The following is a 72089-nucleotide window of genomic DNA, read 5'->3' on the forward strand; positions in this document are numbered from 1 at the left end:
ATTGCTCAGACGTGGCCACCTGCATGTTTGGCTAGCTGCTGCATTTATGTTCAAGCATGCATTACTCGCGGTATTTCCATGTTTTTGATCAGCCGCTGTATTTGACAGATCAGTTAATTCAGAAATAAAGCTTGTGTAATTTTCTTTTCAACAAGACGACTTTCTTCGCTCTTGCCCAAAGTGTGTACTTGTAGTAGGCCTGTACTTTTGCGACAAAATGACTCTCGAGTAATATTATCAAGGACATTAAGAGATATTTTCTTTAGTTCGAAGGTATGTTAAAATTTCCTTTCGTAGGAACTAGTCTTTTCTCAGTGCGATCTTGCATGACTATAATTCCCCAGCTATTAGAAATTGTAATGCGAATTCCTTCTATACGATGATGCGTAATTACAACATTCCGAAAATCTTCCAACTGAAGTAGCAGTGACTACAACCAAATGTAGGCCTGCATGGGTTAATTTCTCGTAAATATCTAATACCTGCCGCAACTCTCATTAGTAATAATTGGAAACATGGGGCGAGTCCAGCGAGAAACAATAGTATCGGTACTATTTTTCTTGCGCTCGGATGACTGTAAACTCAGGAAGCAAAAATCACTGAGGTTTATCCACCAGCCAGCTGATACTGACGGGAAAATCTGAGTTATAATTATCGCTCTTAGTTCACGTATTGCTTTAGGTGTATATAAGAGTGTTGTGCTCCTTGTGTCTGAGTTTTAACGTGACTGTCAAGCGTCTTTTAATATCGATATGGCCTCGAGTTTGACCGTATCCCATAGTCACTGATTTTAATTTAGAAATACTGGAATGGCTATCTTCTTCAAGGATTGTAAATGAACGCAAGTGAGTAAGCTGCCTTAATAAAACCCGCAGACATGGGACAGGTAAGTACAGTGATTTTAAGTAGGTTATTCAAACTGAAAGGAAGCAAAAAAATAATAATCAGAAACAGACTTTTTGCGAATTCTTCTTCTCAGAACCGATAATTTGCAGCTGCATTTCAGCGCCTCGTTTAAATGTTTCAACCTCCCGCCAAAATTTGCGCACTGCTAATGCGCTACTGAACTAAAGGCTGCTATCATAGAAACACATTCTTTTATAGTGGGACCTCTCATTTGTTGTTACAGTTACTTTCATACAAAATTCACTAGTTCCTTTCCGGCAACTGCTTTCTTTTATTAGCGGCATTAGCTGCAGTTGTGACTGGAGTAGTGAGCTGTGCGTTCCATATGTTGGCAACACTGCTTGTTTATACATCACAAGGAAGCGGGAGTTGAAGAAGGCAAGCAGTGTAGCAGGAGCGCGTAAACGCCATTTTAGTATTAGTATGTATCGGTATCGGTCGCGAAGTTGTGAGGACGGACGAACTGAGTAACCGCGCTGCAGGCGGTGCTGTGCAACCGGGCCAGCAGTGAGCAGTGTGTAGCGCGGCAGCTTTTGCAATGTAGACCGCCATGCCAACAGGTGGTTGCGCTACGGTACTCCACTGCACCGTTGCCACGGATTCGTGACCAGAATTTGCGGACCGACTGGCTAAAAATAAAACCGTGTATTGGTGCAAATCATGGTTATACCGTTTCTGCCTTCGCCTGATTTGTGATTGCTGACGCCGCGATGGTAGGTCCTGGTGCGTACACTGCTAGAAGGAAGCCAAGGGTGATGTCTTGCACATTTGATGAAACACCAACTTATTCAAAGCCGGAGAAGAAAGTAGGGCCGTTGACAGGTGAGGACACAGCGTATTTTTAAGTAAATTTTTCTTATTGTCAAGGAGTACGAAAGATGTACCGTTGCTTTACCATCGAATAATTGTTTCAGATCATCTGTTACCGACAAACCTGACACTAAAATTCGATACTAACGTCAGGTTGCAGAGGAACAGTGTGCTGACAACAGTAACTATTTTAAATGCGTTGGTTACTGCTGCGTTAATCGTTGCTGCTGTCCCGACGAGTGTTTATGTACATACTGAACTTAATAATTCCCAGCATAAAGTCCTAGTCCTTCAAGAGCAAGTAAATTTCTTGACGGATCGTTACGAGTACATCCTAAAACAGTTGAGGTCAGTGAGGATCCGATCAAAAGGAAGTTCCTTAAATGAAAATTTAAAGCAAAGTAGTAATAACGAAGATTTTATCAGTGCGCAACATAAATTTCCTAGTCAGTACAAGGATGTTGATTCTGTTAATAGTGGAGAGCGGAGCCAGCACCTGCAAATCAAGAAACCAAGTTTCGTGTCGAAAGACGTAGTGAAGGAGTCATCAAAAGGTGCCCAGGCTACAGAGGATACATTTCCTCCATTTTCTGAAGAGCCACACACATCAAGAGCAGTGGCAGTGGAATCTGACGGCAGTCAGTATGGCACTCATACACTGCGGAGGACTAAGCGTTCAGATTGGAGAGGTAAACAGTCACTGAGGAAGCCTTCAAATGGTGGACGTGGGCGACAGCGAAGGAGAGGAAAATTTAGTGGTACAATACTTTGGCTATACAGAGATTTGCACTTAGTGTTGCAGTTGATGTTGAGAGCTAGTTGGTGTAAAATACCTTATTTAGGGTTGTTGATCCCAGGTTTTTGTCTCAATAAACGAATTATTCTAGCCATAAGGCTAATTTTTGGTGTGATAATTCTCGTGGTGTTCCACACAAGATATTAAATCAGTTGAAATTCTGTAGCTGAAATAAATGGCCTCATTAGAAATTGTCACTGGACAACAAATATGGGTAGGTATGAAATTGAGGAGATAGTTGAGACCTTGAAACACCCTGTCTGCTTGGCAGAGGATGGAAATAAGAGGGTGGTGACAGAGGGAGGGGGGAGGGTATAATGGACTTATAAATCACTGAATAGGTATTACTGTCATTGATTAATATGTATCTGTGGTGTATGATACTAAAATTAGAGTAAATTCAAAACTTCATACTGTAGCCTACATGTTGTTTGAAAAATTAATAAGAGAGAGAGAGAGAGAGAGAGAGAGAGAGAGAGAGAGAGAGAGACTAAGAATGTGTAGCTTTGTTTTGATGAAATTGCTGGATGTAGAAATTTGCCTCTATTGTATTTCATAACAATATCAAAATTAATTTTATTTGGTTTCCCAGGTGCTGCTGTTGCACATTTCAAGGGTGGGCAGCCAGAAACTTTCATCAGAGATGGAGGTAGTATGTATAATTTTTTGCACTATTTAAAATACATCTATTGTGTCAGGTGCAGTTACCTTCAGAACTGAGTACATTAAAATAAATTTGGCACAAAGTGTGTTTCTTCTTAGTTAAAAGCAATGTAATAAGGGTTTTATACTTTTCAAAATATCTGAACTATTTGAGTTCTGTACGTCTATGTGCAAATTTTAGTGTATGCGATTTATGTCACTGAGAATAAAATGGGGGGGGGGGGGGGAGAATCCTTACAGGTCTATTGAAAGATGTGAGCCATCGAAATACTCTTTGAAACGTGACAACATACATTATGCAGATGACATCTGCAGTAGTTTTGTTTGTATTTTTGTTGTAGAGGCCATTCATATGTTTCCTTTAGAATATTGTATGTAGTTTTTGTGGATAGTTCAGATAACACTGTGTATTAGACATACAAACTGTGAAGATGTTGATCCATTGACAGGAGTGGTGGGAAGGGGGGGGGGGTGGATTGCTTTATATAATGGACCTCTGTAGTTTAGTGGACATAGCAAGTGTGTTGAAGAGTGATAATGCCATCTGATTTGAGTATCAATGTCACTGCCTCCTTTTATCCCCCTTTGGGTTGTTGAGAAAAGCTCTAGGTTGCACTCAAAGGTAATGATATAATTTGAGTGTGAGCTAGCAAAGCCTACAAATGTCATATCTTTTTTTTCCCCTTTCATTTCACATTCAATAGTTACATTTATGTTCTTGATAAAAACCCTCTGTTTCCCTCAATGATGTATTTAAGTTTTTTAATATGTCAATGACAAGAACATCTGTACCCAATATGTGAAGCCTTCTATTCTTGAGGGGGTCCTGTTAGTGAGTTACTGTTTAGCTAATGTGTTTTTGCTTTGTGATGTCACCCGCTGCTAAGTTTTTGAGGCTCAGAACTTCACCGTGTTAATGACACCATTAAGTCCCTTTGCAGTGCAGCACTGTTTACTAATCACATGTTAGTGTGTACATAGTTCTCTCGCCTGCCAAATTTTCATTTTCTACTGGGATGGTTTCTTTGAAGAGGAAGCTTGCCTGTTTTCTTCCATAAACTAGTTTATTTGTTCTATGCTGATTGAATTATTGATGAGTTTGTCTAATTGTCATTAATTCATTCAGTTACTTAAGAAAAATTAAAATGCAGACCTTATGTATTCTGCACAACTGATGCATTTTTAAAAAGTAATGGTGGGAAGGTTTTCTGGTTTATACTAGTATCTTAGTAAAGGTTAATTTGCTGCTCCCCACCACTAGCCCTTTATTCAAAACTGTAGTTGTAATATGAAGTAAGACCATAATATGCATCGTAATTTTTGGTGGACAGTCTTTGACTGTATTGTAATACAGATTTTCTGAATTTAATACTGTTTAACAATGGAGGATCCAGGATGGAATAATGACAATATTATGACATGGATAGATTCCTAGTCACCATATAGCCAGTATGACTGGTTTGCTTTTGCCACTATTGTTGTAGTGATACGATGTAGTGTGTATTCTGTAGCAGGTGGTTGCTTTAGGTATCACTCACTCTCTTGTCATCAGTTTCAATATTGAGAAGGTTTGGGTGTCTTTTTATTTGTAAAAGTTGTTGCCCAAGTTCAGAGTTCGTAGATTGTACTGCCAGATCTAGTGTATGTTGATGCGGGAAATGGTTATTTTTAACACCATTACTTTTCTGTGGGTGAACTGGGTTTTGGTCTATAATTAAAGTGTCACCACTGTAGAAAACAAATAAAAATGGTGAAGATTACTAGTTCCCAAAGTAGCAATGGCTTTATGTTGTGCTATAGGAAGGATGTTTGAAAATCTATTTGGCATGGAACACGGTTTTAGAGATCTGTACTGTTGATCTGCAGTATCATTTATGTTGTGTGTTGTTTTTGTTAATATTACTCATGCTTGCAGCATTGTACCCACGAGATGAGTGTTAGTGAAAATTTTATTGACTGGTTTTGTTTTTGTAAAAAAAGTGCATTGTTAATCGGTCAGGTATAGGGGTACCTGAGGTGGTTGTGGAAATTGAGGAGTTGGCTTTTGTGAAGTGTGGGAAGTGGAAGAAACATATGGGGAGTTTTTATTTTGGGGGGGAGGGGGTTGATTCTGAAGTTATTTTAGCACGGATGGGGAAATAATGAGTGGGGTGTTGAATGATTAGCCATATTGAGACGAGGTTGACTATGGTTTTGGGATATTGTGCTTCATGTAGGGGGTATAATAGATTGTAAGTCTTAAAAAAATGAGACTGGGTCTTGTACTTTATTTTATTTTGGATTTGTAAATTGCGTGGTATAGCATTTTCTTTGTGCTACCTTTTTTTTTTTTTTTTTTTTTTTTTTTTTTTTTTTTTTTTTTTTTTTTTTTTTTTTTTTTTTTTTTTGGGAGGGTGGGGAGAGGAGGAAATTTTGTGTTTTTTAAGTATTTTCTGTTCAGTGTGGTTTATTTTGAAGGGCATGTTTCTATTTTTCTGTCTTTTTAGTTGATAACGGGAAGAGTGGTTATTCGGGGCTAAGTAGGTGAGTTAGGTATTTCATTTGCTTGTTCGTTCTGTGTACATGTGGTGTGTGAAAAATTCATTTAATTTGAAGTTAATGAATTTCAATTCTCGGATTTGTTTGTTTCATGTCTGAGAGCAAGGGGGTTTGTTTGACAAGTAAGTTCTTACCTAATCGTTGTCGGCATCCCATTGTTTACACATTGGCGTCTAGATTTTGAATATACTTTTGGTAATGAAATGTGTATAGTGTGTTCGTTATGGTTATTGAAATTAAATAAGTTACAATATTTAGACATTTTGATATAACAGGTAAGAGGTGATCTCTAGTATTGAATGCATCAGTATTTCAATTCTTCTAATGTCTATCAAATGACATATATAACATCACATTCTATTTGAAAAACAGCCAGTATGTGCATGCTATGGGTTACATAATTACTTGCCAGATTAGTTATGTCATTTCTTTTAACCTGCCAGTGAAGACAATTAGTTAATACCTTGCATTTTATTTATGAATGATGTTAGATATAAAATGTAGTGAATTACTCCTGTAAATACATTGTGGCAAATCAAAAAAAACTTTTTATCATTCATGGTATCAGGGCATCAAATTTACCTTGGTATTAATACGTAGTCAAAGGCTGTGGCACAGTCATACACTGTGCCATCGATATAAGCAGCTACTCATTACCAATGTGTGTATGTGACAAATTCTCTACACTATGAAGACATTTGCCCCTTACAGAAAAAATGACAGATGTGATTTTTGCTCGATGTAAATCCTTATATATTAATAATATTTATTGTGCAAAGGTCAAGGAAGTCCAGTTGCACAGACTCCCAATTAACCTAATCAATATTTCATGTTTTATCTATGTGGTAATTTAAAGACATCACTGTGTACTATACCCATCAACAGTGTTGCACATGCCTTTATCTTAAGACAGGAGAAAATCAGAGGCCAACAAGATGTATTCTTAGAAATCTTTTTTTCTGTGAGAAAACAGTTAAGGTTTGAGAATAGGCAACTACCACATTTAACCCCTGCTGCTGTTGGCACATGGCTACCAAAGAATAGAATAGCTCATTTTGCAACAAACATGTTCTTACGTAACTTCTTTCTAATTTCGATCCCCACTATCTCCTGTAGGAGTAAGATATCCTTTGTTTTAAACATCATGTGTATGTTGGAGCCCTAGTGTCTAGAGATGCAAAATAAGGGTGCAGCTCAGTGAGGTCTGAGTGCTGTTTGTGCCTCAAGAGAATGCAAGAAAAGTGTCACTCTCACACACAGGTTCAAGGCACAATAAGAACATAAATACGTCTTTTCTTGCCCAGTGTATCAGTAGGCAGTCGCAAACAAAGGTCTCTCCTTCTGTCCATAGTTATTAATATAAAAGATTTGTTAAAAAAAGGAATAAGACTGGCAAGAACATGTTTGAGGTAACAATGCAATTACCTTATTCTTCGCACAGCATGTGGGTTGAATTGTGCATTTGACTTAGTACCAGTTTGAACTTTGTTTAGTTGCTACATGAGTGTTGGAAGTGTCTGAAAAAAATTGCAAAGGGCTTATGTAAGGACACTCTCCCAATCTCAGTAAATTATGAATGAGAAGATGGGAAATCAGCTAGATGCTCTTTATTTTTTCGGTTTGGGGATTGTCTACGAGAAATTTTGCCTACAGTAGAAAACATCATGTAGACTTTTTTACTGGTAAGTGCTTGAAGAACTGCTCAGACTTGGTTGCAGCACCCTCTCACAGGGCAAACTACATCAATGAATTTTTGCTAACAAATAATGTTTTTGTGATTCCTCAGCTTCTCTGTTAGCTGGATCTCATTGTATGACTTTGTTTTATTGCCCAACATGAAAACCACTTCAAATGGCATCACATTGGTACTACAGATGATATCCAGATGTGTCTACACAGTGAGCTGAATGGTGCTTTAGCAGAAGTGTCCCAGAACTGCATAGAAGACTAGAAATCGGTGACAAAATTGTTATGTAATTGCTGCTGGGAGTTATTTTTAAAGGGAGTCTCGATGGATGTAAAAAGGAAAAAAATATGGTAGCTAAAAATTTTCTCATTACATTTCTTTCAAGCCTTGTATGTGCAAATCTTAGGTTTGTAACACTATACAGTGTGCAGTCTGCCAAAATACAGTGAAATTGAATGGTTTCCACTCAGCTGGGAGCCACACATTTATTTAGTTGCATTGATTACAGTAGTTTCATTGAATTCATCTTGCCTTGCACCATGTTAATGAATTATACTGTAGAGGTTGTTTCTCTTAGTCTGTTCGGTTTAGTTTTATTATCCATGTCTTACTAGCCTAATACTTAAATGAAGGTGGTGTTGTTGGATGTTAGGCCTTTTTAAGATGTACACAGATCACTGTTACATGAATTGACTGCAGTGCCATCTTGATTCTTGATATATATATACCAATGTAATAACTCCATATTTAGCAAATTTACATAAAACTGCTTGCTTGAAGAAAGAGATGTACCTAAAGTATGGAAAGTTGCACAGATCACACCAAAACGCAAGAACAGAAATGAAAGTAATTTGCTGAATTACAGACTCATATCACTGATACTGATTTGCAATAGGATTCTGAAACATAGGTAACATCATGATTTGCCTCGAAGAGAAGGATCTGTTGACACGGTTTTCATTCATGAAATATTACTTTGAAACACAAGTGGCTCTTTATTCACACAGAGTAATAAATCCATATTTATATATTTCCAGAAGCTATTGACAGCATTGCTCAGCTTCTAATAAAATTGTGTGACTATGGAGTACTGTTACAATTGTGTTATTAGATTTGTGATTTCTAGTCGGAAAGGTCAGTTTGTAGAAACTGATGGAAAGTCAAAATTTAAAACAAAGTGATAACTGGTGGTTTCACAAAGAAGTGTTCCACGCCATCTGCTGTTGCTGATGTATATAAATGATTAACGGAAAATTTGAGCAGCCCTCTTAGACTGTTTGAAGATTATGCTGTCATTTAACATTCAGTAGACTCATCCACGGACCAAAACCTATTGCAAAAGGATTTGGACAAGATATCTGTATTGTACAAAACTGGCAATCAACTCTCAGCAGTGAAAAGTGAGATCATGCTCTTGGATTGTAAAAGGAATTCATTAAATTTTGGTAACATGATAAATCTCACAAATTTAGCAACTGTCATTACAACTAAATATCTAGGACATACAGTTACAAATAACTTAAATTGGAACGATCACACAGAAAATGTTGTGGAGAAGACAAACCAGAGACTTTCTTTTATTGGCAATACTTACTGAAGATGCAACTAATCTACTAAAGAGATTGTGTACATTACCCTTGCATGTCTTCTTCTGGTGTATTATTGTGCAGTATGTAGGGTACTTACCAGGTAGGTCTTATAGCAGGCATTGGAACAGTTCAGAGAAGAGGAAGATATGATACACAAATTGGGGTGGCAAACATCAAAATGGAGTAGTTATTGTTTCAGTGAGATCCTTTCATGAAATTTCAGTCACCAACTTTCTCCTCCGAATGTGAAAATATTTTGTCAACTCCCACCTACAAAGGGAGAAATGACCATCATAATAAAATAAGAGAAATCGCAACTTACACTGAAAAAGATTTAAGTTTTTGTTTTCCTGCATGCTATTAGAGAGTAAAATGGTAGAAAAATAATCTGTAATTATTTGATGAAGCCCCTATTAAGTGCTTAAGTGTGAATAGCAGTGTAATGTAGATGCAGGTATGTTCCTTCCATAAACTTAAAATTGAAATATAGATATATTATTTTCATGAATAGCTGCATTTGCAGTGCTATGTTCTGCTGGTATTTTTACTAATTAATTGCAATAATAATGGTTCAGAATAACTGAACATTAATTTAAGAGGACATATATTATCTGTGTTTGTTCCTGGATATCATGATTAATGACAGTAGTTCTGTATTGTTAGTTTCTCCCACCCCTAGATCTAATATGTTTACGAACTGGGGAAAAAGCTTGATAGTAGTGCGCTACCCCTCTCAAGCATTTGAGATAGGACGTTGGAAACAAAAAATAAATAAAAATGGATTTTTCAAAGATATGTTCATTTTGTAGTGCACATCTTTCTGATGAGCATGATATATCACAGTTCAAGGAAATGTAAGGCATGTTATTTGGTCTTAAGTGTGCCAGAGTGCAGTGCCATGTCTCTTCACACAGCATTCTTCTATTGCAAGAACTCAAATTTGTATGTTTTGTAATTTAAGCCATCAAATCTATATTCAGAACAGTGGAAATTGAAAAGTCTTGTGGTGACTCTCCTGCTCTGTTGGCCAGATTAACATCCCTCCCCCCCCCTCCCCATCACCACCTTAAAGAAGAAGAAAAACACTTGGACGTAATACTGGATGGGATTATTTGCGAGTGTGTGAATAAGACCTCTTCAGAAATTTTGCACCCTTTATTCGCTGATGGCTAGTAACTTTCTCTTTTGTGTGACATAAATTAAATTTAGGAAACATAAAACCTGTAAATACAAGAGATAAGACAGTACACATTTCTTAAAACCTTAGGTCCAAGCATTTTTTTCTCTCTATTCCTGCCACAAGTTTACATGATGTGCTTTCCTTTCTGCGAAAGAATATATTACCCTATCAAAGTTCGTCGAATGTTATGCTGCATGAAAAAACAATGTTTTTGTCTAATACTGAAAAAGCTGTTAATATGAATAGTACCCAAGACTGGTGTGATTTCTCAATTTGATTACATCTATTTTCCCACTGTCTGTGAGAAATGCTCATTTCATTTTATCTAATATTGCAGCAATTGCAACGCATGCCAAATAAATGATACTGCTTTGCCACACATGGTCATTTTTATTGACCTCATTTACATACAGGGTGTCCAGAAAAGGACTCTCTGGTTTCAAAATTAAATATCTCGAAAACAAAGATCGATAGAGGAATGCAGTAAACGGTATGTTTATTGTGAAAGCTCTAAGAAGTTTATACAGCAGTTTGAAATAATAGTTACAAGAGCTGCTAACAGATGGCACTGTAATCGCCATATGTAATGCCTAGTATAAATAGTGATCCGAAGCCCAGAGCAATCAGTTCCACTATTGAAACGTGAAAGGAGGTTAGCGTACCAAAGGAAGAGATTAAAACCATGTACTCCATTGAACAACGTGTTTTTCTGGCGCTAGAGTACCACAGGTTCGAAGAGAGTCCTACGGCAACAAGGCGAAGTTTTCAAGCATGATTCAATGTTCCAAAAGGACCCGATGCAAAAACCATTCGTACGCTCTTCGCAAAATTTCAACGAACAAGCAGCGTAACTGATGATCTAGTGGGGCATGTTGGCCGCAAGCAAACCGCAGTTTCTGGAATTATTCAGCGATATCCAATGTCATCCATCCGTAGAATTGCATCTGAGACCGGTTTGAAGTGTTCCAGCTTGCAGAAAATACTGAGAAAGAGCCTACACATGTTTCCATTCGAAATTCAAAGGCGCAAGGCCATACCCGTACGAGCTGTGCAACAAAGGGTTGCCTTTGCTAATTGATAGTGAAGGGTTTGATGTTGGCTGCATGAAGCACACTTCCACCTGAATGGATACGTGAATATGCAGAACTGGCGATTTTGGGGTTCCGAAAAGCTATATTGGTGTGAAGCAAAACCCCTGTATTCTCCTAAAGTTACTGTGTGGGCTGCAGTATGCAGCAGAGGCATTATTGGCCCTTTTTTCATTCGAGAAACAGTCACTGGCACGCGTTACGTTGCAATTTTGGAACAATTTGTCGCCACACAGCAAACGTTACAGGATCGACCAGGTATTGAATGGTTTATGCAAGATGGAGCCCAACCACATCGGACTGAACAAGTGTTTCGATTTCTTGAGGAATACTTCGGGAATCGAGTCATTGCTTTGGAGTATCCCAAATTTACTGGTGCAGTCATGGATTGGCCTCCATATTCGCTGGATTTGACTCGCTGTGACTTCTTTTTGTGGGGCACAGTGGAAGACATGGTCTACCCAAAGCATCCCGCCACGCTGGACGAGCTTGAATCGGCGATCGCTGTGGCATGTGAATCCATTTCGGTTGAGACACTTCGAAATGTGATGGCAAATTTCATACTTCATTTGCGCCACCTCTGTAGTGCCAATGGTGAACATTTTGAAAACGTTGTGATCTGATTGTTTGCAAAGATTGTTTTCATACGATTATTTCGCTTATGTATGCTGATATGAGCTGTACAGCGCCATCTGTTAGCAGATTTTGTAACTATTATTTCAAACTGCTGTATAAACTTCTTACAGCTTTCACAATAAACATACCGTTTACTGCATTCCTCTATTGATCTTTGTTTTCGAGATATTTAATTTTGAAATCAGGGAGGCCTTTTCTGGACACCCTGTAAATAGCTGTACAGGATGCAGAACCAATATCAAATGCCTATTAGGCCTATTTCATTCATAATGCTCCAGTTTCTCAAGCTTGAGATCGAGAACTAGTAGTAAGAAACTTATGTATAAATTTGGAATAATCATTCTTCCATATAATCATGTGATGTTCAAATCTCTTCTATTTCCTCATTCTAACAATCAATCTTGTCATCACTAATTCTGTAACTACTCCCGCCATTGTCAAAACTTATTTTCCGGCTAACTTTGGTAGCCCTGCCAGAATCACCAGTTTACTCACTCTGCATTTGTCTGGTAGGTGTCACTACGTGTTCATACAACTCATTTTCGGTGCTGTTCCAAAAATTGAACTTATGAAGATGCTCACCAGGGACTCTAAACCCTGCCCTTAGTATTGTAGTGATCTGGCAAAAATTTTGTTAAAAATATTTTTTTCTTGGAGACACTAAGAAGATAACATATTATCCTTCTTACTGCTTATTCCTGTTATTGTTGATTTTCTCTCTGGTAGTCTGAATCTATGGATTTCACTATAATCTTAGCAAGGCTTGGGAACCAGCGATCGGGTTAATCAAGAGTAAATCGAGCAAACGTATGGTTGTGACGATCACGGCGGACAGAGCCATCACTCCGACGTCATCTCAGACGCCGTCGCAATCTGTTCCACCGCGCGACCGTGGCGCGGGGCGCGGACGGCGGAGGGAGCGCGCCGCGGGCGGAGGGTATTTAAATCAGCCGCCGCCGCGACCGAACCCAGTTCCCTCTGAGCAGCCATAGCGTACGGATCTCCGTGCCGGCACGTTCACAGGAGCTCAGTCCGCCAGTTCACCTGATGATGGCGACATGTATGATCGCCGAAATATTGTGCCCGTTGGACACTATAGACCGGCAGCACACCCGTGGATATTTTGACTATCAAATACGCCGGGAGAAACTCAAGAATCACAAACAGCAATTGACGTTCACCTGTTCGGGTTTATTCGGCTCAGCTCGTGTAGCCCCAACCCCTTTGTCTATGAGAGAGTTTTTGTTTCTAGATGCAATATGATTTCCTCTGGCAGACACAGAACATACACAATATGCACGTATTCAAAAATCAATGTATGATTCATTCAGGAATCATCTTGGAATGTGCTCAAAAACCAACAGGGATGCATTTCATATTGATGAGTAATCGATATACCAATGTGTGCAGGATGCTAGGCACTTTGTGAAACAAGATTTTTCCATAAAGAATATGAATTTGGCACCACCCCTAAAATTGCCATCTGGGGCAGGTACCTCAGTTTGCCTCTCCGTCTCCTCCCCCGGGTGAGTTTTCCAGCATGCACTATGCAGTGTCGATTTCTGCATCGATGGTGACAATGGATTTCTTTGTACCTGATATCCAGCACGGTAGCCAGTCTGTTGTGGTGGGGCTAACATGTACCCTGTTGGTTGTAGCCCCCTGACCACACAGGGATCGCTTTGCTGACGCTAGGCCATTAACTCTTCACGTATGTCAAGGGGTAGATGCCCATCCCCCTGGGGCATCGGGACTCCTGGCAATGGCCATCCTGCCAGGTAGCCTTTGCTATGGCTGGGTAGCACCTGTGGGGAGGGCCCCTGGTCGGAGTGGGTGACATCTGGGCGTATGACACACGATGAAGCGTAGTCAATCATCTCTTGCTAGTAGTGAAACACCAGCAGTCTCTAAGCGATCACAAGCTCGATTCAATACACAGAAGTACAACCCCAAATTGTTCCCCTCCCTGGCCACACCATGGAAAGAACGTCAGACTAAGGATGGTAGCAGATATTATTCACCCTGGTACCTTGTATGTTCGAGAGCTGATGGGGAATCTTTCATGACGATGAAGCCTCAGTTTTTTGTTGAGCATTTAGAGGACAAGTTCGGGGAGGTGCAGGGCTTGTCCAAAATAAGATCTGGGTCAATCTTGATCAAAACAGCATCCTCTGCCCAGTCAGGGGAGTTACTCACTTGTGACAGGCTAGGGATGTTTCAGTAACCATCACGCCCCATAAGAGCTTAAATAGGGACCAAGGTATCATATTTCACAGTGACTTTCTTTTGCATCCCAATGATGAGCTGCACACCAATTTAGAGCGGCGAGGTGTACATTTCGTCTGGGGTGTCCACCGGGGTCCGAAGGATAATCAGGTTGCCACCAGTGCCTTCATCTTCGCCTTTGAGGGTGGTACATTGCCCGAGAAGGTCAATGTGATGGTCTATCTGTGTGATGTAAAGCACTATATCCCTCCCCCGATGCGTAGCTTTAAGTGTTGGAAGTTCGGCCATATGTCTTTCAGCTGTACTTACAGTGTCATATGCCAAGATTGTGGACGTGCATCACATCCCAATACTCCATGTGCCCCACCCCCATCTGTCTCACATGCAGAGAGCACCATTCGCCTTGCTCACCTGACTGCAAGATTCTCCAGAAAGAAAGGAAAATCGGAGTGCAAGACCCAGGACAGACTGACCTACACTGCAGCTAAGAGAAAATTTGAACACCTGCACCCTGTGCGTACGACATCGTTTCACGCTGACGCTAAAACAGTTCTGGCACCATCAGCTCCGCCAACCCATATCACCTCTGAGCCGGAAGATTACACCTGCCCCCATGATGGTGGGGGCATTTCCCTCCCTGTTACTACTGCACCACCCACTTCGGGAGCAACACTCCCCCCCCCCCCCCCCCCCCCACCTCCCTCCCCCCCTCCATCCATTGAGGATGCCCATCCCCACTTCTAAGCTAGAGATGTGTAAGTCTTCGTTGGCTTCTCTCACTAGGAAGGGGTCCCTTGGGTCAGTCCCTTTCAAGGTTTCTTCTAGTAGGAAAGATGGCACCTGCCAGTGGCTGAAGAGCCCAAAAGCAGCTGGTCGTAGGGCTTCACGCTCATCTTCAGTCATGGAGACTGAGCCAGTGAAGTCCTCCCAGCTAGGGAAACACAAGGAGCAGTGAGAGAAATCCAAAAAGAAAACCCCTAAGACCAAGGAAATTCCAGTGGCACCCACACCACCACTACCTAGAAGCTCTGTGGCTAAGGATGGGGTGGAGATTTTGGCGTCCTATGAGGACCTAGATCTCGTCAGACCCTCAGACACAATGGATATAGACTGGTCAGGCAATAAATTGGTGGCAGCGGATGACTCTGAGGGATAAACTACCTCGTTGAATGCTCCATGCCTTCCCAGTCTCACAGTGATGTCATCCTCCAGTGGAATTGCAGCGGTTTATTCCACTGCCTGGCTGAGCTACGGCAACTGTAAAGCTTTACACCTGCTATCTGCATTGTCCTCCAGGAAACCTGATTCCTAGCAATGCGGACTCCTGTCCTCCTTGGCTATAAGGGATATTACAGGAACCTAGTGAATATAATAGTGTCGGGTGGAGTTTGCATACTCGGACTGTAGTGAACATGTGCCCCTTCAAACCCCTTTTGAAGCTGTGTCTGTCAGAATAAGGATGACGCAGGAAATAACTGTCTGAAAGGTATATCTCCCTCCAGATGGTGCAGTACCCCTGAATGTGTTAGATGCCCTGACAGATCAGCTCCCTAAGCCTTTAATGTCCATAACCCCTTGTGGAGTGGTACAATGCTTACTGGCCAGGGCAGAGATGTCAAAACTTTTGTCATAATTTGACCTCTGCCTCTTAAATACTGGGGCCACCACATATTTCAGTGTGGCTCATGGTAGTTAGTCGACCATTGATTTATCAATTTGTAGCCCAGGATATCTCCCAGCTATCCACTGGAGAGCACATTATGGCCTGTATCGTAGTGACCAGTTATCTTACTGTCACTGCCCCAGTGTCAGGATCACGGATGCCTGCCCAGAAGGGCTTTGAACAAGGCGGAGTGGGGAACTTTCACCTCTGCTGTCACCGCTGAATCTCCCCCATGCACTAACAACGATATGATAGTTGAGCAGGTGACTAGCACAATTGTTTCTGCGGCAGAAAATGCGATCCCTTGCTTTTTAGGGTGCCCGAGGCCTAAGGCAGTCCCTTGGTGGTCACTGGAAGTTGCTGAAGCAATTAAGGAGTGTCAACGAGCTCTACAGTGGCATAAGCAGCACCCTTCGCTGGAGCACCTCATAGCCTTTAAACGGCTCCATGGCCATGTTCACTACCTTTCCAAAAAATGGAAGGAGGAGTTGTTGTTGTGGTCTTCAGTCCTGAGACTGGTTTGATGCAGCTCTCCATGCTACTCTATCCTGTGCAAGCTTCATCTCCCAGTACCTACTGCAACCTACATCCTTCTGAATCTGCTTAGTGTATTCATCTCTTGGTCTCCCTCTACGATTTTTACCCTCCACGCTGCCCTCCAATGCTAAATTTGTGATCCCTTGATGCCTCAAAACATGTCCTACCAACCGATCCCTTCTTCTAGTCAAGTTGTGCCACAAACTTCCTTTCTCCCCGATCCTATTCAATACCTCCTCATTAGTTACGTATCTTCAGCATTCTTCTGTAGCACCACATTTCGAAAGCTTCTATTCTCTTCTTGTCCAAAGTAGTTATTGTCCATGTTTCACTTCCATACATGGCTACACTCCATACAAATACTTTCAGAAACGACTTCCTGACACTTAAATCTATACTCGATGTTAACAAATTTCTCTTCAGAAACAATTTCCTTGCCATTGCCAGTCTACATTTTTTATCCTCTCTACCTCGACCATCATCAGTTATTTTACTCTCTAAGTAGCAAAACTCCTTTACTACTTTAAGTGTCTCATTTCCTAATCTAATTCCCTCAGCATCACCCGATTTAATTGGACTACATTCCATTATCCTCATTTTGCTTTTGTTGATGTTCATCTTATATCCTCCTTTCAAGACACTGTCCATTCCGTTCAACTGCTCTTTCAAGACCTTTGCTGTCTCTGACAAAATTACAATGTCATCGGCGAACCTCAAAGTTTTTACTTCTCCATGAATTTTAATACCTACTCCGAATTTTTCTTTTGTTTCCTTTACCGCTTGCTCAATATACAGATCACAGATTACAGGAGGAGTATCGGGAGAGATACATCTCCACTGTTGGGTGCCATACACCACCTTCCCAAGTCTGGGCAAAGATCAAATGTCTTTTCTGGTACCAGGCCCCAACACTGTCTTCGGTGTTACCATAAATGGCTAGTTGTGTACTGACGCAAACACAATTGCCGAGCACTTTGCTCGAGCCTCTGCGTTGGAGAATTACCCCAAGCCTTTCGCACACTGACAGCAGCTGGAAAGGAATGTACTCTTTCACTACACGCTACAGTGAATCCTATAATACCCCATTTACAGAGTTGGATCTCCTCAGTGCCCTTGCTCATTGCCCTGACACTGCTCCTGGGCCTGATTGGATCCACAGCCAGGTGATTAAACATCTCTCACCTGACTACAAGTGACATCTTCTTGTCATCTTCAACCGGATCTGGTGCGGTGGTGTCTTTCCATGGCAATGGCGGGAGAGCACCATCATTCTAGTGCTCAAACTTGGTAAAAACCCACTTGATGTGGATAGCTATCGGACCATCAGCCTCACCAACATTCTTTATATGCTCCTGGAACATATGGCATGTTGGCGGTTGGGTTGGGTCCTGGAGTCTCGTGGCTTGCTGGCTGCATGTCAGGGCGGCTTCTGCCAGGGTCGGTCTACCACTGATAATCTAGTGTCCATTGAGTCTGCCATCTGAACATCCTTTTCCAGATGGCAACACCTGATTGCCATCTTTCTTGACTTACATAAAGCATACGACACAGCTTGGCGACATCATATCCTTGCCACATTGTGTGAGTGGGATCTCTGCGGTCCACTCCCGATTTTTATCCATAACTTCCTGTTGCTCCGTTTTTTCCATGTCCAAGTTGGTGATTCCCATAGTTCCATCCATATCCAGGAGAACAGAGTCCCGCTGGGCTCTGTATTGAGTGTGTCTCTCTCTTTTTGGTGGCCATTAACAGTTCAGCAGCAGCTGTAGGGCCCTCCGTCTCACCTTCTCTGTATGCAGGCGACTTTTGCGTTTCGTACTGCTGCTCCAGTGCTGTTGTTGCTGAGCGGCGCCTCCAGGGAACCATCCACAAGGTGCAGTCAAGGGCTGTAGCCCATATTTTTGTTTTCAGCCGTGCACTTCTGTCGGTGTTGTACCGTTCATCTGGAACCCGCGCTTTACCTTAATGACAATCCACTCACTGTAGCGGAGACATATCAATTCCTAGGACTGGTTTTCGACACTCGATTGACTTAGCTCCCTCATCTTCATCAGCTTAAGCAGAAGTGCTGGCAGCACCTCAATGCCCTCCGTTGCCTGAGCAACACCAGTTGGCGTACAGATCGCTCTAAGCTGCTGCAGCTCTACAGAGCAATTGTCCAATCCCAAATTGACTACGGGAGTGTGGTTTATGGTTTGGCAATACCTTCAGCATTGTATTTACTTGACCCTGTGCACCATTGTGAGGTTTGAGTAGCGACAGGAGCTTTTAGGACGAGTCCGGTGACCAACGTACTGATGGAGGCTGGTGTCCCTCCACTGCAGATCAGACGTGCACAACTTCTCACCAGTTATGCAGCACACATTCATAGTTCCCCTGAGCATGCGAATTACCATCTCCTTTTCCCGCCCTCGGCAGTCCATCTCCCCCATTGGTGGCCCGGATTGGGGCTGTCGATTGCGGTTTCCTTGCGATCCCTTTTCTCTGAACTGAAGTCCTTCCCTTTACCACGGTCCATTCCTGTATGCTCCCATGGTGTATGCCTCGGCCACAGCTTTGGCTGGACCTTTTGCATGACCCTAAGGACTCTGTTAACCCCGCCGCTCTCTGCTGTCATTTCCTCTAGATTCTTGACGTGTTCCGGGGCTCTGAAGTGGTTTACATGAACGACTCAATGTCTGATAGTCACATAGGCTTTGCATATGTTCATGGAGGACATATTGAGCAGCACTCCTTGCCAGTTGGCTGCAGTGTTTTCACTGCAGAGCTGACGGCCATATCTCGTGCTCTTGAGTAATTCCGCTCGTGTCCTGGTGAGTCATTTCTCCTGTTTACTGACTCATTGAGGAGCCTACTAGCTATCGACCAGTGCTACCCTCGTCACCCTCTGATAACTTCCATTCAGGAGTCTTATCTATGGCCTGGAAAAGTCCCACCATTCCGTGTTGTTTTTGTGGACCCCAGGACATGTTGGAATCCCCGGCAACAAACTTTCCGACAGGCTGGCCAAACAGGCGACACGGAAACCACTTCTGGAGGCATCTCCGAAGCTGACCTGTGTTCTGTCTTACACAGCAGCGTTTTCCGGCTTTGTGAGATAGAATGGAATAACAGCATGCACAACAAACTGCGTGTCATTGAGGAGACTGTGAATGTGTGGAATTCTTCCATGCAGGCCTCTCGCAGGGAATCATTTGTCCTGTGCCGGCTCGCCATTGGCCATACGTGGCTAATGCGTGGTTACCTACTCCATCACGAGGACCCACCTCAGTGTCGCTGTGGCTCCCAAATGACAAGTCATCCAGCTCTTGTTGGACTGCCCACTTTTAGCCGCTCTGCGGCAGACTTTTAACTTTCCCAGCACCCTACCTTTGGTGTTGGGCAACAATGCCTCCACAGCATCTGTAGTTTTAAGTTTTATCCGTGAGAGTGGGTTTTATACTTCTATGTAGGTTGTAGCGCATGTCCTTCGTCCCTCTGTGTCCTCCACCATAGTGCTTTTAGGGTGGAGGTTTTAATGTGTTGCAGAGTGCCTGGCTTTTCCTTTTTATTCTCGTGGTTGGCCAGCCACTGTAATCTGCTTTCATGTTTTACTCTCTTCTGTTTCTAGCTTCTCTCTGTTGTTTTCTTGTCCTCTTTTGTTCCTTTTTGTGTTTGTTGCCTTACCTTCATTCTTGTGGCTTTCCCTTTCTTTCCGTTTTGTGTTATATGTTTCATCGGTTTTATTCTCACACTTGTGGCATTGTTTTATTAGGAACAAGGGTCTGATGACCTCGTAGTTTGGTCCCTTTTCCCGCCTTTAAACCAACCAACAAACAATCAATCTGCCTTTCATGCTCCCTATAGAGCATTTATTAGCACTAACAATAGGTTGTAATTTCTTCATCTATATCATGCAAACCACCATGAGGTGCATGGCAGAAGGTACATCCCATTGTACCACTTACTAGGGTTTCTTCCTGTTCCAATTACATATGGACTGCAGGAAGAATAATTGTTTAAATACCTGTGTGCATGCAGTAATTACTCTTATCTTCACGGCCGTTAAGTGTGCAATATGTTCCTAGAATAATCATTTAAAGATAGTTCTTGCAACATTGTGAAGACTTTCTTGGAATAGTTTACATCTATCATCAAGAATCTTCCAGTTCAGTTCCTTCAATATCTGTGACACACTCCCATGGAGGTAACAAACCTGTGATCATTCGTGCTGCCCTTCTCTGTATACGTTAAATATCTTCTATTAGTCATATCTGGTATGGCTCCCACACACTTTAGAAATATTGTAGTCACAGTCGCATGAGTGATTTGTAAGCAATCTCCTTTGCAGATTGAATGCATTTCCCCAGTATTGTACCAATAAACCAAAGTGTATTACCTGCTTTACCCATGAGTGGACCTATGTCATCAATTTTTAGACTTGGGTATTTGTACAAGTTGACTGATTCCAACAGTGACTCATTGATATTATAGGATACTATGCTTTTTTTAGTTTTTTGAAGTGCAAAATTTTACATATCATAACATTTAGAGCAAGTTGCCAGTATCTGACCCATGCTGAAATCTTGGCAGGATCTGACTGAATATTTATGCAGTTTGTCAGATAGTACTTCATTATAGATAACTGCATCATCTGCAGAAAGCCTGATTTTAGTATTAATAATGTCTGCAAGGTCATTAATATACAATGTGAACAGAAAGGGCCCAAATACACTCCCCTGAGGCTCACCTGAAGTTACTTTTACTTCTGACAAGGACAGTGTGTCCTCTCTGCTAAAAAGTCCTCTGTCCAGTCATAAATTTCACTTGATATCCCATATGATCATACTTTTGACAATAAGTGTAGGTGTGATACTGAGTCAGAAGTTTTTTGGAAACAAGAAATACTGCATCTACCTGGTTGCCTTGATCTAACACTTTCAGTGCATTGTGAAAAAAGTGTGAACGTGCAATCCTTTCAATACGAGTCCATTTTCTTACCACTGAGTCAAGCACCACTTCCTAAACACAGTGTCAGAGGGACAATTGATAAGGTGCACATAGTGACAGATCTGAATCAAAATTCCTTTTATTTCCGAAACGCTTGGCCATCTGAAGTTCCCACTTTGGGCATTTCCACATCTCACCATGCCCTACATGTACCATAAATTTCGATGAATTTGGCGATGACGAGTAGTCGTCCTCTCCTTTTTAGTATTATGTGAGCCTCACTACTTTTCATGAGCACTTCAAACTCTGACACTTTGTTGTGCATGCTTCGGCAGTTTACCATTAGGAATTTAATACTGTCACCTGTAAGAGGCATTTCTTTCGATCTTACACTGATATTTCAGAATTTCCTACAGCTATCAATATCTGGAATGGATGGAGAGTTGCCTAATCTGAAAAATCTGTGTGTGCGCACCACACTGTCAGCTATCTGAGTAGCAGCCTCTGATGTGTAGTGCACAGCTGACCTGCTTACAGGAACTGTACAGTTCTCATCCCTGTGCTCCAGTTCAGGAAATCACAGCCTAGCTTGTCTGCAGCTCACGGTCTAGTGGCTAGTGTTGCTGCCTCTGGATCGTGGGGTTCCAGGTTTGATTCCTAGATGGGTAGGGGATTTTCTCTGACCGGGGCCTGGGTGTTTGTGTTTTCTTCATCATTTCATCATCATAATTTCTGACAGTGGTTCAATTGGATTGTAAAAAATATTGGACTGTGTGAAAATTGGGACTTGGTATGGGCACTGATGACTGCACAGTTGAGCACCCCACAAACCAAACATCATCAAACAGCCTAGCTTGTCACATCTTTGAAGTCTCTCATTTGGTTCGTTCCACTCAGCTCAGAACCAAACGGCAACAATCAATTCTGGGGAAAATGCTGCAAATTGAGCTTTGTTGAAACTCCATGTGTAAAGCTGGTCTTCTCAACCTTCTCTGCCAGTTGCTGGAATGACCATAGAATGACCTTGAAATACAGACAACAGGCATCATTTGCTGTGATGTTTATAGCCCACCTAATTTTCTCGTGAGGTACTTCATCAAATTCTCAAGATTTTGCGTGCTTTTCTCCAGACCACGGAGTGAGTGTTCTCCATCCAGACAACTGACCCTTTCATTGCATGCCTCTAAACAAAAATGAATGTCTGGAAGTATTTTACTTTATTAAATTTTCTATTTGGATATAACATAACTTCTTACAGCCACTTTAGAAACAGGGATGTAGGAGAGGTATCATTCATTATTCACTTTTGTTATATGAATATGGAGTAGAGTGAGGGCAGCTGTTGATGTAAAATATAATTGATTTGTTCTTTTCATTACAGCTTTTCTGCGTACTTCAGGCTCTTTAGATTTCATCTTCAGCTAGGCACTAGTTTTAAAAATTATCTGCTACCTACACAATCATGGTGTTATTTTTGGTCATAGTGTTAAGCTTTTGCAAAAATTGCAGTTCCAAATAAACAAATCTTTGTCTTCAGAATATATCGGACAGTTTTATCAGTTGGATATGTACATGTAAATAGTATGTCCTGTAAATTTTGAAAGTATTGTTATTAAATTTCTGTTTTCTAAAAACAAAATTGCAGGTTTGGTTGCTCCATGGTTCCTTGATGATGCTGCATCTGGAAGATTCAGTTTCTCAGCCTTCCAGCTGAAACAAGGAAAAGCAGCGGTTGAGGTGACAGAGAGTGGGCTTTACTATATATATTCTCAGGTACATATCTTCTGTTGCAGTTGTCTGAAACTGTTCTCTTTAAAGTCAGTTAACAGCGTATTGCTAAATTTTTACTGGCATGTTATTTTATTCCAGATCCATTATTTGACTTCACAAGTTACAAATAGCTACTCCCTGAACTTAAGGCACGGTAGTCAGAGCAACTCCTCTGTCCTATCCTACTGCAGTGCAAGTTCAGGTAGTCAGACTCTGAATGAAGTGAGCTGCTTTACATCAGTTGTCAGATACCTCAATTCCACAGATCGCATTTTCATACAACAGAGAGACATGAATAGAAGAATTATTCTTAGAGATGGATATAGTTATCTTGGTGTTGTAAGGCTAAGTGCATAATTGCCCAAGCTTGAGAATTCCATTTTCACAGAGTATGAAATACTGCTCAATGAAGAGCTATGCTTAGAAGTGAAAAAGTGATATATGCTTGGAGCAACAGTTTCCAAAATGTCGCAGGTTCCGCTACATTAAGCTGGTGATAATGCATATAGTTTTGGTTACATTACTGATGTCCAGACACTTAATAGCCAAGAATGTGGTGTGCATTTAAGGTGATCTCCTTCTTTTTAAAATGCAAGGCTTGTGATTATATTTGAGTGTAACTTGTTTTGTTTGAGAATGAAGTGTTACTTAGAGACTAAATGTATGTGCTACACCTGTACTAGAGTTCATGTTGTAGCTGAATCAGTCACTGAAGTCCATTAAAATGGCTAGGAAGCAGTAAGAGATTGACACTTACTGCAAAGACTGTAAAGAGCAAAATGGTGAACACTTCCTACCAAATGTGCTATTATCTCCAAAGTAGTTCACCCAAGTTAAAAATGTATTATACTATTTAGTTATTAAGATTGCAATGGTGCTAAATTAATTACAGTGCAGAAGTACAAATATTTCAATAAGTTGAAAGACCCAACTGTAAATGTGCATATTTCTTTGCATCATTTTAGAAGACTAAATAATTAGTCAGGGTAAATGAGAATGTATGTTTTAAATTTATTTTGTGATGTATCAGCTCTGGAGGAACAATATCCACTTATACAGACAACAAATTGTATTCTTTGAACAAACTTTGATTCTAAGTTCTTTTCGGGAAGTATGTATGGGTACATTTGTGTTTCAAATCCTACATGGAATATCTAGCAACCTAGTTGGCAAAAAATGCAGAAAGTCCACTTCCAAGTAGAAAATACAGAAAGCACAGTTACAGAGAATTGATTCCTTCCTTAGTACTATTCATATAATATTAACAGTTGTACTGTAGTATTGAGACAGATATTCAAAATGAGTATCCAGAATGGGTTGGCCAGTGTTTCAGTTGGTGTACAGAAAGATATTTACCTCTTATGGAGTTGTACTCTCAGTAGCAATTTCTGTTGGTCAATCTATTCAAAAATTAAGTGTCTTGTATGCTTGAGTCTCAACGGGCCAAATAATTAAAATAATATACATTTTTGTAAACTTCCTCCATATTCACCTTACTACAATGTCATCATTTAATCATTGTTGACTTACCTGTGGGAATGGACAGGGTGTCTTGAGATGCTTCATTTGTTAAGAGTACAATCATCATTCAATAGATAGCAGAACATTTTGGAGAAATACAGTACTCTAGAGGAAATGTGTACAGTTTTATTGATGCCATGGATACAATTTGTTATCCAGAAAATTAAAATGAGGTAAGGTACTCCGTTGATTTAATAGATTGTGGCTACTATCCTTATGATGTACCTTACTGTTATAAGTTTCTGTTTACTGGTTAGCTTCAGCTGTAGAATACAGAAAGTTCCAGGAATAAGTTTCCTCTTTTCACTTGTTTGACCATGCTAGTATTGTGGGCAACATAAAGGTAAATGATGGATCACATTTCTGGCAAAGAGTAGTCCAAATGTTCAATATCACCATAATCAGAAAACATTGCAGAGACAAATTTTTTTGGGGGTTTATTGAAAACTTAAAACTTGTGTATTACACAGTATTGTCTCTAGATCATTGTATTTTGAGGTAGCATACTTTGTACACTGAGTGTTGCTGTAAATCCAAATTTATGTATTTTGAGTGTCACAACAAAGCATATGAAGTGTTTGGAAGGAAACTTTCACCAACATAAGTGATATTTCTCCAGGACCATGCAGTGGAGGTGTTAAAAGAGGAGGTTTGTTAATTACACCCAGCCCTGTTTTTGTGGTTCTCAGAAACACAGTGATGTTATTTTTCTGCCAAATGTATAAAGAGCCCCCACCCCCGCCCCCTGTGAAAGTAAAAAATGGATATTGTTTAATCACCTTGCATAAACATTGTGAACCCAGTACCCAGTAAGTGTTTTGTAAACAGTCACACATACTGCTGAACGATGATACTATTGCACTTGGACCGAATCACCATCACTCCTACATGCAGTAATATTGTGGCCAATCAATAATTTGCTCAAAAGCAACAATGCATAGTTGCACATAAAACTAAAATTTGTCTTTGCAAGATAAATTTTAGTTATTATGAAAATACCAATGTAAGAAATTAGTGATGAATCATGTGGCGTTGTGCAGTGTTAACATTAGGGCTCAGATTTTTAGGTGCTTAAAAGCTGGAGTTATTTATTTTTTACATATTTAGAAACATTTGAAATATGACAAATAAGTAAACATATTTAATTATAATTTGGTAAATTTTTGTACATCTGAGCAACATGCAGTGTTTATGGATGCAGTTTATGCTACGCCTCACTGATTGCTGAAGAATGAAGATACACAGAGAGATTCATTCTAAAGTTGTTCATTACAAATCACTGATGATTATGCTGAAACGCTGCCCTATACTGGAAGAATGAGTGCTCACTTTAAGATGTCGGTCTGGAAAATTTATGGCAGGTCAGCTCACTCTTTCATTCATTCACACACACACACACACACACACACACACAAATTGATAGCCTCCTTTTGATGGACATTTGAAGTTTTGCCCAGTTTGAAATTCACTGTTTTCAAACACATCTGACTTGATTTTGTAACATTGGTGCTGTAGATCCACTATGACAATAAAGTTTTCGTTCAATGTCGTGAACATACTGAACTGTTTGACAGAAGGACCCCCCACCCCTTTAAATTTTTTACATTGTGCTGCTAAGGAAACACAACAGATAACTATGGCAAATTTTTTAACACTGTGTTACTTAACATTTCCTAAAGTATTCCAATTGAAATTTCATCCCCTTTCTCTACTACATCAACCGCTAACGCCAGACCATCAAATTTTACTGTATGCTGCTGGGCTGCAAGGAGTGAAGTTCCCCACTGCGTTACTACTGGGATAGGTAGCTGTGATACATTGGGGTGAATTCTTCTCAGCAACTTCACTAACAGTTTTCCCCATTAGAAATAAATTTGCCTAAAGATATAATGCTTTAACTTCGTCACATAGCCTGTGTAAACTATGCACAGTGCATGTAACGTTGATCATTTTAGAATAACTTGTCGCGTCCTGGCACAGGTCCCGGATACCAATATAGAGTTGGTCAAGCCTGCGTGGTGCAATCGGGACGTTGGCGACAATTATGGGTTTGTGGTTCCCTTTAACTAGCCTTTATTATGAAGGTGAGAGGGAGTAGAATCTCCTGGACTGTCTAAGGGCGTGTAGATACATTAGACAATACTTTCAATAGGTAGCAGGTAAAAGTGGGAATTGGCAGCACTGAACTGTCAAAACAGTAAGGTGAGATTTCTCCTTTAACGCAATTTATTGAACTAATATCACAAAGGACATGTGAGGTGTCAGACCCTTCCCCTTACTCTGTACGCTTCTATACATTCAGCCAGAATCTCCACTTCTCACTCTGTCGGAAACGACTACTCACGAGAACTACCACCTTTGAATTCACTCTTCATTTTAAATAATGGACCCTTGTCCTATCTCACAGGAGACAAGCACCACCAAGTGGCTTGTTCCTTCTATTGCTGAAACTAACTGTAGAGGCTACTTGAGACAGAGACAAACTGTCCCTGTTCAAAACTATTCCAATGCGAAACTTCTACTTAACTGACAGTTGTAGTTGCTTCCATCAGAGCATCACCAGTCATCTCGTAGTTGCAGTTCCTATAGCCTCATCAGTAGCGGCTGCTACCTTCTCAATGCTGTCGGGCCTTGTCTGCTTGTGTCCTCTTCAACTTCTGCGATGGCTCTGTTTCTTGCTGCTCGTGGATGTCCTTAAATACCCATTTTGAAGGTCTGCCCTGCTCGGACGCAGCCCTCGCATCCGCTTTCTCTAATTTATTTTTTGGTCTTCCCGGGCATTTTGTCGCTGTGGACCTATATTGGTTTCAATATGTCCAGCAGAGTCCCGGGACGGAAAGTTCTTTCTTGTCCTCCAAGGTCTCGTTCGTATCCTTGACGTGTTTACTAGCTCAGGCTATTTGTACTGTGTGACACTTTCCCTTCCGTGTCTGTGGAACTGTGGGTTTCACTGCGCGGCGTCCCCCGTTGCTAAGAATAGCTATGTCATTTTGTTAATTAAATCCTCTGGGGACCTGACAAACTAATAAAACCTGCCAGTGCCTTCTTCATAATTATGTGATGCAGCATCTGTTATTAACCCATATTTTGTCATTTTCACACATGTAATGAATTTGTTGGTAACACTTTGGAAGCTATTTACGCAATGCTGACTTTTCAGGAATGTCAAGATTTGAAATTTTGGAGACTAACTTTCTTAACGCTGTATTACTTACATTAGAAAGATATATGTTGACTAAAACAAATAGCTTACACAAATCTTCACAATAAACTGAAAATTTATGAGATATTGCAGAACATCCTCAAACTGCATCATTTATTAGAAGCTGTTTGTTTAGCAAGTGCAAAACTGCCACCCCCCCCCCTCTCCCCCCACCCAGTTGTTTAACTTGGAATCGCTGTTTAGTCTTTCCTGCTTTCCCATAAGATTGGCAGAACAGGGCATGTCAATCTGAATTAAATTCTCCTTAAATTCTGAAACATACTGCTGCAGTTGATGATAATTTGTTCTTGCTTTTACTTTAGGCATTGTAGTATTGCCTTGCACTTCCTAGCACCAGAAATGAACTACATGTGAATATGTTACTAGGAAGATGATACACATGGTGCAATATGGCTATGGATAAGGAAATTCCCAGCTTTTATGGTAACTGCAACTGATAAGATGATAAACACAGTGCTGCAGGCTGATACACAGAAATAGAATAACTTGTACTTTTCATTTAGGGCAGCGGACAGGTTCTTCCTCTTTTAAGTAACACACAAAAGAAAAGAAATAAACTAAAATATCTAGCACATTGATAAAAATTGTAAATATTGTGTGCAAACAACTGAAAAACAATAATTTATGTAATTATAAAAACTTTTTACCTAAAAATCAGAGCCATAATTATAATAGGTCATAATTATCTAATGTGTGTTGCACCCCCCCCCCCTCCGCCCGACCCTTTCTCTCTCTCTCTCTCTCTCTCTCTCTCTCTCTCTCTCTGAAAAAAAGGATGCTTGAGATTTCTTCTTGGCTTGACAGAACGCATTAACATTTAGCATCTTTTCTCCTCAGTTTGACTTACTGAAATATTCATAACTGTAGTCATAACTAAAGACTGGTGCATATTTCTGACCTTGATTACATACCAAGTTTCCTTTTATACATTAGTGACTTCTCATATGGCCCACCACTCTTTGTTTGTGAACATGTCTTTTTCACATCACGAATTTGAGTCAAATGCCATATTATCTGAAACCTTTGTGTCATAACTGTACTTCTCAAACTAGAAACTGAGATGACACATTCATCTTTTGAGTGTAAAGCATTAGCTATGACAGCAGTCCTTCAGCTTTTTTATGAATTGGCTTACTTTGCTGTTGATCTTTATCAGTAGACACATAATTATGTTGTCCAAATTTCTATACATGGTTTCCACGAAATGTGTTTGAAAAGGATTTTTCAGTGACAGAATTTTATTTTCATGTTTACTGTCACACTGGTGCTCCAGGAAAGTTTACTGAAATCCAGAACTATTAGAAATATATAGATTTTTGATCTGTTAATTTAACCTTCATATTTACTCAATGATGCTTAATTTCTTGTGATGCTTAATTTCTTGTGATGCTTAATTTCTTGTGATGCTTAATTTCTTGTGATGCTTAATTTCTTGTGATGCTTAATTTCTTGTGATGCTTAATTTCTTGTGATGCTTAATTTCTTGTGATGCTTAATTTCTTGTGAGCAGTTGTAAGTAAGAGGAATGCATACTGCTCGGGGAGAAAAACAGCCTGAATATGCTTGTGAACAAACAAATGACTGGGAGGAATAAAAGTGAAAGCAATCATTTACATAGTGACTGCTATACAGAAAAATAAGACTGAACCCTTCTGTCAATGCAGGACATGAGTGGAAGCTTCCTCTTTAACACTCTTTTCATTGGCATGATACATCAGTTACACAAATAATGGCAATTTAGATTGATTGGAGTTTTAATTTTGGTCCAGTTTTCATTATTTTCAATTGTTTCCAAATCTTGTATATTAAAGATAGGAACTGAAAAAAATTAGGAACTTCAAAATTTAGTAAATGCTGCCCATTTTGTGTGTTTTGTAGACAAGACAAGAAAGATATTGAAATATTATTTTTAAGTTTGTAATTCCGAAATTGGTCTGAGTCTCACAGGGGGTAATATTGCATAGTAGGAGGTAAATTCTTGACTCAGGTCATTCCCCAATATCAATGAGATGGGTACCTTGGTGGGGAAGACACTACTCGCATTGAGGAGGAACACAGAGCGAATCCCCAGTCATGTTTAGGTTTTTCTTGGTTTCCTTAAACTGCTTATAGTAAACACTGGTAATTCCTTTGCAATGAATACTGAAAAATTCCCTTCCGCACTGTGAACCTGTGCTTAGTCCATAATGGTGTCGTTACTGACATGATACATGTATGTCTTCCTTCCTTTTCCATATTTTTTTTCTGTTTCTTAGTTTCTGCAGATCGTGTGTGTGTGTGTGTGTGTGTGTGTGTGTGTGTGTGTGTGTGTGTGTGTGTGTGTGTTTTTATGAACTGGGTTCAAGGTGAAAAAACTAATTGATTCTGAGGGGTCTTGCAGTTTAGACTGATTGGATGACAAAATACTTAGTGCTTTGTACATCAAATAACCACTATTGTTATTGTTTCTCCCTCTTTCCCTCTCCTTCATCTCCAACATTTTCGTATTTCAGCTTTAAAACATCACTTAACATTTACGCCTAAATGAGGCTGCCATGTCTTCACTTCACCATAATACTGTAGTAATGTGAGTAGCTGGTTTGTCAGTAGCTGGTTTGTCAGCTAACATTACATACTTTCCTGTGCAACTGATCCAAAGTAAAATTTGGTAGGTCAGTATCTGAATTGTCATCTCTGGTACTATCAATTCATCAAGTGATTTCACGTGGTAAAGTCATATTTCTACTTTGCTGTCATTCCATAGTTTAATTTCTCTGTTCATTATTCTTTATTTAATACTGGCACATCCTCTGCTGTCAAAAGGCAATATTTTTCTTTTCCAGTCATCAATGCCACACACAGAATCTTAATTTTGCCTTGTAATTTAAAAATACCGATTCGTGTAATAGAATCAGAAAAAAATCATGTCTTCTCCAGTCAAGACTTCCAATTTGAAATATTACCTTTGTTTATTATCCATGTCTTGTGATTTTGTTACAAAATAATCTTTGTGAAAGTAAAAGCAAATTTCGGGTATTGTGACTGATAATTACATTCATTGAATGACAAATACACAGTACTGCATCACTTGGTCTCAGATAAAATGTGAATAATTGTATGATTGTAATAATACATGATGGGAGAATGTTCATAATTGCTACAAAATCATTTGGCATGCTTAATCACTGATGTATTTAGAACAAGATTGACAAAAGGACTATTAGTTGTATATTTTTTTATCTGTGATAATGTTTAATCATAAATGTGACATTTTAATAGGAAAAGAATTAATGTGAGGCTGTTCAGTAGAAAATTGCATGTTATCATGCAAATAACGAATAGTATATTTACTTCATATGTGTCATGAAACTATCAAATTTATTAATTAATAATGTTACCTTAATTTCATGTGAAATTAATCAATGCAATCATCCTTAGTGAATCAACAGCAAATATTTTGTTAACCAGTCTGTGTGACTTTATTTGGAATGAGAGGCATTGTCTATGCTTTCATTGTGTTTGTAGTAGTTTAATTTCCCAAGTAATAAGATGATAGATTGTTGAATGATATGTCAGTTTAGATGAGGATGACATGCAGACATTATTACAGATGTATCTTAATTGTACATAGTGAAGATGCTCAGTAGGTAAACCTGAACATTTCTAGTGATTCAAAATAAGAAATATGAATTCTGATCTCTCCTGTGAATTCCATTGTTTGCATTGCAGAGGTTGTTATATTTTTCAGCACTGTTTCTTGATCTCAAAATTTATATAAGAAATTGTAACTTTTTGGCCAATTGTTAATAAAAATCTGTAATCACTTCTTAAAATTATTTAGATAGTTCACCACCCTAACAGAATGCATTATTTGTCATACAACACTGGAATAACTTGTCAGATATAGGCTATTCTTTATTGATTTAAAAAAATACTATATTTGGAAAGCGATAAAATCTGAATTGTAAAATTGTTTTGAATAAGCCCTCTATTTTTAAAGCAAAATATACAATATTCAGTTAGAAGCAACCATTATCAGTATTAATTTTTAATACTATGTCATTACCTTCAGAAGCTGACATAAAAACATGGTATTATTGAGGCACTGTATTAAGAAAATGTATTTTGCAGTTTTCAGTTTGGACGAAACAACTAAAAATCATTGACAGTATTGGTTTTAAACATGTTATTTATATTAATGGCAAAGTTTTCGCACATGACAACTTTGAGTACTCAGAATGGCAGAAACGGCTACAGAAAACTGAAGACCAAAGACAAGAATTGTAAGATTTCTGTCCTAACCATACGGCTAACACAAATTTAAGACATGTAAATGCATTGAAATTTCTTATGTGAATAAGAGTGCTTTTGCTACAGTAAGAGCAATAGCTTTGAAGGCTAGTGTAAATAATGTATTCTGTCCAGACCTTGTAAGTGCCACTCATCAGTCATGTCTAGATGAGTGGTTCCCTTCCCTTCCCTTCCCTTCCCTTCCCTTCCCTTCCCTTCCCCCCGTCTCCCCCCTTCCCCCCGTCTCCCCCCTTCCCCCTATTCCCCCCTCCCCCATCTCCTTTCACAATTTTTAATTGTTGTTATTCAGTACATGTTAAAGCATTATAGAAGACATTGAAGTAAGTACGGTGATGAGAACACTCTGAACTTAACAAAAAGATTTTGAATGAAGGAAGTTACTTTACTTTGAAACAAAATTCTCAAGTTAAAACAGAATGTGGGATTAAACAAAAAACACCTGAAAATGAAGCAATAAATGCAGTCACTTTCGGAACAAACTTTCTTGAAGACTGACAATTTCGAAAAGTAACATTGAACCATTATATGGTTTTATATGGTGTGTTGAAACACTACCTACATAATTAGGCCACAATATACATTTAAATGTACAACAAATAAGTTAACTTAAGACTTCTCGGTGATGGTGGAGCTCATGCAGGAGATGGTGCAGGGTATCTATTGTACTTTCACACCAGGAAAAAACCAACATTAATCCAATTGTTTGCCGTGCTACAGTGGTAAAGCCCAAATCACCAAATTTATGTATTTTCCTAATAGGGTCATCAAATTTATGTATTTTCCTAATAGCAAAATACACCACTTGGACTGTATGCCATGGCCACTTGTGAAGCTGTATTCACTGATGATACTCGTTGATTATGTGTTTTTGTCGTTAAGTGCTGTGATGTGTTAACGTTTGATTTGAACTTTCATTAAGAACAGTCACTATACTATTTTAAACACAGAAATGACTACCATATCCTCAGAAAGAGCCATTATAGGTGATGGTCAGATAAATTGTAGTAATTAATTTTTGACCATAGAATAAGGCTTTGGACTTTAAAAAATGATAAATCAACATTGAAAACGATCAACTATCTTCAAATAACATGTAAAGGACAGTTCATTTATAGAATTACATGGACAGTATCATATAAAACTGTTATTGTAGTATGTTGCATAGAAGGGCGGACAGAAAAATGTTTAGTAGCAAAGTGGACAAGTCATGTGATTCACTACAAATAAGCATCAATTTCACTGACAAGTGTAGTTTGCAGCATGTTTGATGGTCAGATTTTAATAAGACTCATTGTGCTGCATGTCTTGACTGCCACTTGTGAATAGTATCCAGATAGAAGCAACCGTCCGATACATGTAGTCTCAAATAATTGTATTTGCTGACTTTTTGCTTCTTATATTCTCACCTGCAATATTAGGTGAACGTCATTGTAAAGAAATGATGCCAACAACTATAATTATATTCAGAGATAAGATGTGAAACAATTATTGAAGTTAGGTCATGCAAGTTACTTTTTTGTAACTCTTGGTATGCCCCTGGTCTGGTTTGTAGTATTGTTTACAGTTCATTGTGTGAAAACAATGAAGAATTATTTAGCAGAATTAATATATTTGTTTTCTGTAGAATACATGGAACATTTTGAGAGAGAAATTTTCGACAAGCTTGGAAATTTTATTCATTTTGTCCACTTTCAGAATGCTAAAGTCTTTGACTGTTGCTATCATGTTTTGCATGATTGTCCTCTTATCTTACCCTACAGCAAATGTGTAGCAATAGTAATCTCTGTTGAAGGGTGGAAGGCGCCCATTGATTCCTTACAGTGCATGTGTGGTAGACAAAAGAAATACCTCATTTGTACTTTTGTGTAGATTCTTGGTAACAGCCTGGATTGGAGATATTTCTTTCCAATCACAATTTCACTGAAATTATTTACTTTTAGTACAAATCACTTGACAATTTAGGTGCAAACCTGGCAGTATTTTCTTCCAGTCCTAATTACAAACAACAGTTCGAGATTAGAAGTAAACCATGATAACTTTTGTTTGAAGGTACAATGCATTCATAGATAACTTTATATGGATGGAATCATTTGCAATATTTCACTGAAATCTACGAATAGTGATAAAAGAATGACAGACTATTGTCTGATGTTAGGCATTTGGTGTAGCATGGCAATGTGTGGAGTAGGTATTAAAATCCATGGAGAAGAAATAAAAACCTTGAGGTTCACTGATGACATGGTAATTCTGCCAGACACAGCAAAGGACTTGGAAGAGCAGTTGAATGGAATGGATAGTGTCTTGAAAGGAGGATATAAGATTAACATCAACAAAAGCAAAACGAGGATAATGGAATGAAGTCGAATTAAGTCTGGTGATGCTGAGGGAAATAGAGTAGGAAATAACACACTTAAAGTAGTAAAGGAGTTTTCCTATTTGGGGAGCAAAAAACTGATGATGGTCGAAGTAGAGAGGATATAAAATGTAGACTGGCAGTGGCAAGGAAAGCGTTTCTGAAGAAGAGAAATTTGTTAACATCGAGTATAGATTTAAGTGTCAGGAAGTTATTTCTGAAAGTATTTGTATGGAGTGTAGCCATGTATGGAAGTGAAACATGGACGATAAATAGTTAGGACAAGAAGAGAATAGAAGCTTTTGAAATGTGGTGGTACAGAAGAATGCTGAAGATTAGATGGGTAGATCAAATAACTAATGAGGAGGTATTGAATAGAAGAGGAGTTTGTGGCACTACTTGAGTAGAAGAAGGGATTGGTTGGTAGGACATGTTCTGAGGCATCAAGGGATCACCAATTCAGTATTGGAGGGCAGCATGGAGGGTAAAAATCATAGAGGGAGACCAAGAGATGAATACACTAAGCAGATTCAGAAGGATGTAGGTTGCAGTAGGTACTGGCAGATGAAGTTTGCACAGGACAGAGTAGCATGGAGAGCTGCATCAAACCATTCTCACGACTGAAGACCACAACAACAACAACAACAATATCAACATACTGAAATGCTCCTTTTATGCCATCCACAGTGTTTCCTTGGTGTCTCGTGAAGTTCCACTTAGAGCAGTGCCGAGAATCCACACTTGTGTTGGACTTGACTAAATGAAAAAAATTCTTTGATATAAGGGAAGTCCCTGGGATCCAAGACTAAAGTTCACACTAGCTATGGGTTTTCTGTCTTTGAGCGTGAGCAACTATAAAAAAAATGTACATAAGTGGTACAGATGGACAGTACAAAAATTTCAAGTCCAACATGAGATACAGTACTAATGGCAGGGAGGTGAGACAAAAATGCAAAGGTCTTAGATCACTAGTCAGAAACTGACCGTGGCACCTATGGTGGAAGTAGCCACAGCCTGTTCAAAAAGAGATGGAGTTTATCTCTCTTCTCCACCTTTCCCTGTGATAGGAACAGGCAGCCAGTCCCGCATGATAGGTTTAGGAGCCACATGGAGCTATGCGGAGTATGCTTGTCTTCATTCGAGTGTTACCATCAAAAAGGGCTCCTTGACTTTTTCCTTTATTCGTATGAATAATATTAACAGTTGTCGCCTTCACAATACTTTGTGGAGGCAGAACTCCCTGTTGTTACTTGTCCTTTGTCAGAATGCCCTCCCCACTACCTCCCCTATTGAATACCATTGCTGAGCGTCCCCAAGCCTAGAAGATTGCTGAGTTATGAGTTTGCACATGTTGAAGCTGGCAACCACAGGCATACAGCAGGCCTGATACAAATGTGTGTAAACCTCTGTATGACCAACAGAGGTCCATTGTTTAAGGTAATAGCTGTCTTCAGTGGCTCTAGCTGTGTGATGCAGTCAGGCAGTTCCATGTTTGAAAATTATACTCCATAGGATCCACAGAAGGAGGCTCTGTGTTTTCAATGTTCGTTCATCCCATACAATTCTGTGCTTCTAGCTTTGCTGCTTGGCTTGTCCCATGGCTGTTGTTGCATATTGCAACAGTGCAAGACAAACAAAGCAACATATTTGCTTTATAAATTTACTCATAGATTTTATTGGCAAACCTGGATAAATCCTGTGCACTGATAAATTGTTAAATTAGTCTAAAAAATGGTCCATAGCCTTGTTGTAACATGAGACAATGTTAAAATTGGCACTTATTCTGTTGACAGAACTGAACTTTTTTTTCTTTGACAAGAATAAAAATATGAGTTTCTAGAAGTATTTGTCATGCTGCATGCAAATATTTTCATTTTTCCCCATCAGGCAGGAGTTTCCTGTGATATTCATTTGAATTTTTGATAATTTGTAATAAAATCAGTGACTAGCTATCTAACTGTAAATGATACACTACTCATTCTGACTTACCCAGAAAGTGGTGGATATTGATTTTTGGACATATTTTGCATCTGTAACTTCTCTTGTTTTGTTGCAGAAGTAGTCAGCAGAATATTAGAGCTCCACATGCCTTGGTACCTTTTTTCCATTGAAGAAATTTGCTGATGAAAATGCTGACCATACCCATTGCTGACTGCTCAAAGATTTTCTGGGAAAAAGACTAAGTGAGAGTCCAAGAAGTGAATTTTTACGGACATATTGCATCCCATAGCTTTATTAGGATATAGAATATCTGCCACTATGTCACAATAGTTTTCTGATTTAGGGTTTCCAAGGAAACTGCAACACACCTCTGAAAGACTGACAGGCTGCTTCTCCCAGTAGATTTAACAGCCCTTCAACATATTCATCAGACATTAATGACTGTATTTGTGGTCCTGCAAAAATTCTCTTTGTTTAGCATTGTGACTATGGGTAATACTGATTTAAAATAGAAGAATCCATCAGGAAGTTTATCCATAGCATTGATTAAATATTTCATTACTCCTAGTTTAATATTCAATGAAGGCAAATATATTTTTGCCAGGACTCACTAAAGGGACATGTGACACGTTTTTCTGACCAGAGAGAAGAGATTCACCTTTAGGCCATGAATTTCTAACATAGTGAGACAACTTATCTCTGCTGTCCCCTTCATACAAAAAACAGCATGATATGGTGAACTCAAATTGCAAACCAAGTAATAAAGCAATTTCTTATTGTCATAGGTCTATTTCGTATCACTGGCATGCACTACAAGTATTGGTGGAAGTTCATTGCCGATATGTAGCAGCACAGCCTTCAAATACCTTCAGAGGAATCTTTGAACAATCACCATTTATCTGGCCAGTGTTCATGCCGAAGATTTTCTGTAACAGAACAAATAGCATTTCAAAACACAAAAACATTTTTGTCAGAGAAGAGTCTTTGAAATCACTATTGCAGCTGCGATAAGTATTTATTCGTAGATCTTGTTGGAGTACATTCCAGCCTTTGCATGTGGAAGTTAAAAAGTTGAAACTTCAGCTTACTCTTTAATCCTAAATCAGGTCATGATGGTATTGTTGACTGGGAAATTATGGTTCTGATGAATAGCAACTGCCTCCATATGTAGGATCATTTTTAATTTCATCTGAATCATGTTCAGTTTGAGGCAGATCATAATCACAGTTATAGATTAAGGTTGTATCTGCATATACTGATACAGGGAACTCTTCACTGTCTAAGCCAGGCCTCATTGTAGCTGGCAAATTTGAATACTTAACTGTATGTTTTCATTTAGATGTGATTCCTTTAATATTTGTTAAAAAATATAACAATCAGTTAAATGATATGTGAGTTCCTTCCAAATCATGGGAATTGTAGATGGCATATGATGTTTACAATTTTTCCACCCATTTAATAGTCACACATGACCACAGCATATATTGGGACTTAACTCTTATCAAAATGACCCATGTAACAGCCAAAGTAAAGTTCATAACACTCTTTGACAAGTTCTGTGAAATGTCACATATGAGACTTGAAGGTCAGCTTGCCATAAATATAGCAGAAATTGTCTGCATGATTTACACAATTTCTTGACTTAATGAAACAGCAAAACACTCACACATCATACACAATACATTCTACACGGAAAGGAAGAAAATAATATTTCACTAGCGATATTCGTGGTAACACACAATCAGCTCATACTGACATATCACACTTCCATATTAACAGGTCTGCACATAAGAAAACATGAATGAATCTGTGCAGTCTTGTCGTCTGGTGCTTCAGCGTGATATTGCATATCATTTCCTGAAATATGGCAGGAGTAAAATCGCTGTATATGAGATACTTGTTCCTATGACAGGTCAACGAGAATGCTAAAATCAAATTTTAAAAAGAAACTGTAAGAAAAAAATCTGCCTGATGGAAAAGTTCATACTATGTATCTGAATTTAGTGTAACAACATGCAATAGAATCGTGAATCAGATTTCTTGTGAAGAAAAGCTTGTTAACCAATATAATAAGTGCTATGTAGCAATGTAACTGCTTTCAAGAAAGTCTCATATCTGACCACTGCCTCCAACTGGTTTCTGGTGACTCTTGATAACAATCTCCTCCATAAATGAAAGAGGATAACAGTGCAGAGTCAATATGGGGGGACGAAAAGACTCAAAAACACCTCAGTGTCCAGGGAAACAACCAGAATTTTAATATCTCCAACTGACCCCTTCAAGGCCACCTCATTCATGAAACAAGTTTCAACTAGCTAATGGCTCCACTTGCTGCTATGGAGCCTTTTCCTAGTCTATGGTTCCTACAGGTGGCAGGGCTGCATTGTTGAAGATGACTAGCATTAATCAAGGCAAGGAAGAGCTATCATTTTGTAGCATCACTCCCAGTCCTAAATGTGATCTTGTGGACAATAACTGAGTGGAACAGCTAAATCAGACGCTCAGACGAATTGTGACAATCTTGAATTGAGATTTCCTGACCCCTTCTTGAAAGGTCCGACGTGTACTATACAGGAAGCATCTGCTAGGGCAGCAGGTATGTGTGGTGTGCATATACAAGTCTTTTAAAATGAGGGACTGTTATCATAGGATTAATAAATTACATTTTGGTTTCAGAGAGGGCAGAATAGCAGCTTCATTAATTACAGATAGTAATGTCTGCCATGGCAAGTCAGACAAATGAAATCTTAATATAGCATTAATTAACCACAGAAGTGATTGTAGAAAGACCTTATAATTAATCTCACTTGTACATGGGAATAATACCCATACAGTACTAGAGACAGAAATCTGACTGGAACAAGCTGTTAGTACCAGTGGAGTTCTGACTGGGAAGATATCAGAAAAATTTGCTAGGTCCTGATGGTGGAAACCTCCATAGCAGTAATTGAAAATGTCCACTTGGCGTATTTTGGGCGGGAGTGCCCTTTAGGAGAATTCAGCTATCTGACATAAATCATTTTTTATTTGACACCTCTTTGGAGACTTGTGTGTTGTCGATGATGATGATGATAACAGCACAACATCCAGCCTGAGTGGAGAAAATCTCTGACCTGGCCGGGAATCAAACCAAGGCCCTTGTATGGAATAGAGCCATGCTAACCATTTGGCCACTGAGTGTAAATAATATAGTACTATGTAGTTACATTAGTATAGATTCCGAAGTTGAATAATTTCAGTGAAGATAAGTAACATCCTAATCAGATGCCTTTACAGACACACTGTCTCAAAAGCAGCAGTGCCAGAATATTTCAAAAAAACTTGGTGAAGATTTGTGCACAAATTTTCTAGTCATATTTAAAGTATTTCAGCTTATAAGCTGTGGAATGGGTAATGGAGTTGCTGACAGTGAGCAGCAGGAACAAGTAATGGAGAACAGACTTGTTCCAAACAAGCTCAAAATTTTTGACGTGTGTTAATGAAGAGCTGGTAACCACTGAGCAAAGCCTCACTGAATCCAGATAGCAAAAGAAATGTAGAGAAAGGTAGGAATATGTTTCTTTTTGGTAAGTGCAACTAGACAGAAATTTCAGATTACCTTAGCAATGAACATCATTCACCTCCTGAGGCAGAAAATGTTCACTACAAGTAAACAGAGTTCAGTTATCTTGAACAATGTGCTGTAGATAGGTACATGCAAAGGAAAGCTGCAAACAGATATACATGTATGCCAAAGAGATGAAGGTTGGAAAAGACCCTCCATGATTTGACAGCCGTATTTGAAAGCTTTTCTGAAAACAGAGGGATCATAATTATAGATTTATACGTAGTTGAAGTCAAACACAAAATGAATGAAGCAAAGTGTAACGAGAACTATGTTTCAGGCACCCAAGAAATTCGAAAGTAAAACTATTTATCAGTCTGATAGAAAAACCTAAGAAGTTTTGGTCTTATTATTAAATTCGTGAATGGATCAAAGCCATCTGTACAGGTACCTGATCACCATAATGACATCAAAATTCCAAAATTGGTTCACTGACGAAGACTGTGATGCCCATGTGATAGAAAGCCAATTGAATGTGCTCAAAAGGAAATGCAGCTGGACTGGATGAGATACTCATTCAGCATGTGGAAGAATTTACTCCTCTTCCAGACACAGTGTATCATAGGACATTCAAGCAATGAAGCATTCTGGCTGACTGCAAGAATACTTAGGTAATTGCCACTTTCAAGAATGGTCTACAAACTGATGCACATTATGGAACATGTTTTATGCTCACATATTATGACTCTTCCCGAAGACCAAAAATCTGCTATGTAGATATGACATGGATTCTGCAAATAACATTTGTGTCAAACTCAGCTCTGTTCGTCAAAGAGATGCAGAAGACAATAGATCCCAGTGTCCAGGTTGATGCTGTATTCCTTGACTTCAGGGCATTCCATATCCTCTGTTACTCTTATCTGGTGTGGGTCGCAATTGATTGAAAGCAATCTCCTTTGTAGACTGAGAGTATTTCCTTAGAATCCTACCAATGAATTAGTCTCCTACCTCATTTACCTACAATGAGCATATGTGATCATTTGACTTTAAATCCACGCAAAATATTACATCTGGATATTTGTATGAGTTGCCTGATTCAAATTATGACAGACCAATATTGCAATTATAGGACACTAATTTTCTTCACTTTGTGAAGTGCGCATATTTAGATTTCAGAACATTTAAAGTATGTTGCCAGTCTGTGTACTACTTCGAAGTCCTAGTGAGATCTGGCTGAATATATGTGCAGATTTTTTCAGTAATTTTTTGGCTTATCTCCTAACTGTACAACTCTTGAATAAAGCTTTCTAAAATAGCAGTAGCAAGGGTTCCAGCAAACCTGGAAAATGCCTGTAGCTACTAGTACATCTGTTGATGATTCTCTACCCAGGATAATGTGCTGCATCTTTCTTACCAGGAAATTCTCAGTCCAGTGACAAATTTTATTTGGTAGCCAATATGATAGGAAACAGGAATAATGTCAGTCTGTTTTTAAAACTTTCATTATCTACCAGTGCTTTTAACTCAAAAAGGAGGTAGTCTGGTATTTTTATGGCTGTATGATTTGCTACTTTCTGTGCAACAATAAAATTAATTTGTGGATAGTGGAGGCTACTTTTGTTCTAGACATTACATTTATGAGTGCTGCTGTTATTTTCAAATTGCATCCAATTCTTCACAACAAACTTCATGAGTGAGAAAAATGTATTATGAGGCTGTTATCAGTATGCTTTATTTTTTAATCAGTTAATCACATGAAGTTCGAGTGTGGAACCAGGTATTATCTATTCAACACATACCAATACAGTACTTCCTTGTCCTTGTGTGGAACTGCCCCAGCAGATTATTCCACATGACATCAATGAATGCAAGTGCACAAAGAATATTAATTTTCTAGTGATTTATCAATAAAATCAGCAATTAAGTGTACAGCAAATTTTAAGCTTGTGCCCATAATATTTCCATAAATTGCACACACAGCCTTTTTGAATAACCAGTTATACAAATTTCCCTTCCTCCATACTGGATTGTTGTTACTGATTTATGCTTATCTTGTTTTGTAAAGAATCAAATGAACTTTTCTTTTTGTGAGTTATTCAATGATCCATTCACCAAGAACCAATCAATTATGCTAAGACTATTTCATTTATTGTTCCATGTGTTGGGCTTGATTACAATCCTTGCATCATCAACAAAGAGAAGTAACTGTCAGATGGAAGGTCATTTATATATTGCAAGAATGAGAGTGGCCCCAGAAGACCCTTTTGGTGGTTGTATAAAGCCCCAGTCAGCAGATGATGTACCAAGAATGAGGTATTTAACAAGAGCATTTGCATCTCGTGAGTCCCAAATGAAGTGAAGTTTCTGTAAAAAAATGTGATTTGAACAGTCAAAACCCAAACGGCCCCTGTGCACTAGGCAGCCTGGCTGCGACAAGTGAAATTTTGAGAAGCCAATTCCAAGTACACGGCCAAAAGCTAGTAATGACTGCAAGTCTGAAGTAAATGGGTCAAGACAGACATGGGAGATATTATGATAGTTAATTTATTGCCTTGTAAGAAATGTAAAACCAAAGGAAGACATTTGATTCATTCCCTAGTCCTGGAGTGCCACTCAGATTCCGTTTTTACTACGTAAGAAAATCAACCAATAGACAACCTATTGCAAAAAACAAGACATTCAGTAATTATGCAATTACTCTTTCATGTGCTTTTATGATTCCAGAATTAGTACTTGGAGGCAAGTGCAAGAACAATACATTTTATGTTTACTCTTAATAAAATCAGTTACTGGATTTTTTAAATTTCTTACATTTATTGTACTGATTCCCAAAACAAGTTTAATATTTCTAAACACTTATATCTGACAGAATTCAATCAGTTGGTGGTAACACATCATACATCATTATAGTGTGCTTTGTGTCTGGAACAGGCATGGAATATCCACAGTGAATTTACTCACTGCCCAAAGCTTCCAGTCAGAAATTATGATGAATTGGATATCTGTGGTAATATTACTCAGTGGCCAAGGTTTCTGATCCATAATCTGGCCATATCATGTATCTACAGCTGGTTGATCCAGTAGCTCATATTTCTGGTTAAATCATAACCAGAATAGCCTCGGCGATCTGGTGCTATGAGTTTCCAGTGGAAGTAGTAGTGCTCATTTTATTGCATCAATTATTTCAATTTTTGGAAAGCATTTGATGTTCTCAAAAGCCTCTAAAATCTTCTAGAACTGAAAGCAAACCCAGTCTATCTGGATTAGATCCTTGTTACTTTCATTGTCTTCTCTCGCTGCAATACTGTGTTTCAATACTTAAACCAAACTTACATTTTGTTTGGCTCCTTCTTGATTTTGGGAACACAGCCTGTTTAATCCCTTACTAGCTTCAGTAGCAGAGGGAAGATATTTACAGCATCTTACAGGACATTATCTGTAGATTATTTTATGAATGTAAATAAGCTGTGTTGTTGTTGTGGTCCTCTGTCCGAAGACAGGTTTGATGCAACTCTCTATGCTACTCTATCCTGGGCCAGCTTCTTCATCTCCAAATAACTAATGCAACCTACATTCTTTTAAATCTGCTTACTATATTCATCTCTTGGTCTCCCTCCATAAGACTCTCTCTCTCTCTCTCTCTCTCTCTCTCTCTCTCCAATACTAGATTCGTGATCCTTTGATGTCCCAGAAAGAGTCCTATCAGCCGATCCCTTCTTCTAGTCAGGTTGTGCCACCAGTTTCTTTCCTCACCAATTCCATTCATTACCACCTCATTAGTTATGTGATCTAGCCATCTAATCTTCACCATATTTCAAAAGCTTGTATTCTCTTCTTGCCTTAACTGGTTATCATCCACATTTTACTTCCATACATGGCTACACTCCACACTAATACTTTCAGAAAAGACTCCCTTATACAAATCTATATTCGATGCCAACAAATCTCTCTTCTTCAGGAATACTTTTGTTGTCATTGCCAAATTACATTTTATATCCTCACTACATCAGTCATCATCAGTTATTTTGCTGCCCAAATACCAAAACTCATCCACTGCTTTAAGTGTCTCATTTCCTAACCTAATTCCCTCAGTGTCACTTGATTTTATTCAAATTCATTCCATTATACTTGTTTTGCTTTTGTTGATGTTCATCTTGTGTTCTGCTTTCAAGATACTGTCCATTCCATTTAACTGCTCTTCCAAGTCCTTTGCTGTCTCTGAGACAGCTATCTGTGGCAAATGTCAAAGTTTTTATTTCTTACTTCTGAACTTTAATTCTTATTCCAGATTTTTACTTTGTTTCCTTTACTGCTCGTTCAATGCAAGAATTTTATAGTGTAGAGGAGTATATATGAAAAGAATGAGGAATGCTTTTATTACTTGTGTATGTGTATTGCAGTTAATTAAAATATTGTAGTATGATGTATGTAAATAACTCATAGTATGTAGTTTTACCTTGTAAATGTAGGTTAAATATTTTAAGATATTAGGCGCCGGGTAAAAGTGTACAAATTGCCGATCCAGCAGTTCCAACAAATTTCGACCATAATAAGTGCAAAATATGTTCAAAAAGAGTTATACGAGGTATTCTGTGTATTAACTGTAATTACTGGTACCACGAAAAATGCGTCAAAGTTAACCTGAAATACTTTAACAGTGCATCATAGAAGCAACTGAATCCAAAGTAAACAATACTCTAAAAACAGAGGATCACATAATTACGTCATTGAAACAAGAAATAATGGACCTCAACATCAAGCTTGAAAGCCTACTGGTGAAGTATCATGAACTATTAGTGAAGTGTAATGAACTTGAAGTGGCAGTAACCAATAAAACCACGAACAATGAACTCGTTATCCGCACCCCGAACGTAAATATCAATAACAAAAACTGGCGTTTGATGGGACAGAGCACTACGAGAATTAGTCAAGCCGTAAATTGTGCTCAGAATGCAATGCTCAGAAATCGTGTGTTGTCTAGCGCCACGTGTGATCGTAGCCCTGTAAAATCTGCACGTAAACGAACTGCAACGGAAAACAAAGCTAATGTGGGGGTAGGCCTACGTGAAATGGATCCAGAAAGTCGTTTTAAAAGTGTAACTACTGATAACCGCCTGGTGCAAGATGCTAGCAAGGTCAATTTACAGTCTAACTTTTGCACAATATCTTACACAAAAATTAACCCAAAGTGAACAATCCACCACAAAGTGTATGAGTAATCCGTCGACGAACATAATCTCTCAAGCACCAATATATGTACAGGACAAAAATGAAAGAAATTCCACAATGTTACATAGCAAGAAAATCTCGGAAAAAATGAAAGTACTAATATTAAGTGGCAGTCATGGAAGAGACTGTGCTCAAATACTGCAAGACAAACTAGGGCCCTCATACCAGGTAAAAAGCATAGTAAAACCTGGCGCCCCACTAAAAGTGGTGATAAAAAACGCAGAAAATTTGACAAGAAGCTTCAGTGCACGTGATACTTTGATTGTAATAGGGGGTTCTAACGACATAGACAAACCTCTCGATCTAATGTTGAAACATGCGGTAGAACCATTGGAACCAATACTCGCTGTAAGTCACAAAATGAATATCATTAGCCATCCTATACCCAGGAGATATGATGTTCAAAATTTAAATAGTAAAGTTAATACTGCAAACTTCCATCTGATACAGGCTCTGAATTTAGCTAAACATGGATACAAAAAAAGAATTGCTGTGAACTTTGAAATAGGGAGACTAGTCAGAAACCACTTCACAACACATGGCTTACACCTAAACAAATGTGGCAAGGAGATTATCTGCAATAGACTGGCCTTCCTGACAACTATGGGGGACAATAAGAGACTAAAAGTCAGAAACCATAAACAGACACTAATAAGCAATTGGATAAAGACAAACAAGATGGGAAATAAAAAGAGTAGTAGTGGCCATACTGTGCAAACTACACAAGACAAATGGGTCACGAAGTCACAGAGATGAAACACAAAGCCCCCGACCCCTCAAAAAGGTCAGGAACCTGAAAGGATCAATAATGTGATGGTGAACACTATCGAGACATCCCTCCAAAATGTCAATGTGATGCCTCAGCAGTGTGAAGTGCATGTGGATACTTTTCAGGCCCGCCTGGAAGATGAGTTGGCTGCCAAGGACGACCAACAGAACCAGCACAACTGCACAGAAGTCAACATACCTGGAATACAGCACAATTTAACTAAAGGTCAGTGACACAGTAAATATGACTTTGAGCCCCTTGAGTAAACCCCACTCAGACCTGAAAATCTATTATCACAATGTCCAATCCTTGAGCAACAAAACTGATGACTTAAGCATTTTGCTGACCAGTGAACTCAGTGATATCTCAGTAGTATGCCTAGCAGAGCACTGGCTCTGCACTGATGTAGTTAGGTTTATGTCACTACCAAACTTCGAACACTGCTCCAGATCAAGTGATGGACATGGTGGTGTTGCCATCTTCATCAAACAACACATTGAATATAGCCCACTTCCTACCCTAAAGGAAATAGGAACAGACAAGATCTTTGAATTTGCAGCCATAAAGCTTACATATCTAAATCTAATTGTAGCTACAATTTACTGTCCCCCCTCCAGTAGTATTAATGATTTTCTGTTACAAATGGACTTGTGTCTATCCAAAATAAGTCAGTGGAAACAGGATGTGATTATATGTGGTGACTTTAATATAGACTTTCTCACCCACAACAGAAACAGGGAAACATTGATTAACATTGCAAAAACTTATAATCTGCATGGCCTTGTAAACGAGCTCACTAGAATAACACCCTCATGCAAGACAGCTCTAGATCAAATTTTTGCAAATAGAAATAAACTTAACCCAACTCTAGAAGTATACAATGCAGGATTCAGAGACCACCAAGCTTTCTTTCTAAAAGCCGATGTTAGCAAAGATACCTCAAACCCAGTCCCACCTAAAACTTTACAAAGGTTTTTCACCCAAGAGAACTTGAACAAGCTAAATGCCCTCCTTAGTAAAGAAAAGTGGACAGAGATGTACACAGCCAATGATGTCAACATGAAATTCAACATATTTCTTGACAAAATGATCCACCACATTGAAGAGGCCTTTCCACAAAAACCAGTAAGAATAAATAATAATAATAATAATAATAATAATAATAGAAACAAGAGTTGGATTACACCAGCTATAAAAATCTCTTGCAAACATAAAAGAATACTCCACATGTTGTGTAAACAAAGTAGTGACTCCCCCCAACTAACAGAATACTATAAAAACTACACTTGTATCCTAAGAAGAGTGATAAGACAAGCAAAAAGGATGCAGAATGATGAGTACATTGACAAATCCAGCAATAATGTAAAAGCAATGTGGAATATCATAAATAGGGAAAGAGGGGAAATGAAAGCTTCACACACGAACATAGAAATCAAACTCAACAATGAATCTATATCTAATCCCGACGTTGAGGTGAACTCTTTCAACAATTTCTTTACGAGCATTGCTGAAAAATTGGTCCAAAATAATCCTAACACAAATTACCAACCAGCAAACCGAAAGTATTATACATGTGCAGAGTGAATTTTCATTACCAAAGTCACTGAAAATGATGTTGCAAAAGCCCTCAGAGAGTTAAAAAATCCATATTCAGCTGGAATCGATGGTATCCCAGCAGCTGTAATCAAAAACTGTGAACACACAATTGCTAAACCATTAACTCACCTCTGTGACTGTTCTTTCCAGGCAGGTATCTTCCCTGAAGCTCTGAAACTTTCTAAAGTAATTCCTGTCTTCAAAAAAGGTGATAATAAAGATATGAATAACTACAGGCCTATCTCAATCTCATCGTGCTTTTCTAAAGTTTTTGAAAAAATAATGTACAAAAAAATGATGTACTTCATTGGAAAAAAAGGTTTACTAAGTTTAGCTCAACATGGGTTCAGAAGCAACAAATCTACTGAAACTGCAGTATATGATTGCATAAATATGCTATTAGAACTGTCAGATAGAAAACAACACATAAGAGGCATATTTCTGGATCCGTCAAAGGCTTTTGACACTGTTGACCACAAAATATAACTGGAAAAATTAGAACACTATGGTATCAGAGGAATTGCAAACTGGATTGCTACATTCCTAACCAATTGGATGCTGAGAGTCAGCATGAAATATACTAATAGACAAAGCAACTCAATAACCGAAATACTATCAAGTAATAGAACTGTAAAGCAAGGTGTCCCACAGGGCTCAGTTTTGGGACCCCTACTTTTCCTCCTGAATATTAATGACTTGAGTCTGAATGTTGATGCATAATATTTGCTGGTGACACAACTGTACTCCTCAAAGGGGAGAATACAGAGGCTGTGCAAAAAGCTGTGAACTTGGCCACTGAACAACTCAGCAACTGGGCTAAAATCAACAGATTAACTATCAACACCAAAAAGACAGCTTCCATGAACTTTCACACAACACAAAATGCAAATTCCTCTCAGCCATTTGTCACCGTAAATAACCAGTCAATAGATACCGACACTGTTTTCAAATTCCTGGGTGTGTGGGTTCAAGATAACCTGAAATGGAATACACATACAGGATCCCCCTGTGGGTTCGGGGGTTAGAATAGGCCCGCGGTCTTCCTGCCTGTCGTAAGAGGCGACTAAAAGGAGTCTCAAACTTTTCGGCCTTATGTGATGGTCCCCTGTTGGGTTTGACCTCCATCTCTCAAAATTTTCCGAAGAGCGAGCCGATTGGGGAAGGGCGCCTTACTTGGTGCATTGTGTCCATCTTGCGTTGAGAACTTTCGTCATCTTATTCATCGTTTCATTGCAGTCCTGCCCGCTCTCCATCACTTGGGCATGGATACGCTCCTGCGTGCACTCTCTGCCAAGCAATGTGCAGAGCCATTTTCTGCACTGACGGCGACCATGGACCACATGTCACCTAACATCCAGCACGGTAACCAGTCCGTTGTGGTGGGGCCGCCATGTACCCTGTTGGTTGTAGCCCCCTGACAACACAGGGATCGCTCTACTGATGCCTGAGCTACTACCTCCCCACGTATGCCGAGGAGTAGATGCCTATCCGTCTGGGGCATCGGGACTCCCGGCAAAGGCCATCCTGCCAGGTGGTCTTTGCTGTGGCTGGGTGGCGTCCATGGGGAGAGCCCCTGGTCGGAGTGGGTGGCATCAGGGCGGATGACCCGCAATGAAGCGTGGTACATCATCTCTCGCTGGTGGGCCTCCACCAGCAGTCTCTAAGCGATCGAGGTCTAACCTCAACGGCAAGCAATTCAATCCAAGATCATTTCCCTCCCTGGCCACTCCATGGGAGGAACACATGGCTAAAGACAGCAGTGGAGATTATTCACCCCGGTACCTTGTCTGTATGCGGGTCGATGGTGAATCTTTTATGCAAACTAAGCCTCAGTTTTTTGTGGATCATTTAGAGGACAAGTTCGGGGAGGTGGAGGGCTTGTCCAAAATGCGCTCTGGCTCGGTTCTCATCAAAACAGCATCCTCTGCCCAGTCACGGAGGTTGCTCACTTGTGAAAAGTTGGGGGATGTTTCCGTCACCATCACTCCCCATAAAAGTTTAAACATGGTCCAGGGTATTATATTCCACAGGGATCTTCTTCTGCAGACCGACGATTAACTACGTGCCAACCTAGAGCGACGAGGTGTTCACTTTGTCCGGCGCGTCCATCGGGGTCCGAGGGATAATCAGGTAGCCACCGGTGCCTTCATCTTGGCCTTTGAGGGTGATGTCTTACCCGAAAAGGTTAAGGTGATGGTTTACCGTTGTGATGTGAAGCCATATATCCCTCCTCCGATGCGGTGTTTTAAATGCTGGAAGTTCGGGCACATGTCATCTCGCTGTACTTCCAGCATCACGTGTCAGGATTGTGGACGTCCTTCGCATTCTGATACTCCATGTGCCCCACCTCCTATCTGTGTTAACTGCGGAGAACACCATTCCCCCTGCTCGCCGGACTGTAGGGTATTCCAGAAAGAAAGGAAGATAATGGAATATAAGACCCTGGACTGCCTGACTTACCCCGAGGCTAGACGGAAATACAAGCGGCTCCATCCTGTGGCAATGATGTCAACCTACGCCGCTGCTGCAACGACGGTTCTCCCATCACCACGAATCGGCTCTAAGATCGGTCAGCATCCACCAGCCCCCTTGCTTGTGGGGGGCACTTCACAACCTGTTGCTCCTGCTCCCTCTACGTCAGGAGCAACAGCCCCCCCCCCCCCCACAACAATCGGGGACATCAGTTCCCCCTTCCCAGCCGGAGAAGCGTAAGACTTCTTCGGCTACTCTCGCAAGGAAGGGGTCCCTTGAGAACCTCCCTTCGCAAGTTCTGACCAGCGGCACAGCAGACACCCGCAAGTGGCTCAAACAACCTCACGGTCGTCGTACGTCCCTGAGACTGACCCTGTGAAGCCCTCCAAGCCTGAACCACCGACGGCACAACTAGGGAAACAGAAACAGAAACAGAAGAACGTGCCCAAGAATACCGACATTGCGGTGGCACCCGTCCCGCCGCTTCCTACAAGGTCTGCGTCTGACGACGAGGTGGAGATTCTGGCAACCGCTGAGGACCTCGGTCTCGCCGGTCCCTCAGACACCATGGATAGCACTAGCACAGGTGCTCAATCGGAGGCAGCAGGTGACCCAACGGCGTAATCTGCCTTCCCAGTCCCGTCATGCCTTTCTCAGCCACGGACAACACCATTCTCCAGTGGAACTGCAGCGGTTTCTTCCACCATCTAGCTGAGCTCCGCCAACTTATCAGCCTTCATACTTTCCTCTGCATTGCTCTGCAGGAAACTTGGTTTCCAGCAATGCACACCCCCGCCCTCCGTGGCTATCGGGGTTATTATAAGAACCGAGCAGCTTATGAAAGGTTGTCTGGTGGCGTCTGTATCTATGTCCTTAACTCTCTTCACAGTGAGTCTGTCCCTCTACAAACAGATTTAGAGGCTGTCGCTGTTAGGGTGTGGACACCACAGGCTATTACCGTCTGCAGTCTTTACCTTCCACCTGATCTGATGGTGATGTCCCGCTGCATGTCCTCGCTGCACTGATAGCCCATTTGCCGCCACCTTTCTTGTTACTGGGCGACTTCAACGCCCATAACCCTCTGTGGGGTGGGTCAGTGGCAACAGGTCGAGGCGCCACCATTGAGCATTTATTGGCACAGCTCGATCTTTCACTTCTAAATGATGGTTCCTTCACGCACTTCAGCGTGGCGCATGGCACGTACTCCGCCATCGACCTTTCGATCTGTAGCCCTCGCCTCTTACCATCTGTCCAATGGAGTGTGCATGACGACTTGTGTGGCAGTGACCACTTTCCGATCCTTCTGTCACTGCCACCATGTCACTCTTCTAGGCGCCCCAGCAGATGGGCTATGAATAAGGCTGACTGGGACTTGTTTTCCTCCACTGCCGCTATTGCACCTCTCTCTAGTGTTGCCCTTGATGCGGTGGTTCAATCGATCACCACCGGCATCATTACTGCCGCTGAATCTGCCATTCCCCGTTCTTCTGGGTCCCCTCGGTGGAGGGCTCTGCCTTGGTGGTCGCCTGAGATTGCTGAAGCGATTAAAGATCGCCGGCGGGCGCTCCAGCATCACAAGCGACATCGCTCCATAGACCACCTTATCGCCTTCAAACGGCTGCGTGCGCGGGCCCGCCTCCTTATCCGCCAAGGCAAGAAGGAGTGCTGGGAGCGGTATGTGTCCACCATTGGCCTCCATGTCACTCCATCGCAGGTGTGGGCCAAGATTCGACGCGTCTTCGGCTATCGGACCCCTGCCAGCGTCCCTGCGCTCTCACTGAATGGAGCAGTTTGTACTGACTCCGACGTCATTGCAAACCGCTTAGCAGAGCATTTTGCTATGAGTTCCTCTTCTGCAAATTACCCCCAGGCCTTCCGCTCCATTAAAGAGCGGATGGAGCGTCGGAGCCTTTCTTTTCTCACCCACACTTCTGAATCCTACAATGCTCCATTCAGTGAGTGGGAATTTCACAGTGCCCTTGCTGCTTGCCCTGATACCGCTCCCGGGCCAGATCGCATCCACTGTCAGATGCTGAAACACCTTTCAGTGGACTGCAAGCGACGCCTCCTCGATCTTTACAACCATCTCTGGGTCGAGGGTGAGATTCTGTCGCAATGGCGGGAAAGCATTGTCATCCCCATTTTGAAACCGGGAAAGAGTCCTTTGGAGGTGGACAGCTACCGCCCCATTAGCCTCACCAACGTTCTTTGCAAGCTTCTCGAACAGATGGTGAGCCAGTGCTTGAATTGGGTACTTGAGTCTTGGGGCCTTCTGGCTCCATCTCAGGGTGGGTTCCGTAAAGGCCGCTCCGTCGCCGACAATCTGGTGAGCCTGGAGTCGGCCATCCGTACTGCCTTTGCCCACCGTCAGCACCTGGTCGCTGTCTTTTTCGACATGCAGAAGGCGTACGATACGACATGGCGTCATCACATCCTTTCTACGCTTCATGGATGGGGTCTTCGGGGCCCTCTGCCGATCTTTATCCGCAATTTCCTGTCGTATCGTACCTTCCGCGTGCAAGTCGCAGCCTCATATAGTTCCTCCCACGTCCAGGAGAATGGCGTGCCACAGTGTTCTGTTTTAAGTGTCTGCCTGTTTTTAATAGCCATTAACGGCTCGCTGCGGGCGTGGGAAATTCTGTCTCCGCTTCCCTGTATGCTGACAACTTCTGCCTTTACTACAGCTCTATTGGCATTGCAGCTGCTGTACATCAGCTACAGGGCGCAATCCGCAAGGTGCAGTCTTGGGCTGTAGTGCATGGTTTTCAGCTTTCGGCTGCCGAGACCCGCGTTATGCATTTCTGCCGGTGCCGAACGGTCCATCCTGAGCCACGGCTTTCTCTTGACAACGAACTTCTTGCTGCGGTGGAGACCCACAGGTTTTTGGGTGTCGTTTTTGATGCCCGGCTGACTTGGCTGCCTCATATTCAGCAGCTTGAACAGGCATGTTGGAGGCATGTAAATACTCTGAGATGCTTGAGCCACACCAGCTGGGGCACTGACTGATTTACCCTGTTATGGCTCTACCAGGCGTTAATCCAGTCTCGCTTGGATTATGGGAGCCTGGCTTATGCCTCAGCATCCCCATCTGCGTTGCGGGTGCTGGACCCAGTCCTCCATAGCGGGATACGCCTTGCCACTGGTGCTTTCCGCACCAGCCCTGTGGACAGCATACTAGTGGAGGCAGGTGTCCCTCCACTGCGGTTCTGACGCCAACAATTACTGGCTGCTTACGATGCCCATGTTTTTAGCTTGCCCGGGCATCCAAATTACCGTGTCCTGTTCCCACAGTCAGTCGTCCATCTGCCAGACCGTCGGCCTCGGTCGGGTTGTCCAGTCGCCGTACGCGTCAAGGAGCTTCTCTGCAGGCTTGGGTTTTTCCCTGTTCCACCTCCTTTCCGGGCACCTCTGCGTACACCCCCGTGGAGTGTGCCTCGCCCTTGCCTTCGGCTCGACTTGGCACAGGGCCCGAAGGACTCAGTCCCTCCAGAGGCCTTCTGCCGCCGCTTTTATTCCATCCTGGCCATGTATCAGGGCTCTGGCATAGTTTACACCGACGGCTTGATGATCGCTGGTCAAGTCGGTTATGCGCTAACTCTAGGGGACCATTCCGAACAATGTTCCTTGCCGGCTGGCTGCAGCGTTTACACTGCTGAGCTGGTCGCCATCTTTCGCGCCCTAGAGTATATCCGCTCCTGCTCAGGTGAGTCCGTTATCTGTAGTGATTCCCTGAGCGGTTTACGAGCTCTTGACCAGTGTTTCCCTCGTTCCCGTCTGGTGATGGCTATCCAGGAGTCCCTGCGTACTCTTGCCTGTTGCGGCCGCTATGTGGTCTTTGTGTGGACCCCCGGTCATGTCGGCATCCCAGGCAATGAACATGTTGACCACCTGGCCAAACAGGCCACCAGTGAACCCACCCTGGACATTGGCCTCCCGGAGACTGATTTGCGGGCAGTCTTCCGCCGCGAAGTTCTCTCGCTTTGGGACACTGAATGGCGCAATCTGCCCACGCCAAACAAACTCCATTCTCTCAAGGCAACGACGCGTGTGTGGCAGTCATCCATGCGAGCCACTCGCAGAGATTCAGTTGTTCTTTGTCGGCTCTGCATTGGCCACACCCGACTGACTCACAGTTATTTATTGCGTCGTGAGGACCCGCCTCTCTGTCGCTGTGGGGCGGTGTTGACGGTGGTGCACATTTTATTAACTTGTCCTCTTTTAGCTGTGCTCAGGCAGACGTTTGCACTGCCTGATACACTCCCTTCCCTTTTAACTGATGACCCTGCTATGGCTGGCTTAGTTTACGTTTTATTCAGACAGGGGGTTTTTATCATTTAATCTGAGTGTTTCTGTTTTCTTTTCTTGTTTTGTGTTGATTCTGGCCTTTGGCCTACGATTTTAAGCTGAGTTTTTAATGTGTTATCGGTGGTTGGCTTTTCCTTTTTATCTCTATGGTTGGCCAACCACCATCGCACTCTGTGTGATTTTAGTTCGTTTTGTCTGGTCTTTGTCTCAGTTTCTCTTGTTCTGTTTCGTCTGTGTTCTATTCTGTTAATCGTTTTTATTCTCTGTGGGTGTTTTTAGTATTTGGAAAAAGGGACCGATGACCGTAGCAGTCTGGTCCCTTTAAACCCCAAACCAAACCTACACATACAGGAAAGGTAAATGCCAGGATTTGTACTGGCTGTTATGCATTGAGTGTACTGAAAACATGTGCTAGCCTGAAAACATTAACCAGTGCATACTACGCTTACATACAAGCCCACCTAAAAATGGTGTAATATTCTGGGGAAATTCTCCAACTGCTCTGAGCACATTCAGAATCCAGAAGAGAGCAATGAGGATTATTACTGGGAGCAAACCCAGAGACTCCTGCAAACCCATCTTCAGAAAGCTGGAAATCCTTACACTGCCTTGCCTCTACATTCTTGCGACTCTAAAATTTTTCAGAAACCACATAGTGCCAACTGACCCCCGAGTCGTAAAAAATAATGAAATACGTGAACACAACACCAGGAAAAATGCAAACGTGTATGTTATATGTACAAACACTCAACTGTGTAAAAAGGGAGGTTTCTACATGGGCCTCCAAATGTTCAACAATCTTCCCACTAGTATTAAGTCCATCGTGTCGTTACGTGTATGAAGTTAAACACAGAGCCCTGAATACAATTGTATGTAAATAAAGGCTACTGCTTTCACACTGCAGATGGATTTTTTTCTACAACTGTCACTGTATTCAGTTGTTCAGAATTTCCTGTGTGCACTTTGTGCCTATTTCTTCACATGTGAGTCCTGAGTAGCTCTGAAAGTATTCCTACATGCCCATTTTGTCTAAAATTTTCTTTCAACCCATGCCTGACCACTGATGGTGGGACGACAAACGCTTCATGTAGTTACAGCTGGGAATACCATGTAGCGTTGCTATAGCTGGCGATATCTTGTGTAGATTCCTTTCCCAAGGTGGCTTCCGTTAGCTCCCCCTCCCAGATGGGGTCCTCTCTCCCTCCATTTATCCCTCCTATCAACCCTGATCCTCACCCTCCTTTAATGTCCTTTCCCTGGGCTCCCTCTTCCCCCCCCCCCTTCCATCCTATTTTCTCCCCATCTAACCTCTCTCTGCCTCCCCCCCCCCCCCCCCCCCCCCCATGTCCTTTTGAATACCCATCCCATCCTCTGCCTTTCACCACTCTTTACCCCTCCCTGCCCCACTTCGTTTTTTCCTCTCCTTCCCCCCTTTCCTTTCCCGTCGTCTGTCCAGGTTGTCCCCCCCCCCCCCCCCCCATCTGCCCTCGGCTGTGGTATATGATATTTATGAAAATTTTTTAGTGCAGTGTTCAAGTGAATGTTCAGTGTGTTCGTCTTTCCAGAAGTGTTACGAACAGAAACCATGCTGTCTTTGGGTGTACGTTTTATATCTCTTGCAAACAGAAACCAGTGTTTTTTTAAATTGTATGTCTATTCTTTTACCTGTGTGCTTCATATGTATTTTATTAGCATCATCAACCCTTTGTTTTATGTTCCATGATTTTCCGCCATTTTACCATTTAAGTCACCGATTTTATCGCCTGTTATTATTATTTATTACCTTCATCTTGTTAAAACAAATTCTGTAGGCTGAAGAGCAGCGCACTAAGCTGCTGCCAGCCCGCCCCATTCGGGGGGAATCGAAACTCAAAAAAAAATAATTACAGTGCAGATGCTCAGAATAGCTTACTATTGGTTAATATTTGGAAGAGCTCCGATCATGCGAGCTTCTGTATTATTAGGAAGTAGAGATATGAGCTGTGGGTTGCAAGCATGTGGTAATGATCTGTGGCTGAACTGAAACAGTAAGCCGCTAATGATTTGATGCTGCGCTGCATCACAAAGGATGAGAGAGCTCTACAGTACCCTTACTAGGAATATTACTTTAGGACATGGCATGCTCGTGCCCTCTTCTGACTTTCGACGGACTTATCGAGCCAGGTATGTAGAAAAGTGTAACCAGGATTATGTCTTGCTAGAGATGGGGGGGGGGGGGGGGGGAACTGTTGTTAAATCTTATGACCTCTGGATTTAGCCATGGAAAATACTTGTAAGTTACTTCAACAAATAATACCAGATGAAACCTTCACTTAGTCAATTAATGTGTGGAGAAAGGAACCTTCCCAGATAGAATGAAGATTGCCAGAGTATTACCACTCTTCAAAAAAGTGATCCTGTGTGTTCCCAGATAATTTCAGACCAGTTAGCCTCTTGCCCATTTTGTCAAAGATCCTAGAAAGAATAATATTTGTAAGGTTAATGACATTTTTTGATAAAAACTGTTGGCAGTTTTGGGTTCCAGAGGGGAAAATCTACACTGTTAGCTCCATCTGAGCTTACTAATATAATCTCAGCAGGCCTAGATCATGGCAAAATCCCTGTTGGAGTTTTCTGACACTTGTCTGAAGCCTTCAGTCTTGTTAACCAGGAAATTTTAATAATGAAACTACACCAATATGGAATTAGAGGAACAATCCTCAGTATCAAAAAGTCATTTCTGAAGAATAGAAAACAACCAGTGGAAGTGTCATATAAACAGGCGAAAGACCTGTCAGACCTACAGTACACAGAATATGGTGTGCTACAGGGCAGTATTCTAGGGCCCCTCCTTTTCCTTATATATGTAAATGGTTTACCTTCTAACACAGAAGGTGAAATGGTACCCTTTGCATATGACACAACAAGCATAACCACGAGACCGAGCTTACGGGAGGCCATAACTAAAAATAATCAAACAGTTGAAATGATCACTTACTGGCTTAAAGTGAATAGGCTAATTCTCAGCCATGAGAAAAGTAATGCAGTGCTGTTTAGAAACAACAGAAGAAGAAAACCAATGAACTGACAAAACTGCAAGAGCTAGATGTAAGAGTAGTTGAAAGCAGTCCTGTTTTTGCTCCAAGACAAATTAATCCACTACTAACTGGAGATGATCTGTGCATGGTGTATTTTTCATACTTCAATGCTATAATGAGCTGTAGTATAGAAATCTGGGGCCTCTCGACAGATGCAAATAAAATATTCAAATTACAAATGAGAATAATTGGAAAAATAGGAAACAGAAGAACAAGAGACAGTTACAAACCTCTATTAAAAATTATAAGATTCTAACTTTCTACAGTTTGTATATATACAAAATTCTGCTCCTTTCTTGGGATCATAAAGATAAAATTGACAAAAATGAAGTTATACACTACCACTACACAAGAAACTGCAAGCAATTAGGAAATGCACAGCATAATACAACTCAAACACAAGAGGAGCAGTGGTTACATGGCAGTAAAGTTGTACAACTGTTTATCACCACTCATCACTAATACCAAATAGAAAGTTAAGTTTAAATGTTTGATCAAGTAGGTACTATTAGAACCCTCCCTATATTCAGTCAGAGAATTTCTTTCACATGGAACTAACTGAAGTAAACAAGAAGAGTATTGAAAAATGTAGACAGGAGGAGGAAAATTCTTAACAGCATTATTATACCCACATTCTGTAAATTTGGTATAGTATATTTGCTTTTAAATTTTTTATTAATGTAAACATAACAGGAGATAGAATATGTATGTCATATATGACTGTTTTATGCCACATATATAAAATGAGGTAACCATGGTATGGAATCATGCAATTAAATTTTCTTTCATTTATGTACATTGAATATGTATGCCTCATAAAATTTGCTAGGTGAACCACACCTAAAATAATGTAAATATTATGGAAATTTACAGAAGTATTGTGACTAAAACTCATTAGTCTTCTAAATAAATCTGCAGTTTGATTTAGTAAAAGTAATCCATTTTAATGTAAAACTGAAAAAGCAAATATGTACTTGGACATGGGACACGCTCCACAGATGTACGTCAAAGCTGCTTAGTAAAGAAATAAAACAGATATGATAACATTGGGGATAGGTTACAACACTGTCTCATTCCCTTCTCAACCATTGTTCCCCTTTCATGCACTTTGACTCTCATAACTGCCATCTGGTTTCTGTACAAGTTGTAAATAGCCCTTTGTTCCCTATATTTTACCCCAGTTACCTTCAGAATTTCAAAGACAGTATTCCAGTCAACATTATCAAAAGCTTTTTCTAAGTCTACAAATGCTATAAATGTAGGTTCGCTTTTCCTTAACCTACATTCTAAGGTAAGTCATAATGTCCGTATTGGTTTGCGTCTTCCTATATTCCTCTGCATCCAAACTGATCTTCACTGAAGAGTTTCCATTCTTCTGTAAAGAATGTGTGTTAGTATTTTGCAACCATGACCTATTAAACTGATAGTTCGGTAATTTTATGCCTGTCAGCATCTGCTTTCTTTGGAACTGCAATTATTACATTCTTCTTGAGGTCTGAGGGTATTTCACTTGTTTCATACATCTTGCACACCAGATGGAATAATTCTGGCATGGCTGGCTCTCCCAAGGCTATCAGTAGCTCTGACTGAATGTCATCTACTCTCAGGGCCTTGTTTCAACTTAGGTCTTTCAATGCTCTGTAAAATTCTTTTTGCAGTATCGCATCTTCCTTCTCATCTTCATCTATGTCCTCTTCCCTTTTTATAACATCGTCTTCAAGTTTATCTCCCTTGTATATAGACTTTCTATATACTCCTTCAACTTTTCAGCTTTCCTTTCTTTTGTTAGGACTGGTGGACTGGTTTTCCATCTGAGCTCTCTTTTCCCTAAAGGCATCTTTAATTTTCCTGTTGCCAGTATAGACCTTTCCTGTTCTGAAATATGCTTCTAAATCCTTACATTTGTCATTCACCCATTCCTGTGTAGCCATTTTCCGCTTCCTGTCAATTTCATTTTTTATACATTTGCGTTAGCTTTCACCTGCTTCATTTTTAAATTTTCTCCTCTCATCAATTAAATTCAGTATCTCTTGTGTCACCCAAGGATTTCTACGAGGCCTTGTCATTTTACTATTTGACCTTCTGCTGCCTTTACTACATCTCTACCTATTCATCTTCTACAGTATTCTATTCCCCTGTTCAAGTCAACCATCGTCTAATGCCTCCTCTGACACTTTCAACAATCTCTGGTTCTTTCTACTTATTCATGTCCCATCTCCTTACTTTGCTAGTTTTTTCAATTTCTTCAGCTTCAATTTCCATTTAATAACCAATACATTGTAGTCATAGTTCACATGTGCCTCTGGAAATGTCTTACAATTTGAAATCTGTATCTTACCATTACATTTGATTGATTGATTGATTGATTTCTTTATTAATCCATGTAACAATTTACATTGTGTGGATTTCGTCAGCAAAATCATATACAATACAATATACCTACAATTATACACATAAAATTAGTATTTACACACATTTTTGAGGTATCTTAAATTAGTTTTATATCCTTGTGTAATTTGTAATTTTCTTATAGTACTGTACAATTTTTGATTACATATCATAATTATTTCCTCATGTATTACAATGCAGGCTACTTTAATTACACTACATGTTTTAATTCAGATAGTCCGTTACTGCGTAATAACTTTTATTTAATAAAAAAAATTTTAGTTTTGTTTTGAACTGTCCGATTGTGTCAATATCTCTTATTTTTTGGGGTAATTTATTATATAATTTAACAGCATTGTACAACAAGCTCTGCTGAGTTTTAACTTTATTTTTCCTCTCTAGATGCAGATTGAATTGGTTTCTAGTTTCATAGCTGTGTACTAATGAATTTTTCATATAGCAGTCAATATTTTTTTTTACATACATAACACTTTGAAAAATGTATTCACAGGGGACAATGTGAAGCCTTCCGGTGTCTCCAGGCCTTTTCCACATATACAACTTTCTTTCATAATTCCTAACCCAAGTGTTTGAGATGATTAAATTATTCTATGTGCAAATTCTACCAGGCAGCTTCCCCTTTCATTCTTTTTCCCAGTCCATATTCACCAACTACTTTTCCTCCTCTTCCCTTCCCTACTATCAAATTGCAGCTCCTCATCACAATTAAATTTTCATCTCCTATAATTATCTGAATAATTTCTTTTACTTGTCATATATTTCTTCAACCCCTTCATCATCTGCTGAACTAGCTGGCTAATAAACTTGTACTACTGTAGTGAGTTTGGGTTTCAGACCTATTTTGACTACAATGATGCATTTACTAGGCTGTTCATAGTGGCTTCCTGCTTTCCTATTTTCTTATTGATTATTAAACTTACTCCAGCATTATCTCTATTTGATTTTGTATTTGTAACTCTGTACTTATCTGACCACGAAGTCCTGTTCCTCTTGCTGCCACCAAACTTCACTAATTCTCAATATGTTTACCTTAAGCCTATCCATTTCCTTTTTTAAATTTTCTAACCTACCTGCGATATCAGGACATTTATGTCAACATTAGACAGGTTAAAACTACTACATGTAATTCTGTCGCAAGTGCAATGGGAAACATTGTTTATTTGTAATTACTAGTTTCAGACATGATGTCCATTATCAAACCATTGCCTTCATCGCAATTCAACAGGTACATTTGTAAAGCACTGATAATGTGTTGTACATGATTTTGTACATGTTACTCATAATTGCCAATTGTGGCTATTTGCAGATGTACTGGTTGTATTATGTTTTAATACTTATAATGAAGATGATGGTTTGATGATGGTCAACATGTCCTAAACTAGTCACCACAAATAAAGTGTATTTCATAATGCAACTTCAGTGGCATTGCAAATAGTGGTTTGAATAAAAATAAGTTGCTGCCCTTTTCCCTGCACCATGCTGGTGGTTCACAAATATTAGACAGATTGTTTCTCCCACACATAATCTTTCTCATTATATACATTTTTAAACAAAAATTGTGTACACAGTAATGTACTGTTTTGTTTTCTTCCTCATAGTTGCTTATTGCACAGCAGGAACATTGGATTTATGGCTTGTTGGCTTATTAGTAGAATAGTACTGCAGAATCAGAATTTGCAATTATAATGAATGTGGTTCTAGGTCAGAGAGAGGGGGAAAGAGGAGGGGGAGAAGATGGACATAGTGAGGGAGTAGGGGGAGGTGGACAGACGGAAACAGAGGGGTTGATGGACAGAGACAGGGGGGAGGAGGAGGACAAAGAGATTAGGAGGAGGAGATGGGCAAAGAGAGAGAGCGATGGGAGAAGTAGATTAGGACATACATCCAATTCCCAAACATGTGTAGCAATTGCAAAGAATTATCAGGTCCATTAGTTTAGATATATTTTAAAAGGTCAATGAACAGGTAAGTCTGGTTGAGAGGCTCTAATGAAATCTAAATTGTGAATAACTCAGAATCCTGTATTTGCAGAGTATGCACAAATATTCTTAAGCACATCACCTTTACAAAATCTTTTAGAAGGAAATTAATATTGAATCAGGCAAACAATTGTTATCTGTACTAACACCTTTCTTAGAGAGAGGTCTGATCTGCATGGAAAGAAATCTTGTTAAAGTGATGCATTAAACATATGACTGAATTCAGTACCTATTTCATATTTAACTTGAAATGCTATCAACAATGAGAATTTTTGCTGTAAAGTGTGTTAATTATTATTGTGATTCCCAAGGAGTAAGTTGAAGTGATCTCAAACTGATTGATCACTTGTGGTAGTGATTCTCTTGTATACTATGGTGCGTTTTCTTTAAGCTGTCTGTATTGAGCTTCTCATTTTTATTTATTAGAAAGTGTTGTTAAAAAGGCTTGCTATATGTTTGGTGTGATGGAAAATTTGACTGTTATCATTAATTACCAGATCATCTTGTTCCCTGTTAGACTTTTCCATTTCCCTTCTAAATACTCTCCACATTGTTTTGATTTTATTTTCAGTATTATTGATTTCTTACATGAGATAAAGGATTTTTTTTAATTTTCTTATAACTTCTCTCAATCTAGAAACAGTACCTTATATATATCACACTTGTGCTTATTCTGCCCATTTTATGTCTCAGTTCTCTCTCTCTGGTACTTGATACTGTCATGGGAATCACTGCACAAAGAATAGATTGCACACAATGTATTTAATGTCTTTGAAGTCAATGCTGTTGACAATTTGGAGTTGGATACTACTCATATCCTTGTTAAGTTCACTTTTGACAGTTATGTAAGAATGGATCACATAAAAATAAAAACTTTCATTATAGCACCCCCAAGATGTTTTCATTGTCTAAAATGATGAACTCGCAGGATCGCTACAAACTTATGAACCTGAAAATGCAGAAAAAAATCATAGGCGGCAGAGACTACACAGAGTCATACAGAAGCGTTGTATCAGGAAGTAGATTGAGCCCAATATCTGTACTGAACTGCCTAATAAATCCATGTTGCCAAAATTATCTTGGAGCCCTGTTGGCCTTATGCATACTGAAAACAAAAGTCGCAGTTTGTGGACCGTATATATGATGAATGGTCTGGCTTCGATGTATTGGTGAAAGTGCCACACTGCCTCATATGTGGCTAATAGCTCATGGTCAAAAGCACTCCATTTGACGTGGGGTGCCATGAGCTTACAGGAGAAAAAACTCAAGGGCTGCTAATAATTGTCAACGTACGGGGGGTGGCACCAAATGCTTGCTGGCTAGCATCTACAACTACTGCTAAAGGTGTGTCATTTACAGGATAGGCTAACAAAACTGCTTCCTGCAAGCTGGCTTTTACCTGGTTGAAAGCCTGCTGCATCTCCAGTGTTCACTGCAGTGGCTGCCAATCTTAAATTGTGCATTAGGGTTAGATTCTAAGTTAGCTTTAACCTCTTATGTTGTATGGCTTAGTATGTCATCTATTGATTTGATAATTTGTTCCTTAATTAATTCCACTTGTTCCACTTTCTGTCCTTTCTTATCCTTCACTGCTTCTTCTTTAAATATATCTTCTAGTATTGATCTTAACTCCTTGTTTTGCATTGCCACCTTTCTTGTGATCGGAATGCACTATTTATTACCAGTCGATAATATTAACATTAAACCCTATACTCACAGAACTGTTTCTACTTTTTAAATGTTCATGGCTCACCCTTCTGCAGAACTGTGAACTGCATGCTGGTTGTAGAACAACCGAAGCTGGCGCTGAAGCTGATGTCTGCTCTTGTGCTGCATACTGCCACTGACTGGACAACACAGCACCCCGTACTCGCGTAACTGCTCGCCGCTGTGCATTGATAACTCCTGCTGGATTGATGCCCACCGTATGCTTTATCCAGTCAAAACAATTTTGTTAAGTTTTGAACAAATTCCGTGCACTCATTGCATGTAATATGGGTGCATGTGCTGCTGCCACTGTCTTCTTTCTTTCTTCTTTCTGTTTCAGATTTGTGACAGTAAATTATATTTTCCATTCATTATGTGTTTACTATTCTTTCTTAGACAATTTATTCAAAAGAAACTCTTAATTATTTTTGATTTCTTGTTATGTGCATTATAAGGCACTGCTGTTGATTGCTAGTTGCAAGGGGCAACTTCCCTGTCTTCTATTCTTTGCAGTTATAACTCTGACTCAAATCAATTTTCTGCACTTACTTGCTGGTGCATTCTCCATTTGCGTTTACCAGGATTGCCATATGGGGTGTATCTTTCCTTCTTTTCCTGCTGTTGTTTGTTTTGTTAGATTTGTGGTGAGTCTTATACGAGCACTAGTGGGAAATTACATCTCTTGCCGATATAACAAGGCAATATTTTGCCGACCCAGTACACCACCAGATGAAAGTAGTATTACCTTTATCCTCTCTTCTCAGTGTAGTTTTTTCCTTTTTTTGGTGGTCTGAATCCTTCTATGCCACCTCCCTGGTGATCCAACTGTGGTGAGGATCCCTGGAATGCTTCTGCAAGTTCTCTCTATTGCACTACTAAATAAATAGCCACACTTCTCACAAACAGGGGTATATTTTGCCCAACATTTTCATTATTACTTTTCACAACACAACTAACAATTGCTATGGAAATACCACTCTCTTGAGTACATTCGAATGTCTGTACTTGCATACTGTAAGACCAGAGAGCAAAACCAGGAAAACAACTACCACTCTTCAATTGTTCATTATGTCCTTGTTGGTGCATCATGTACTCCATGGCTCTTGGATTCAGACCATTGCCTGCACCATGCCACAAATGACTCCCAGATGACTAGTGGTTGTAATACCATTTTTACTTGTCCCCTTCTTGCCGGCTCCAGAACTGCTCCACATTCACTGCATACAAGAAAGGAAAACACACGGTTTCCTATCCCACCACATTTATGCTTATTCAATTTGCTCACAAGCATCTCTTGTTGACAGCTTTCCAGTGGTGTGTTGGGATGTTTAAACATCCCAAAACACAACGGATGCCATGAGCTTACAGGAGAAAAAACTCAAGGGGTGCCAATAATAGTCAACATACTGGCTGGCATCTACTGCTAAAGGTGTGTCATTTACAGGATGGGCTAATGAAACTGCTTCCTGCAAGCTAGCTTTTACATGATTGAAAACCTGCTGCATCTCTGGTGTCCACTGCAATGGCTGCCAACCTGTGGTGTATTTACTTGCTAGAGCTGCTGTCAGTGGTGTTTGTACCTTGGCTGTTCCTGGTAGATGCCACTGGTAGAAATTTACAACTCCTAGGAATCTTCTTAGCTGATGAAAGTCTGTCTGGCGAGGAATGCCCTTCATGATTTCAGTCTTGTCTTTCAAAGGTCAGACGCCAGGTGCTGAAATTACATAGCCAAGAAAATTTATCTGCATCTGATGCAAAGTACACTTAACTTTGTTGCCATAGTTGTGTATTCAGTCCAAGACTGCTTTGAAGTGTTCTTCGTACTCTGTGGTCATTCTGAAAAATACCAAGATGTCGTCCAGGTATGCAAAGGTAAAAGTCAGCCCTCTAAGGACTTTGTCAACAAAACATTGCCACATCTGTGCAGCATTTTTTAATCCAAAAGGCATTTGTAAAAACTCAAACAATCCAAATGGAGTTATCACAGCAGTCTTTGGTACGTCTTCATTCACCACCGGTATTTGGTTATATGCCTTCTTGCAATCAATTACACTGAATATTGTGGATTCCACTAGTACGTTTGTGACATCTTTAATATTTGGTACTGAGTCTCGATCTGGGATTGTGCATTTGTTCAGGGCCCGGTAATCCCTGCAGGGCATCCAAGTGTCATCCCTTCTTCTTTACTAGGTTTAACGGGGATGCCCATGGGCTATCTGACCTGCAGATGATGCCTGTTTGTAGCCTATCTTCGAACTCCACCTTTGCTGATGCGAAATGATTGGGAGCCAGTCTTCTTGGCCTTTATGAGACCAGTTCTCCTGGTGTGGTCTTAATGTGGTGTACTGTGTTATGCAACACTGCATTTACTTGTTCTTGACTACCCAACGTGCTCACAGCACTTCAGCCCAGAGATCCTGTGACAACTTCACCGTCCAGTTTTATCTTTGCTGTATTGAGGTTTATCTCTATCCTCTGTTGACAAATAAAATCCATTCCCAGGATAGTGCATGAACCTCCATATAAATTTCTTCCTAAATCCAAAGTCCCATTCTATTTAGTGATGTCCATACATCGCTATGGATGAAATGTTTGCAGCCGTGAGCTGAGTAAGCGTGTCTGACATTCTTTTTTGTGTGCCTAGTAGTAATGTGCTAACGTCGGAGCCTGAATCAAACAGTTAGTAGCAATCCGTTTTAACATCTGTTTGACAATGTCAGTAGACTGGCTTTGTTTCTCACTCATTAGGGTTCTGTTAGATTGTTGACTGCCTTAGTATGGCACTTTTGCTGAGCTCTGTGGCCTGCTGCACCTATTGCAAATTGCTGGCACCATCTGGGAATTAACATGTGGAAGTACAGTTTGTGGCCCACTCCCCAAAATGCCGAGATGTTGAATCTTGCTTATTCTTGTAATATTGTTGATTCTTATATTCAGTGTCTTGTTAGTGGATATCCCTTGTATCTGCTGCCTTCTTTTATAACATTGTCGATTCTTACATTCAGTTTCTTGTCGCTGTACATTCTGCGTAGCTTCTACCAGTGCAATTATTTATTTCTGCAGCATTTCTTCCTGCTCTTTCAGGTGTTCATACTGCCTGTTAATATCTGTGTGTCACTCTTTTCATATAGGCACAGTCTCTTGTGTGTTTCTTCCTTCTCTCATGCAATTTAATTGCACTCGATGCGTTTGTCTTGTCTGATGTTGCATACACTGTCTGCAATCGGAATTATTGTGTTGTGTCAGTATTGCTGTAGTAACAACAACTGCTTGCACCATACCTGGCAGCTGTACTGTCCACACTAGTGTCTGATAACTCCTCTTCACAGATATTTTGTAAATTTCACCGGAATTCTGCTGGTGTTCTGTTACTTGTCTGCTCATTGCGCAATACTTGCTGCACTACTGACTTGCACAGCCGATCAATCAGCATTTCTTTAGCTGTGTATATTGTTGTTTTCTGTAACCATCGCAGCATTCTAGCTCGAAACTGTTAACTGCTACCATGAATTTTACATCATCAGTCACTTAGTTCTGGACAGATGCTAGGTCTGACATTGCAAACCATAATTCCAGTTTTTCACGCAAGAACTGCAGAGTTTGCACTTTCTTTCTAGGTTTGTAACACGCCAGGGGTACAAATAGGGGTGGGTGATCCTTAACTGGCTTTTTCACTTCTGGACCGTGCGCCCTGTCCACACCACATACCCGATAATCCCGCGGCGGTCATACTGTTCTGCTCCACACTGCTGCTGGCTTGCCTGAAATTATCTATCGAAATATACAAGCGAGTCAGGGGAGCCACTCATCTTCAGAACACAACACTGTTCTACGTCTGGTATGAACAACTGTATTGTGAGACGATTAAAGGAGGTCACAGGTTGCACTGTTTACATTCTAATTCATAAGTGTTTATCCCAGTTAATGGATGATTACCAGTCCACAATATCACTTAGACGAGCGTACACGTAACTGACACGACGCGGGTGATTGTTGATAATGCGGAAGCCGAATGATCGCAAGGAAGTTCTTACGCTCATCACACATACACAGATATTTGGTACCAGTCCTCCTTGACACTAGTAATGATATTTTAACACTGTTCACAAAGTTAAATTTACAGTTCACCATTCTCAGTTGTACGAGCGTGCACGTAACCGTTGCAGCGTGGTTGATTATTGATGATGTGGAAACGTGATGACCGAATGCATGTTCTCACGCTCACTACAAGACACTGGCACTTGACTGCACTCTTTTGTAGTAAATAGTATTACTGATTCACATTAGTTCATTCTTGGAGACCGAACATGGCACGGATGATTGATAAAGTACAGTATGACACGCAACAACAGGATACACAAATATATTATCCACAGCACTGCACATTTTTAAATTACTTCTTGACATTCTTTCCTCTAAATCATTTATTTATTTTATCACTTTACTGTAATAGCATTTGTAGCAACACTTCAACTTCCGTACTAACAATGCCTCTCACATGCAGAGCTACACACTACACAACATAACAGTTCCGTGTCCCGCGCTTGACTCTGCAGATGCAGCTGCCCACAAAGATACTCCACAACTAACCCAGCGATATGACAATTCGCTTACAGGCTTGACTCACAACTCCTATTTGTTGGCCTGTCTGTGTACTGAATCATTGTTTTCTCTCAGTGATTGTGAGCATGTCTCATCTTATATTGCATTTCTATTATGTTTCCAAGACCCTTAATTTGCTACTGCAAGTTGTCTTGTACCTTCAGCAGCTGCAACATGAATTTATTGGACAGTTCATTACAGATATTTAGGCTCATAAGAGGGGTCAAAAATATAGTGGCTGGATTATAGTTGATTACGGGCAGCTGGTCACGGCACAGGCTACCGATGCCCAGCTAAAAGAATATTTACACAGTGAATTGACAGGACACAATTTTAAAATGTACAGCCAGTTGGGGCTAAGGTAAAGATCCGGTGTGATATGTCACAAGGCAAACCCAGATTTTTCATACCAGAATGACTACGCAAAGCTGTTTTTGATAGAATTCATGCACTAGCTCATCTTAGTGCAAACACAAGCGTTAGGCTGCTGACAGTATGGTTCACATGGCACAGCATTAATAAGGATTGCTGCAGGTGGGAAAAATCGTTGTGGTATGTCAACAATCCAACGTTGTAGGCATGTCCATAAGCAAGTGGGAGAATTTCTGGAAACAACAGACTGCTTCTCCCATGTTCACTTGGATATTGTATGACCACTGGCAGAGTCAGAAGGGTGCAATACTTGCTGACAGCAATCAACTGTTATACTTTGTAGGCAGAGGCAGTACCCATCACTGAAATCTCCGCGGAGGCAGTAGCAAAAGTTTTTTTAGCATCATGAGCAGTATGTTTTGGCTGCCCGTCACATCACCACAGACCAGAGGTGACAGTTCGAATGAACACTATTTCTATAGTTGGCTAAATGGTATGGGTTCTGCTATCATCATACAACCAGCTACCATTGAGCAAGTAATGGAATGATGAAACGCTGACACAGGACATTGAAAGCTGCTATCGCATCATGAAGACAACTGGACCTCCGCATTCCACTAGTACTGTTAGATCTCCACACCATACATAAACAAGATATAGGAGCTTCAATGGCCAACATGGTATAGGGGGAGACCCTATGTCTGCTGGTGGAATTTTTTTGGTACCATCAGAACTGAGAGGGAATTATCTGACATACTTGTTGCAATAAATACAAAACCACATTTCCAAACTCTGGTAATCACCAGCAACACAACATAGGAGACATAAGTTTTTTGTGCACAAAGATCTCAGCACGTGTTCACTGATGCAGTAGGTCCACCTCTGCAACCACCGTATGCAGGGCCATACAGTCATAAGATGTGACAAACATATGATGCAGATACAATATAACGGCAAACAACAGTGTCCCTAGAAAGGGTGAAGCCTGCATATACACTGGCATCAGACAGTGAATTGTTTCCAGAAAAGCAATTGGCAACTATGGTCACAATTCCAGAAAAGACAGAAGGAGAGTTGGAGCAAATGAAACCCTCAACAAGGCAAGTAGACCCAGAAGAAAGGCCAGAAAAGTAAGTAGTTTACACCGTGGCCAGTTGATGTGTGCAATACAAATACCCATACATTTCAGAAGCTCTGCACTACCACAGGGGGGAGTAGGGGTTGGGGAAGGGTGGGATGGGGTGGGGGGAGGGGGTGTGGCTGTGTGGCAATCACCACACAAAGGATAGATCTCACACGGTGCATTTAATGTGTTTGAAATGGACGCTCTTTGGATTTTGACACTACTCTTAGCCTTGTTAAGTTCACTTTTGACAGTTTTGTAAGAGCAAGCTACATAGAAATAAAAAGTTTCATTTCAGAATTTCCAAGAGTACATATTTTCATTGTTTAAAATGATGAACATGCTGGATCACTGCACTGTAATGCCTTTCATTATCCAAGATTTCTTTGACATACACCTGGTACTATATTTCAGTTTTTTTGGGGAAACCATTGCTAAATGAGGGGAGAACTCCATATGTATCATAAAAATTGATGCACGTGTAAACGTATGTGTGTATGTCCACATCTCCTCCTTAATGCAGGACCAAGTCCAGCCAAACTAGGTACACGTATCATTTACTGTCTGAAAATTATAGCTGTCAGTGTAAGAACCACCTGCCAATTACAGGAGGGAGGAACAAGCAAAGCAGTACAGTGGTTAGTACACCAGACTCACATTTTGGAGGACTACAATTCAAACTCACATCCAGCCACCCTGATTTAGGTTTTCCACGATTTCCCTAAATCACTTCAGGCAAATGCCAGGATGAATGCTTCAAAAGGACATGGCCAACTTCCTTCCCTGCCCTTCCCTTATCCCATAGGACTGATGACCTCACTGTTTGCTCTCCTCTGTTAAAATCAACCATCCAAAGAGGGAGGGGGAAGGGGGGGGGGGGAGTATCTCATGACACACTACTACCCATACTGTAGTTATCCAGTATTTGAGAATGAGAGCACTTAATGACTTGGAGCAAACTTTACACATAACATCAAATCTTTACCGAACTTTTTCTCACTGACAACTCCCATAGAATGATAAAAATATTTTCACTGTTCATACAGTAAAACTGATGCACGAAGCATGGTGTTTAAATTCATTTCTTCTTTACTGATAACCATATTTCTCACACATTCTTCAGACATTGTTCGCATATACCACTGAATGTACCAGAAAAATTATATCATTGTATGGCATATAGTTCAGGAAATATTAGCTCATAAAACTGAGCTGTGTGAGAAACTGCTGCATCATGCATTATGTTTTAAGTTATGACTTCTGTACTAGTAACCCTATTTGCAACACATTTTGTATACAGTATTCACATATGCCACTGAATGTACCTACAAAAATGTATCAATGTACAACACACAGTTCAGGAGATACAACAAGATCAACATTAAGCTGCCTGGAAGTGGAATGGCAGGGCGAAACTCAATAGATATAAAGGTGAAATATATGTACAAATACATGCGAAATATGTTAAATACATGTGAAATATATTTGACACGTGCATATGCAGGCAAAGTCACAGGCAAAAAGCTCATCCTAAACCCGTGGAACAATTTCAACCAAATCTGGTACACAAGTTAGCTACAATCTGGACAGAAATACTTTGGGGGTAAGAATCACCAGCATCTTGTTGGAGTGAGTGTAACATGAAGAGTGAAGGGGGGAGGAGGAGATGGGCAGAAAGAGGGTGCAGGTTGAGATGGACAGACAGACAGATGAGGAAGGAGGAGATGGGCTAACAAAAGATTGGAATACTTACCCAGGCAACACGAGGTACTCAGGTAGTATACTTACAGCTGGCGATTTGCAGGTTGTGTCTAAAGATGTCTGTTGTGAGCTCATTAACTATTCTAATGGATTTCCTAGTTGACATTCCATTTAGAGTTATCATGTTGTCTGTTATGGCTAATTGCTCATCATGATCTGGTAACTCATTTAAAATTGGATCAACACTTAACCGTGCTGTCTACAACCTCATACACAAAAAGGTTGTCTGTTAATGTATTATTGCCTGGCACAGTCATAGTGAGAAACTTACAATTGCACTTTCCTACTCATGTTTCCACACATTGTTCTGTACACAAACTATTTGTGTCTATAGGTTTGAATATATTTTTCACATACATTATAGCTCCTCCATTGTTCATAACTTCCAGCATTTAACTTTTCTGTCCCTGTATTTATATGGAGCTCAGACAGGCAAAGTACATCAACTAACTTTCCACCTCCTAATTAGTTCAGGCAAATAATAAAATTATTAACTTTGTGTTTTGAGCTTTTATTATTCTGATGCAAGATTTTTTTGCAGTATTTGAAACTTCAGTTGTTTTAATCTTTTCTCAGTACTGCTTGTCTGGATGAAAACATTAAGCTAAAAGAATTTTTTTATGTGTGAATGTCACACACCTTACTCTTTCAGCTAATAAATCTGCTAACATGTTTTTCTCATTCCTATTAAAGTGTAGCACATTTGTTGTTGTTGTGGTCTTCAGTCCTAAGACTGGTTTGATGCAGCTCTCCATGCTACTCTATCCTGTGCAAGCTTCTTCATCTCCCAGAACCTAC

The 72089-nt window shown here is 40.3% G+C and overlaps 1 protein-coding gene across 5 annotated transcripts; it reads left to right on the plus strand.

Moving 5' to 3' along the window:
* The first annotated feature begins 1274 nt into the window (after positions 1–1274).
* On the plus strand, positions 1275–31657 carry LOC124716670. 5 transcript variants are annotated; one of them, XM_047243240.1, is made up of 6 exons: positions 1275–1728; positions 1821–2064; positions 2194–2474; positions 3105–3164; positions 22894–23021; positions 23118–31657. In XM_047243240.1, the coding sequence occupies exons 1-6, from the start codon at positions 1617–1619 to the stop codon at positions 23373–23375; spliced, it is 1083 nt and encodes a 360-aa protein (XP_047099196.1). In that variant the 5' UTR covers positions 1275–1616; the 3' UTR covers positions 23376–31657. The 5 variants fall into 5 exon arrangements, with proteins under 5 accessions (XP_047099196.1, XP_047099167.1, XP_047099174.1 ...); XM_047243211.1 differs by having other exon boundaries at positions 1821–2474; XM_047243218.1 differs by having other exon boundaries at positions 1821–2474; positions 3105–3161.
* Positions 31658–72089: the final 40432 nt, after the last annotated feature.

Source organism: Schistocerca piceifrons, chromosome 1 (assembly GCF_021461385.2).
Source record: "Schistocerca piceifrons isolate TAMUIC-IGC-003096 chromosome 1, iqSchPice1.1, whole genome shotgun sequence".
NCBI classification, from domain to species: Eukaryota; Metazoa; Arthropoda; class Insecta; order Orthoptera; family Acrididae; genus Schistocerca; species Schistocerca piceifrons.

Coding starts and splice junctions, on each gene's coding strand:
- LOC124716670 (XM_047243211.1), top strand. CDS start 1,617: ATGGTAGGTCCTGGTGCGTACACTGCTAGAAGGAAGCCAAGGGTGATG. Junction 1,729..1,820: donor GAAAGTAGGGCCGTTGACAG/GTGAGGACACAG, acceptor TAATTGTTTCAG/ATCATCTGTTACCGACAAAC. Junction 2,475..3,104: donor AAGGAGAGGAAAATTTAGTG/GTACAATACTTT, acceptor TTGGTTTCCCAG/GTGCTGCTGTTGCACATTTC.